Source organism: Diabrotica undecimpunctata, chromosome 3 (genome assembly GCF_040954645.1).
Source record: "Diabrotica undecimpunctata isolate CICGRU chromosome 3, icDiaUnde3, whole genome shotgun sequence".
Lineage (NCBI taxonomy): Eukaryota > Metazoa > Arthropoda > Insecta > Coleoptera > Chrysomelidae > Diabrotica > Diabrotica undecimpunctata.
In genome coordinates this window covers 160220491-160292579 of record NC_092805.1, presented here as the reverse complement: position 1 = coordinate 160292579, position 72089 = coordinate 160220491, and the positions used below count along the sequence as shown (strand labels likewise).

At 31.8% G+C, this 72089-nt stretch overlaps 8 protein-coding genes across 9 annotated transcripts in view; 5 read left to right on the top strand and 3 right to left on the bottom strand.

Annotated features, from left to right (window-relative positions):
* Positions 1 to 5971, top strand: part of Ac13E (Adenylyl cyclase 13E) — a 45620-nt gene extending 39649 nt beyond the window's left edge. The window contains exons 6-7 of one of the 2 annotated variants that reach the window (XM_072527353.1): positions 1167 to 1619; positions 2126 to 5971. In XM_072527353.1, the coding sequence (XP_072383454.1) occupies positions 1167 to 1619; positions 2126 to 3862 (2190 nt within the window). In that variant the 3' untranslated portion in view covers positions 3863 to 5971. The remainder of the gene's footprint in view (positions 1 to 1166; positions 1620 to 2125) is intronic. The other variant, XM_072527354.1, reaches the window with a different exon arrangement.
* A 29639-nt stretch (positions 5972 to 35610) lies between these two features.
* Tom70 (translocase of outer membrane 70) lies at positions 35611 to 47904 on the bottom strand. The gene is made up of 4 exons (XM_072527349.1): positions 47137 to 47904; positions 42475 to 42798; positions 38690 to 39158; positions 35611 to 35895 (listed from the first exon to the last, which is right to left on the bottom strand). Exons 1-4 carry the CDS (start codon positions 47807 to 47809, stop codon positions 35730 to 35732), a joined length of 1632 nt encoding a protein of 543 aa, XP_072383450.1. The 5' UTR covers positions 47810 to 47904; the 3' UTR covers positions 35611 to 35729.
* Positions 47905 to 48064: 160 nt separating this feature from the next.
* Positions 48065 to 50162, top strand: LOC140437690 (FERRY endosomal RAB5 effector complex subunit 3). Its single transcript, XM_072527350.1, has one exon. The coding sequence runs from the start codon at positions 48154 to 48156 to the stop codon at positions 49711 to 49713; it is 1560 nt and encodes a 519-aa protein (XP_072383451.1). The 5' UTR covers positions 48065 to 48153; the 3' UTR covers positions 49714 to 50162.
* A 2428-nt stretch (positions 50163 to 52590) lies between these two features.
* Positions 52591 to 55585, bottom strand: LOC140437691 (uncharacterized). Its single transcript, XM_072527351.1, has 2 exons — positions 55118 to 55585; positions 52591 to 53294 (listed from the first exon to the last, which is right to left on the bottom strand). Exons 1-2 carry the CDS (start codon positions 55383 to 55385, stop codon positions 52768 to 52770), a joined length of 795 nt encoding a protein of 264 aa, XP_072383452.1. The 5' UTR covers positions 55386 to 55585; the 3' UTR covers positions 52591 to 52767.
* A 180-nt stretch (positions 55586 to 55765) lies between these two features.
* Positions 55766 to 56334, top strand: ATPsynG (ATP synthase, subunit G). Its single transcript, XM_072527352.1, has 2 exons — positions 55766 to 55923; positions 56006 to 56334. The coding sequence occupies exons 1-2, from the start codon at positions 55884 to 55886 to the stop codon at positions 56263 to 56265; spliced, it is 300 nt and encodes a 99-aa protein (XP_072383453.1). The 5' UTR covers positions 55766 to 55883; the 3' UTR covers positions 56266 to 56334.
* Positions 56335 to 58666: 2332 nt separating this feature from the next.
* Positions 58667 to 61094, top strand: Mulk (acylglycerol kinase-like protein Mulk). Its single transcript, XM_072527348.1, has 5 exons — positions 58667 to 58873; positions 58931 to 59274; positions 59325 to 59622; positions 59719 to 59841; positions 60662 to 61094. The coding sequence occupies exons 1-5, from the start codon at positions 58764 to 58766 to the stop codon at positions 61071 to 61073; spliced, it is 1287 nt and encodes a 428-aa protein (XP_072383449.1). The 5' UTR covers positions 58667 to 58763; the 3' UTR covers positions 61074 to 61094.
* Positions 61095 to 62306: 1212 nt separating this feature from the next.
* On the bottom strand, positions 62307 to 63740 carry LOC140437687 (ribosome assembly protein METTL17, mitochondrial). The gene has a single exon (XM_072527347.1). It carries the CDS (start codon positions 63676 to 63678, stop codon positions 62332 to 62334), a length of 1347 nt encoding a protein of 448 aa, XP_072383448.1. The 5' UTR covers positions 63679 to 63740; the 3' UTR covers positions 62307 to 62331.
* Positions 63741 to 63993: 253 nt separating this feature from the next.
* Positions 63994 to 67493, top strand: l(2)dtl (WD40 domain-containing protein denticleless). The gene is made up of 3 exons (XM_072527346.1): positions 63994 to 64152; positions 64431 to 64647; positions 65458 to 67493. The coding sequence occupies exons 1-3, from the start codon at positions 64104 to 64106 to the stop codon at positions 67193 to 67195; spliced, it is 2004 nt and encodes a 667-aa protein (XP_072383447.1). The 5' UTR covers positions 63994 to 64103; the 3' UTR covers positions 67196 to 67493.
* The last annotated feature ends 4596 nt before the right edge of the window (positions 67494 to 72089 follow it).

Sequence of the window (72089 nt, the reverse complement as noted above, 5' to 3'; positions counted from 1 at the left end):
ACAAAGTGGCTGCTTTAAATATGTGTGCGACAAATTTCCTGCACTTTCTGAAGCTAAACTTAAAGAAGGAATTTTTGTAGGCCCTCAAATTCGAACCTTAAAATCGGACAGATTGTTCCAGAATACAATGACCCAGGATGAATTTGAAGCATGGAGTTCTTTCGTAGAAGTCATATACAGTTTTCTTGGAAACAACAAGTCTCCAAACTATAAAGAAATTGTAGCCAACATGGTCGAAAATTATAAAAAACTGGGATGCAATATGAGCGGCAAACTTCATTTTCTGGATTCCCACGTTGACTATTTTCCCGAAAATCTTGGAGCTGTCAGCGAGGAGCAAGGAGAGAGGTTTCATTAAGATATAAAGGAGATGGAAAGACTTTACCCAGAAAGATGCGATATAAAAATGATGGCTGATTACTGCTGAACCTTGAAGAGAGAGTCGATCACTAAAATCCATAAAAAGAAGACCACAAAACGCAGTTTTCTTAAAAAAGTTAAAAACGGTTTTATTAAAAAAAACAAATATTGTCTAGAATCCTTTTTTTAAGAATATTTTGCAGTGTAATTTTGTATTAACTAAAGTTTCAATAAAAAATTTCTCAGTATTTTTGTTAGCTTCTATGAAAAATTTCAAACACACCTTTCTTGAAAACCTGACGTGCTGGAAAAAAACTAAGTACATATTGGTGATCAGCACATCTCATTTACTATAAGACACCTATTAAACTTGAAATACTTTTTCATAAAAAAAAAGTAAGCCTGTGTAATCGATAACAAACTTATGCAGCTATCAAAGGTAGACTAGTATTGACATGTAAAAGAGATCACTTATAAGATACCTTTTTGTTGTTTTCTCGGTTGTTTTTTAAATAAACTAATTTTGGAGTCAAAAATAAGAAGTGCCATTATTACTAGAAAAATAAAAACGCTACATGGTGCTTGTTTTCTATGTAATTGTATAGAAGAAATAGGACTTTACAGTAGTTTTAATTCTCCAAAATTTATTTATTGAAAACTTGGGAGTTTTCTTATTCTTCAGTAAATGGTTTGGTTTTATGTTTTTTTTAATAATTAATTTCACCTCCGTGTTTCGTCTTTGGACTTGCTCTAGTGCTAATAATGTATAAATAATCAAATTATTAAAACGTTAAATCGTTTTATAGGTTCCTACGATCATCGAAGCAACCGTTAATGGCAATAAAGATTACATACCAAAGACAGACGTAGAAGATTCATTGAAAGACAATATCGATATAAAATCCTATATAAGCCAATCCCGAAGCGATATCGGTCAGTTTGATTATTCCACCAACTGTGAATTCATCAGGAGCGGAAGCTATAGATCACAATATGGTAGATCTCCGGTATCGGATCTCCAGTATTTACACCGAAGTGGAAGCAGTCGATCTAGACGAGGTAGGTCACCTATGTTTGACAGCTTGGAGCCCACGGAAAGAGCTAGAAGCGCTACAGTCTCCACCATCAATATCCAGAGACCAAAGAGGTCCTTTGAACTTCCCAGTAGATTATCCAGTGTTACTGGGTTAGAAGAAAATATCAATCAGAGCAGAAAAGATTCTGGAATTCGGAGTAATAGTAGGAAAAGTAGTATACAGGTAAGCAATTACTCTTCCACATCTGGACCAATTAAGTTAGTTTTTTACTCGACACAATTTTTTAGGGGGGTTTGACAGTTGAAATATATAGTATGAGATACCACAAAAAGACTTTCATTAGTAGAACTATTTTTAAAGTAATATAATATAGTTGAATGCTCGAATAAATGAACTTTAATCAAATAAAAAACAGATATCGAGCACAGTTTTTTATTAAATCTTGCCCAAGCACTTCTTGCATCTTCAGGGACATTTCGTCAAAATTATAGGCTATATAGCACTGTTATGAATGTCATAAATATTAAATAGTACATTTACACAACACTAGACAAAGGACAAACAGTTTAAAAAAAATTTAAATTTGAAGAAGCTGCGTAGTGGGTGAAAGCAGGAGAGGGAAAGCTGTCCTGCTCGCTAAAGATTAAGAATAGTTATTGTTGAATATAGTATTCATATTTTTCTTGTTATTGTTCAGAATACCACCCAAAATTGATTTTATTTTTTAGATCGATCCAACCCTTACGAATTCAGAAATGTTACATCGAGTCTCTGGATATTACACAGCTAGTCAATTTTCAATAAACCACACCCCTCAAGTGCCAAGGAAGTTCGGACCGCCATTTTTCGATAAATCCGGAGCATCTATACAAATTTTGCGAAAACAATCAGACCGACAGTTAATAAAATGTGTTCAAGATAACTCCAAATCAAAATCTTCATATTTCATAAAGCCACCTTTGTCTAGCATTTCGTTATTTTTCAAAGACAAAGAGATGGAGAAACAGTATCGCCAGAATGTGCACCGAATACCGAAAAGGGGAGATCAAGATATTATGACTTTGGCCAACTCCAAATTTAACACGTATTTAGATGTGTTGGTGTCGTTGTTGGTTTTTCTTTTAGTCTCTTTGGGATCGGCTCTTTTGTACAAAGTGACATCGGTGTGGTTAACAACATTTTTCGTACTACTGCTTTTTCAATCGTTGGGCATGGCTTTTTGTTTGAAAAACGTCGTGCGATGGTTCGACAGAGTGTTGTGGTGTTTCATCAGATTTTATCGATGGAACTTCTTCGGAGCTGTGCTGGTTAGTTTGCCTTTAGTTTCAGCAATAGCAAATTTCGCTAATAATCAAAACTTTTCACCAACTAGCCTTAATACCTTTAGTTATTTGGTATTTGTCGGTCTAGTACATTTCTGCAACTTCACCCAGTTGAATTGTTGGATGAAGAACATACTAGCTACTGTAAGTAGTTTTTCTTTAGCTTGCGTGTGTATTTTTTATGACGATAGTTCCTGTAGCTACGAAACGATGCAGTCTAATAGCACGAATACAAACGGCTCATTAGTATTAGATAGTTTTAATTATACAACTCCGACAGAGGACAGATCTTGTGTGTTTTATAAGGCTGAAATAGTTTTGAATTTGTTAATATTGGTTATACTGATCTGGATGTTAACAAGAGGGTTCGAGATCGGTTACAGATTGAGTTTCCACACAAATTACGTAGCTAACAGAGATAAAAACAAAGTGGAAACTTTAAAGAACCAAGCCGATTATCTTATATATAATATAGTTCCGGAACATGTAGCAGAACAGCTGAAAAAAGACGCCAAATACTCAGAGAATTTTAAAAACGTAGCTATCATTTTTGCCAGTATTGTAAACTTCAACGAAATGTACGATGAGAGTTTCGAAGGAGGTAAAGAGTACCTTAGGGTTCTTAACGAACTAATAGGAGATTTCGATGAACTGTTGGATCGGCCAGAATTTCACAGCGTAGAAAAAATAAAGACCATAGGATCGACGTTTATGGCCGCTAGTGGACTGAATTCGCGCAAACGCCTACTGCAGAAGGATCCCAACGAACATCTTTTCGCGTTGATGGATTTCGCTATAGAAATGCAGAAAGTGGTGAACGATTTTAACAGATACTTATTAGGTTTCGTTTTGGAGTTAAGAGTCGGTTATAACTTCGGAGATGTAACTGCCGCCGTTATAGGAAACACAAAACTTTATTATGACATTTGGGGAGACGCGGTCAACATCGCGTCCAGGATGGATAGTACAGGTACAAAAGGTAAATTGCAGGTAGGTGAACATTGTTTGCCGATTTTGCAAGAAAAGTACGAGTTTGAATTGAGGGGATCAGTTTATGTTAAAGGTAAAGATAATATGAATGTTTATTTTCTCAAGAAGAAGAAAACTTCGCCGTTCCTGTCGGTCCCCGACACTTCATTGTGATGCTTAGATTAGATAAAGAAACTTTAAATGAAATTTTAATACAGTAGGCTAGTATAGATTCACTCATTTTTTTTAAATTGACTTCTAATATTCGAGATGATATATTCGAATATACTTAGGTAAAATATTGTCAGGATTGTTATTTATTTATGCGCTAGTTAAACAAAGTTGACATTTTCTTACAATATCATAAGATTTATGAAAATATACAACCTAAAAATGGTTTTAAAATAGGCGAAACGAACGAATCACAGATGCTAATGATTAATCATGATATAGCGATAACAAAAAGTATAATTATTTCTTCTAAAAATAAAGATTATTAATATTTTGAGGAAATTAATTCAAACATACCAGGCACTAAGTCACATGATAGTACATACCAATCAGAAAATGTTACGTCACGACGTGGAAAAGTCATTGTTCTTGTTAAAATTTTCATAGAACACAACAGGTAACTTCTCGTTTTTTATCTTTCAAGACAATTATAGTTAATACACTATGGAATCAGGATTTTTAAAATTAATTTCAATTATAGTCGGTTCGCCAATGCCAGTCCCAAATGTCTAGTAAATTTATTAATTATTTTTTTGTGAAGTTAGTTACTTTTTGACAGACTAGAAGTGGCTGGAAATTACTATACAACCAAGCTCACGTGCTCATAGCCAATAACAAAATAGAACTGCGTAAATCAAAACAATAAATCAAAGGTTTAATCACAGAATAATAAACAATCAGAATACCCACTCTGCTTGTCAAAATAAGTACGCGCAGACGGAATCAGCCATGTTTTAAACGGAACCAGTGCTGTTCAGTAAAATTTTATCTGTTGTGCATAGAAAAATGAACCCGGTTTAATTTATTTACGGCAACCATAGACATAATATTCACTATTTTATTCGTACTTTTAGTTGAAGAATAGATTAAATTATTTCAAATTTACTAAATTAATAATCTCTAAAAATTTAAATTACAGTTCTGTCGTAGCTTGTCAAATTTCTCAATTCGAGTCTATGTTTCCGTTTAAAATATGGCGATCGCGTGCTGACATACTTCAAAGGCGGCATCTGAGAGTGGGCATTCTGATTGTTATTTGTTCTGTGGTTTAATTTTTATATTTTTGAAATTGTATAATCATTTATAGATTTGTATATACAAATAGAAAGATTACTATTTACAAAATAGTTTTTGTGCCATCACCATTTGTTTGGTGTAAAATTGTACAAAATAAAAATACTTTTAGAAAATAAATTCCATATAATTAGGCAGTCAATCAGAAAAGGTTTTCGTAGGATTAAACCAACATAAACTTTGGTTTTTTTTCTCTAACAATTGACGCCATTATGCTAGGCATTATAATTATAAATAAGTTTAAAGTTAATTTAAATTATTTATATTTTAATAGAACTATATTAAATGAAATAAAAGCGCGAATAATATAAATATTTACTACAATATTTTAAATTATAACAACTGAAATATTTTTTTATATACGAGGCGTGTTTTTTAAGTAAGTACCGTTTTGGAATTAAAAAAAGACGTGCAAAGATATGGCAATAATTTTATTTTTACATGAAAGCCTGTACCTTAATCTACTTTTCTACATAATTTCCGTGAATATTGAGGCACTTGTCATAACGTGGCACCAGTTTTTGAATACCCTCCTGATAAAATTCTGCCGCCTGACTTGTTAACCACTGCATCACAAATGTTTTGACTTCGTTATCGTCTTGAAGACGCTGACCGCCCAGGTGTTTCTTCAAGTGCTGGAACAAATGGTAGTCGCTGGGCGCCAGATCAGGGCTGTATGGAGGATGATCTAGAGTTTCCCATTTAAATGATTTGATGAGATCTTTGGTCTGATTAGCCACATGTGGACGGACATTGTCATACAGCAAAACGATACCCTTACTCAACTTGCCACGTCTTTTGTTCTGGATTGCTCGACGCAGATTTTTCAATGTCTCACAATAAGACGCTGCATTGATTGTCTCATTACGAGGCAGAAACTCCACTAGCAATACTCCTTTTCTGTCCCAAAAAACTGTGCACATGATTTTCCGGGTAGAAATTGTTTGCTTAAACTTCACTCTTTTGGGTGATGATGAATATCGCCATTCCATGAATTGTTGTTTCGATTCTGGTGTGACGTAGGCCACCCACGTTTCGTCACCAGTAACAATTTGATCTAAAAAATCTTCACCTTCACTGTGGTACCGCTCAAGGAAAGTCAATGCACTGCCTAAACGTTGGGTTTTGTGCAAATCCGTCAACGTTTTTGGAACCCAACGTGAACACAATTTCCGGTAATTCAAGTTCTCAGTAACAATGCGATACAAAACACTACGAGAATACTTAGGAAAGCAGTCGGACAATGATGAAATTGTAAATCGTCTGTTTTCTCTCACCTTTTCGTCCACTTTCTGCACCAAATTTTCATTAACGACCGAAGGACGCCCACTCCGTTCTTCATCGTGCACATTTGTGCGGCCATCTTTAAATGCTCTCACCCATTTCCTTACCATTCCAACACTCATAATGTTTTGTCCGTAAACTTCAACGATCTCACGATGAATATCGATCGGTTTTACGCCTTTAGCACTAAGGAATCGTATAACAGCCCGTACTTCACAATCAGCGTGACTCACGATTGTTGGAGGCATCTTAAACACTAGAGTAAACAATTATACAATGAAGAATCAGACTGTAATGGCGTCAGTGCGTAGACAAGAGATGTAGGTAACCAGCGCTCATGCGCGGAACGCCGACCGTAGCGCTGCGGCGGCGGAATCGCAAAACGGTACTTACTTAAAAAACATGCCTCGTATATACGGAAAATTTTATGGGTTTATTATACACTCCCAACATTTATAATAATTCTTCTTTTTTCGTTGAAAGAAATCTGCAATAGAAAGTTTATTTGAGCTTTTAATAGTGTGAGGTAGGAATTTTTGTGTTGTAGGTTTCATCATATTAATTTGGGTTAAAGTTCTATTTAATATAACCGAGCCGCAAAGTTTCTCGGAAAGAGGAAGTGTCACAAATAACAGTACAGTGTTGCATGATTTTCAGTAAATTATGAAATTCACTTTGAATTTGTACCTTTTTGCAATATACAATAGAACGTATAGGTAACATTTGTCAAAAGTCAGCTCTTTCAACAAACATCTGAGGTTAATTACATTAGCCCAATCCAAATAGCCTGGCTTCGAAATAAATATAAATTTTATCCAACTGATGACACACACATAATTCCTTGTACTGATATCCTTTAGTTTCTTGGATGCCTTATGATGCTGTATAACTTGCAAACAGTGAAACCGGTCGCCCAATCGTTCACAGATATAATACGACTATTATACCTGTTGTACCTGAAAAGAATTCAAAATGTCGTCCAAGAAAAAAAATCATAACCTCAAAACTGTGTTTTTTCTAGACGAGAAAATTTTAGTATTCATTATCGGTTTAAGAAATAACAATTTTTTTGTGTATTACTAAATAGAGGTCTTCACATTTCTAAATTCAGCCGAGTAAATGTTACCGTTTGTTGCAAAGAAATTGGTCACCGTAAAGCAATCAATTCTCGGCAAATTAAAGCTATTTTTCTTAATAAATCCCCTTTTATGATTATGATAAAAAAGTTTCAAAATCGTTTTCAAAGCAGATTGGCAGACAAATTTCACAGTAATTGCACATAAATCAATATGATGTTACCAAACAGCATACAAAATGCTTTTGAATGTGATACTGTTGGATATCAAGTGACGTCATGCAATTTGATTGGTGTTCGGTGTAATGTGACTTAAGAATGATTTAATTAAATTTTAATTAACAAATAAAAATTAAATTTCTTAAAAATAATGAAATTATTGTATTTTCGGGTTTTTATTATGTAAATTACCGTCTTGTGGGGTATTTTAAGGACCCTATTCTCTTCATATGCATAAATAGGTCAAATTCGGTGTACACTAGTCTAGATATATGTAAGAAGCGATTGTTGAATATATTGAAGGGAAATTTTGTTGTTTTTGGAAGAAAATGTCATACTTTTTCATTACCCTTAGCTAATGCAGCCCTTAAAAGAAGATCAATTTATGAAAAATGATATATATACAACTAGCTAAATTATTAATTACCAAAGAGTACTCTAATATAATACTGCTTGAAAATGTGTTTGTGTAACAAACTTATTGTCATGTTGCTTTACATAGAGTAATATAAAAAAGTTGACAATATAAAAATTGGAAGAAATAAAGAATCAAACAACACAAATGTTTGAAGACAAAAGCCCTAAAACTAATGTAGTATGAATAGCTAGATATTAAATAGAATCCTTGTAATTTAGTCATTTTGCCGAAATATTTGCAAGGTGCTGCCGTGATTGCCTCGGAATTTGAATTGTTGATGATGCATTTTTTGATTATTAATGTAAAATACGTACGGTACCAAACTTATACAAAACCACCGGTACCTGACAGATTTAAGTTCATTTTTTACTGATATTTAGGACATTAAACCGCTTTAGAGCCATTTTTTTTTGTAAAGCTATGTTTTTCATCAGTTCATTAATCAGTTTTATTGTTGTTTGTTTGGTTAATGCTGTATATGTTGATATAAATGTGTGTGTATACTCGGTCCGCTGCTTCTTTGCACACGTCGTCAGTAAATTCACGCGATTCCAATAAAAACTAAGTCATATTGTCGATATGTTAATAAATGTTAATATCCCGGTAAGCATTTAGAATTTTTTTTAATATCATTTCTTGGATTTTGAAAACTACGTACGGATTTACGAAGGATAGGAATACAGGTTGCCTAAAAACGAAGTAAATAGCGATGTTTAATTCAAACCATGTTAAACCATCTTTATTTACAGAAATTTACCAAGAAGCAGCAGACAGGGTATATTTGACATTTTTATAGCACTTATTACAGCTTGAACTTAGTAATGTTAATGTCTAGCACCTAAATTAAAACTAGAAGGAAATAGTTATTGACACTTGAAAAAGTTATTATTTTATTTTGAAGATTAGGCACATGCGCACATAACGACCAATAATAATGGATGTAAACATTAATATGTGAGTAAAATAGGCTGAGACAGATATTATTTTGATATTCAGTTCATGTGTAGTGATAGACAGGGAGTTTTGGAGTCTGTTTATCTGAGGGGTACAGCTTTAATCAAGGAAAAATGCATTATGAACGTTTTTATCTGACTAAAAAATATATATGTTAATAATTTTAGTTAAAACGGATTTTTTATGTTCATTCCTCCGCCTTAATAGATGCCTCAAATATGTGCCTTCGTTACTTCAGTTTAAAACTTAAAATTAAGTTTTTGTTACAAGGTTTCAATTTAATTTATATATATATATATATATATATATATATATATATATATATATATATATATATATATATATATATATAACTGTTTTGGATGGGTTGGAGTCAATATATATATATATATATATATATATATATATATATATATAAGTGCAGTACTTGAGGTCATGCAGGCCTATAGCACATCTAGAGATATTTTTTATAAATATATGAAAGAAATTTTGAAAAGATAGTTGCCGAATCTAATAGATACACAATGTGGGATGTTTTTATTTCTGAAATTTAAAGGATCTTTGAATACAACGAATGCTGAATAATTGGTTTAGTAATTAAAAATTGGTTTTCTTCTCGAGAATTATGAATTGTTCTACTAATTATTTGTTGCACCCTAATCCTTAAATTTTCTCTGCACTAGGATTGTTTATTTGACCTAAATATTTTTCCTAATATTTAATAATTTTTCCTAAATAAAGGGTACCTGTTTAAAAATTTTAAACGGCATCGTCCTCCAAACGATTTTCAAGTCGTTTACGAGTATAGTACATACTACAGCCGAATCCTGGATATTTGAGTGGCATATTAAAAAATGGAGAGGGTGCAAACCTTAAGCCACACTTAGCTATCGATCAGATAAGTGAATTACTATTGAAAGTAAAATAAAGCAACCAAATGGGTGAAATATACCGATTCTAGACATGGAAATACCTTCGTAGCCATTCGACAGAGATTTGACCTCTAAAAATCATACGAAAAAGCTGAATTTTGCTGAAAATGTCTATTTTGGGACCCCAAAAAGATGCAAAAAAAGTGCCGCTCCTACCCCCTAAAACCCACGTCAATTTACCAAGAATCTGTACGCCGTAGAATAAAATGTTTCAAACAAAAAATGTAGCGCGATAATTTTGAACAGATATGTTAATTAGCTCTTTTTCTGTAGAATGAACCGTTCTCTCAGAAACAACGCTTAAAGCAACCGGCAATTTTGAATGTCAGTTACGCGCGCGAAAACAATTTTATCATTTTGTATCAACTCAACGGTAAAAATTCGATATCTTTTGACCAGAGTGTCCTATCGACAAAAATCAAAATGCGTTTTAAAGGTAGAGTGCAGATTTCGTATGCAATTTTTGCATTTTGCCGCAAATGAAGTCAGTTTCCGTAAGTTATTAAATAAATATCAATGAGATCAATAAAATTTATCACTTCCATTGATCGGTCGCTTTGAAAGTTCTATTGTTTACCGGAATGTAGATAGATTACTACAATAAACATGCTAAAACATTCTTACAAACGATATAAAGATTTTCTCATACCGTAGGTTCATCAAAAATTCAACTTGCTAAAAGTGAAAACATCCCACTGGTATGATCTAAATATTAACGAATATATATATATATATATATATATATATATATATATATATATATATATATATATATATATACATCAAGAAGTCCTAATAAAAAAATTGCGATATATAAAATAGAAAGTTTAGGAGACTATTTAAAACAATGCACTCACCAATTAGAAAAATATATATAGTAGGGTTGCACCTAACAACATAATATTTTAGCCTTGTAAAGTGATAAATATTTATAATGCAATTTATATATAAAAAAAATAGTTCTATCAATATTTACAGCCGCTTTCGGTTTTGTGGTGCCAAAGAAATTTTGAAAAGCTCTGAAATTATACTCGGTGATACCATAAAACCTTTTCAACATTTAATAATGTTTATATATAATCATAAAAGTTCAATTTGTAACGGAAGCTTTGGTTTTAATAACTTAAAATATAATTTTACTTGAATAGACAAATCCATTGTCTTTTGTATACTGTAAATATCATATTTCCATGTAACATTTTATAATAGAATATATTAGAAGTTCAATATATCTTCTGAAAAAAATGTGTCAGCTGTCAGATAATGTATCAGAAATTTTAATAGAAGTAACAATTTTTTTTACATTTGGCACCTAATAGTTAAAGATTAATTTATATATAATAAATTAATTGGCCGTAGCGTATTGGACAGATAGGTAACATACCGAGTGAAGAATCGAATGTATCGCGGGTTCAAGTTTGACCGGACAACTGGGCAAGTTCGAAATTTCTCGTGTCCTCGGATCGGAATTCGCGATTGTTCGGATATAATAAGCGACTCTTTGTAAAAATAATGAAGTCGACTTTACTCAGTAACAAGGCATTTACTCAACACACTACACACAAAAATGATTATTCCGTTAATAACTTTGTTGTCGTTAATTGAAATAAGAACAAGGTAAGATAAAAACAATCGCATTATCGTCTGGTAGTTTTTTTGCTATAACGCCATCAAAACTCATACTATAACTATATTATATGCTTTGGTTAGTTTGTCCTATCTTATTGTCTTGTACTATTTTTAATCGAAGTCATGAAAATATTTTAGTCAAATCGATTCACTATCTACATTAACTTTATTGGAGTGCCTGGCATATTGCAGTTGCATCATTGAATTACCGTATCATCATCATCATCTATCTGGCTTTACAACCCTGCGTGGGCCTAGCCTCCTCAAGAATTTCTCTCCAGTTATCCATATCCAACGCCTTCCTCCGCCAAACACGTATTCCCATATTTCTCATGTCTTCATCGATGTTATCAAGGAACCTTGTTCTGGGTCTTTTATGGGATTTATTCTCATTTGTTTAACACTTATCAAATCGTTTCGAAGCCATTTTATCGTTGTTTCCCAAAGACAGAAAAGATTAATTTTCACGTTGAGAACGCCTATGAATAACTGTTCTGATGAGCTTTATTAAAGCGAAATACGTATCAACAGATACATAGACGATTTGTACGTGAAATGAAATCTTGACTGTCTTTTTAATTTTATACTTATCAAATCATATATATTTGATTGGACTTAAAGATTTTAAATATCCGAAATTTATATCTTGATTTATAATTGACTTTTTTTTTAAAGCACTACAGCCCTGGTTTCCGGGCTCTGGCTTGCTCAAGAACTTCCTTACATTCTTCTCTATTTAGAACACGTCTAAGTGGGAAGGCATATATTTTGCAAATATTCTTCGATGTCATATAGGTATCATTATGTTTTTTGCTTTTCTTTTCTCTACTTTCCATTGGCTGCTAAAACAGTAATTCTTGTTGGGTTGTTTATTCCATTGCGTCTTTGTGATTGTAGCAATGTTCATCAATCAATCAATATAAATGTCCAGACCTAGGTCGATAAATTGACATTAACATCATTTAATTTGGTTTGGGAAGCTTACCTATACGTAACAGGATGAAATGTCACGTATTTTCATGCCTCATATATCAACATGGATCATTAAAGTAAACTTTTATATGGAATTGATATTTTCTTTATTTAGAATTTTGTAAATTGTTTTCCGTAACAGATTGACTCTTATTTTTCTTCTTGTGCATTGTTTAATTGATGGTTTTAACAACACCCATTTCACAACACATACCGTCGCTTAATAAAATAGAAAAAAATGTATTTTTAAACATAGGAACTCTCCAAGAAGTTCGTAAGCCAGTAATTGCTTGAATAAAATGAAACTGATTATTATTCTAGGGACCACTATAAACAAAACTGTGCTCAACTCATTGAACTTTTAAATTTTACGATGACTCAATTTTAAATTAATAGCTATTCTTTATTTCTTCTCAAATTAACATTTTAACATAATATCGATTATCTCACTGTCCTTTATAAATTTTACTGTGTGTATTTTAGGAAAGAACAAACATTTTATATACTATACAGGAATATTATTGTTTTATACACAATTTTTATAAAGTAGCCTTTCGGTAATCCAAAGAATTTAAACTTATGGACTTAAATTATCTAGCGTGTAAAGTAAGACAGATCTTCAATCAAGACTTTTAATTTGTTGACCAAGAGGTTTTCTAAAACATTAGATTTTTCAACAAATCTTGTGTTAGACTAGAATGTTGGTAGATGGAATAAACATCGTTTTTGTGGAAGATATAAAATTATTAGTACGAATTAAACCATTTAGTAATTTCTGATTTACGTATTTAAAAAGTCGAACTGCATTATATTACCAAATTCGCATGTTCAATATTAGATAAAGCAATGTTTGTACGAGTATAGGTGTAGAGAAATCAATGTGTTAGAGAGAGAAGTACCTTTTAGGTTACGTCACATGTGTAAGAGTAAGAACGATGCATTTATATACACTGCATGGTCCAAAATCCGCCATTTTAAGTGTCAAAATGTCAAATCTTACATATGTCACGTTTTATTTGAAATGTATATTATTTTAAGTTTTATGTCAAATATCACGTTCTGTCAAATTGTAAATTAATTTTAAATTAAAATGGCTGCGGCCGACTAGCAGATAATAATTGAACTATGTCAATCAGTAATGTAGATTTCTTCTGCCAAGTTAAAAATGGCGGACAACCCCATCTCTGTCACACATATACTCCTCATAATTCTGTAATGAACGTTCGATAAAGTTCTGACTACCTGTATATAAATATATCGTCGTAACGTCTTCTCTAACACATTGATTTCTCTATACATATAGTCGTACAAACGTTGCTTATCTACTTCCAATTCATCAATATTTTAATGACATACTCCATCATTGAATGTTTAGCAGCTTAAAATGCTTTTTTTCAGTTCTTATCTATCTCTACTTCTCTGCTTACACACACATTTCACAGAAACATTGAAGGCTTTTGAAATATGACTGTATAGGATATTGAGGATTCCCTGGAAGGACCATATTTCCAATGAAAAAGTATTATGATGCTACATAAAGACATGAAAGTCTTTAAAATAGTTTAAAAAACGCAAGATCAAATATGTAGGCAACGTAGAGCGAAATTACAACAGATATAAAGAGTTAAAGCTAATAATCCAAAGAAAATTATTGCTAGATTCGGTTTGCTGTATATTTTTTATATCCTTAATAAATTTATATGGACCCAAAAACAGCAATGGTCCGCAGACAAAATGGACTAAAAGCATTGAAATAGCCCAAGGTCTAAAACAAGATGATGAGATGACTCCAACACTGTTGGATCCAACCAAGAAGAAGACACCTGTATGACATCTTTCAATTGTACATGATCAAATGCTTTTGGATCTCAAAATGAATTTTTATTTTTTAATTTTTATATTCGTTCTATGACTTTACAAAAATGTATGGTGTTGTGTAGATAAAGTAGAAATCAATAAGTTTTATGATCATATATTCCCGTAAATGACCAATAAACTACTGAATACGTTCATTCAATATTTTAAAGTTTTTAGAAAAAGTTTTGTTGTAAGATCTGTCTTAAACTAAATAGACTGAATCTGATCAGAATATTTATGTTACATTAATGAGATTGATTATTATATTTGAAATATATTGATACAGGCATTAACACCTATGTTCTCCAAGAACTTTTTTGTTTCAGTCCATTATTGGAACTGATTTATTACAGTTTTGATCCTATTTTTTTAAGTACATGATTATTCATACAGTACCTAATTTATTTAATACTAATCTTTCACTTTTTAAAACAATAATATCGATCTCATTATTTTCAGATTCTCTACAGAGGTATTTTTAAGTAATTCAAATAAACTGTGATATTCTTATTTATTATTCTTCTTAATTGCACTTTGACAAAAATCCCATATGACACTAGTAGAAGGTTACAGATTCGGGTAGAAATTAGAAAACAGAAATTTTAGAATCCCGGTCTCCACGGGATTCGAACTTAAGAGTTGTTCCTAATAACCAAATATCCTTTATATTCGGCTCTTAATGCCGAGAATTCTTTTAATATTACATGAATATCATATAAATTGTGGTCAACTTATATTGCGGATTTCAATATCGCCGTACCAGGAGAGGTAGAGAAAAAGTGCTATAAACCAATCATACGAGGCGTATTTGTTAAGTACCGCTTGAAAAACGCACGTGCATTATGTACCTACATCTGTTGCGAATCTCGAGACACCATTGCTGGAAGAATCGATTGTTTATACATTTTTTTCGCGTATTTTAGGTGTCTCCGTGGATTGATAATCCCGGCGACTGTGAAAGATGCAATGTTATTCTTTTTGTTAATGTTAACCACATGAAAGCAATTGGAATTTAGTGCATTGTAAGATTTGTATGCCAAGGGACAAATAATAGAACAGGTAACTTCCATAAAATATTTGGTAGCAAATATCAACAGCCAGTGTAACCCAAAAAAAGAAATCCTATCAAAAATCGAACAAGCGAGGAAAACACTCATGAACACGAAAACATTTTTTAGAAGATCAGGCCTTAGTCTAGAGCTCAGAATTCAAATGATCAGATGTTACGTTTTCTCTGTTTTGCTGTATGGCTGAGAAAGTTGGACAAGGGACTCTGAAACAGAAAAAAGAATAAATGCCTTTGTAATGTATATATACAGTGTATAATGGTGAGGTACTTCGGCGCATGAGTAGTAAACAAAAAGAATTGCTCAGCATAATCAAAAAGAGAAAAATACAATACTTGGGTCATGTGTTGAGACGTGAAAGGTATGAATTATTCTAAATCAATATTGGAAGGTAAAGTGCAGGGCAAAAGATCAGTCGGAAGACGCCAGAACTCGTGGCTGAAAGACCAGTTTCCAAAGCTACAATTGCCATTTGGATCGCCAACCTTCAAAATCAGACGCCGCAATAAGAAGAAAAATATTTTTTGTAAGTAAATGGATTAGAGCTTTCAAAGATGTCCAAAATAATGTTTATAACAAAGAACAGAGTGACAACATCATTTGACTGGGAACAATTAATTTGATTATTCCTCACACAGCGCCACAACGACCAAAACCTCAAGTCTACCATGTTGCAATAGCTATGAAATAACGTCGTAAACTTTTAGAACGACAGAATAAAAAAGCATATTGCCCTGTATGTTATTTAAAAAATGCGCCTCGTGGATATAATAAAGATTCACGTTTTAATGTTATTTTCAAATACACACAGTTCAAAATAATCTTATCACTCTTAAGATACGACGTTACTTGTTGAAGTCGCTACTAGAAATGTTTACCCTTGAACCTAACAATAAATTACATCGAATTCCACAAAATGTACTAAATAACAGAAAAACTGTTATTCATTAAGATTTTCACTTAAAAGTGAATACAACTTGAAAGTGTTATGCATTGAATAGAAAAACCTGATATTAAAGCGAAGGAGAATAAAAATTCAACATAATATACTGAGTAGTCCATTACAAAAACCACTTTAATTCCTTCTAGTGCTATGTGACACTCTGTATTTTTGAAAATAATTTTAAAACGTGAAACTATACTATGTCTATAATTTTGAACTGTGTCTATTCTGAAAAATGTGATCGATCCTCGCAGCATAACTTGATCAGTCTGTATAACAAATTTTTATAGATAGTAACCGTTATGTTTCTTATTATTTATGACCGCATCTGGATTTATATGCTGACAAACATGTTCTTTTATAATATCGATTTTTCACATCTTAACTTACGATTATTCGATATCGATCAAAATGTGAGTTAACTTGTATAAAACACGTTGAAAAGTTGTTTAAATTGTTCCAAACAACACATTATATACTCATATATATATATATATATATATATATATATATATATATATATATATATATATATATATATATATATATATACCCGGTATTTAGGCGTTCCACGCCCTTCCGGTAGGGATCTATGGAGGAGTATCACCTAGCCGCAAGCCCTTATCTCTTGCCGTACTGCTCCACCATAGTATTGCTCCGTACTGCTCCTCCATTATATACTCATACTAGACTAATTTGTTCTTTGTTATTTGAAGGTTATGTTTCGCTAAAATAGTGCCATATTTGTTTTTTGATAGTTTGTTATTATTAAAATATATATAAGTTTTGTCAAAGTGTAATCTGAATGAAATACATTTTATCTGTTGTTTTTAAATTATTTATTTATATTCACCATTCTTCCTTTTATTGTGACTAATCGTTAAGGTTATTTTCTTAAGAAAATTGAGTTGAAGTATTGGTTGTACTGTTGAAATTTTAGAAAAAATAGGTTCGTTTATTGCATTTATTTGAATACTATGTTTTTTTGGTTGTGCCGATTGTTGTTTTCCTTATTGTTATCATAGCGTTACATATTATTATAAAAATATGCTCTGTATGAAATATTTATAACGAAGTGTTGCACTAAATATATCTACAGTTGTAAAATATCAATATCTTTCTGAGGCTATTTTCTTGTAGCATTTTATATTTTAAATTAATTTATTATAGTATTTAAGCACTATAAACTTGGAACTGCTTTATTTGACGTTTCAGATTCCAGGTTTAAAGTGGAAACAGTTTAAATTTCATAGTTTTGGTCAATTTCCCTTATACAAAATATATTTAAAAAAATATATAATGAAAATTGTATATTTACAATGTATTGACAATATTAAATTATTTCATATTACAAATTAAAAGCAACATTTTCCAAATGCGGAATATATTTGTAAAGTTTCACATATTGAACGGAAGCTTCTCAAAGTGTATAAGGTCGCAAGCAATTAAAAACAAAGCTTTTATTAAAATAATTTTACGGTAAACAATTTTTGAAGCGAAGCTTAGTATATATTATAGTATATTTATATATAATTTCACTATAAGTGTAACCGTTCAAAAGATACGAGGGGGAAACGGACTTTTGACTAGCACTGTATATACACTCATGGACAAAATATCGAATATTTTGGAATTTTCTAATTTTTGTTTTTTCAAAATAAATTCTGGTCAATCAAGTCGTTTATTGTAAAATAGAGTTTATTTTAACAATGTTTAATGAACAATTTTAAGTTTTTATGCGAAGAAAATTGCGAAAAAAATAAATGTTTAATTTAGGTAAATAAGGTTATTTTACTCTAAACTTAAATGATAATTTAAATTCCTTAAACAAGTTGTTTTAACTGAAAGAAGTGCATGATCAGTAACAAGTATTTCCCCCTCTTATTACTGCTTGCATCTTTCTCAGCATGCTTGCAAATAAATTTTGGACATATCCTTGGGAAATTGCATTCCATTCATCCTGTGCAGCAAGCCAAAGCTGCTCTATCGTATTTGGAACGGAATTTGTTTGTCGTATGGTGCGTTTAAGGTGATCCCACATGTGCTCTATTGGATTTAAATCCGGGCTAAACGGTGGCCAATCGAATCTTCGAATTTGAAACTCATCAAGATAATTACTCACTATAGCAGCAGCATGTGGTCAAGCATTTTCGTACATTAACGTGAATCTTTCATATCCAATGTAACCAACATATGACAAAACATGATCTTGCAGGATGTTTTAAACGTAAGAATCACCAGTCATCCGTCCAATCACTTTCACAAGTGCGGTACCTACCTCCCAACTAATACCTTCCCAAAGAATTACGCCATCAACTCCAAAACTAACAGTTTGGGCGAGACTGCAGCTGGCGAATCGTTCTCCAACTCTTCTGTAGAAGTAGATTTGACCATCTGGCTTCCATAATAGGATTCTGGTCTCATCAGTGAAAAGAACGTTTTTCCAGTTGTTGATATTCCACTAAATATGTGTTCTTGCAAATTCCAAACGACGAGCTTTATGATTTTGGAGGAGACTTGGAACTTTGGCGGGGCGTCTGGGCTTTAAGTTTGCTTCTTTTGATCTTCGTCTAACTGTTTGTGAACTCACATTCCCTTGTCTAACATTTAATAGCTCATTTCTGAGGTGCATCGATGTCAATGAACGATTTCGTGTAGAATTAAGAACCAAAAAACGGTCATCAATTGCGTTTGTGCACCTTGGGCGTCCTTGACCAGGCCTTCGTACAAAATTTCCTGTTTCGCGGTACCTTTTTAGAGTATTCGGAACTATAGATACAGTTCTGCTGAGACATCGTGCGATACCTTTCTGTGCATATCCTTCCTCGTACAAAATTACAATATGTGCTACTTGGGCTTCATCGCAGTGTCGAATTGGTGGGATACTTGTTTTAAACTTAGTTAAATCAAGACAATATTTAATTAAATTTAATAAATTAAACTAAAAATAACCGAATTAGTATGATTTTTCCTTTACGTGAAGAAGGTTTTTTATGATGAAATGTACGAATGACACTAACCACTGAATAAACGTCAAAATAAACATCAAAATATCTCAAACCAGTTGAGTACATCAGCCTACTATATGAGTATTATCAGTAATCTAAAATTATCTTGAAATAATAGTGACTACAAAAAAAAATGGAAAATTTCAGAATATTCGATATTTTTGTCCATGAGTGTATATATATATACATATATATATATATATATATATATATATATATATATATATATATATATATATATATATATATATGCACCTGCACCTGATAAGTTTTGGGGTTAAAATCTTTGAAGCGTTGGAGCGAAGGTGCTAGCGAGGATACCAGATTAGTGAGATTCTACTGTAATTAGAAACAGGCAAACACACTTTCAATCTAGTTTGGAATAAATTAAAACTTTTTATACATTAAAATGTATACTTACAGAAGTTTCTTTTCAAGATATCTAAATTATACAAATAAACCACAATAATTTGTGGTTTTATAATAATAATTTATAAAAGTAACGATATTTTTTAAAGCACTGGGGATAAAGCGATAAAACCTCATATTAACAATATGGGAAGAATTCAAATTTAGAGTAATATACAGGGTGAAAAATAAAAATTGGTAATCGTCAAATTATTTTTCTTTTGATATACATTTAAAAGATACAAGTTTGGATGTATTTAGTGTGAGGCATTCTCCATAACAATTTTGTAATATACCGCACCGAAACTGATATTACACTGTAGCTTTAAAGTAACAATGTACCTTATAGCTAATTAACAGCTAAAATGTAGCTTTAACCAACCGATTTCTGTATCTTGGAACTGAGCTCTAATTTTCGGAATATATTGTATAAATTTTTATAAACCTTGCAGCTTTGTAATAAAGAAAGCAACTGAGTAACTTATTCAGCTCTGAGATAGGAGAAATGATCGCTTATTCCAAAATTTTATCAATATTTTTGTTAACTAGTGTCATGTAATAAGTCACAGAAGAAGTACTGCCAAATATGAGTGATCTTAGGTAATTTATATTTTAGTTTTAGTCATATCGAAATATGTTTTTCGGATTTTATTAACAAGTTTGTTTTTAAAACTGATAAGAATAGTACTAACAGGTTTTTCTAGTTGGTACTCGTATCTCGGTTTCATCTGTTGAATATTTTTAATGGTTTGATTGTTGCTCACAAGAGATTTAAATTTAATAACACCAGAGAGATATTTTTCTCTGTTCATGACGCTGAAGCCAATTATTTCTTCTTAGAATTCATTCGGCCACTTTATACATCTCGGGTGTGTGTTTATAGCAGCTTTGGTCAAGCTGTCATCCATTTTGTGCACGTGTTAGAACGATTTAAATCTTTTAACACACCGAATCTTTTGGTTTTCATACAATATTTTATGATCACGGTCCCCTTTCAAAAGACAAGTTTCTACACCACGTATTTTTCTTGTCATATTTGATTCTCAACTTCGGGATATGTATTTACACTTTTTCTCTTTTCTATTAATATGCATCCTTGTTTTGCTGGACGTTAACTACATTGCTTCTTAGAAGAATCTGCACGATTTCTAGTCCAATGAACACAGATACAGAATGAGACCGACCACAGGGTTTTGCAAATTATTTTGGTTAAAGCATTTGAAAGCCTCGTCCAAGATTTTTGGAATGTTATATCGATTATAGTTACTATGTGTTGTAGAAAATTTAAACCTTAAGGTACATTAAACATTAAAAAAATTGTGGAACAAATGCAATTTATCATGTAGTTATCAAAAGTGCTGAGTCTAAATATGGCATTTTCTTTCCTGTTATTTTCCTGAAATATCGATGAAAAGTAACCAACAATTTGATTTTCTTTTTCTTTCTTTTTGATTTTTCTTGACAATTTGATTCTAATTACGAATATGCAAGGATTTTGTGATGTGGCTTCTAGATACCAAGATATCGACAATAAAAAAACAGCTTTAAATCCGGCTCCACATGTCGGTATGTGGAAGAATATAACAATCTGGGTTAGGTTAGGTTAGTTTCGATATAAGTGGGCTCTTAACCACTCTTCCACTCGACCTAAGGAGTCTATTGTGGTTCCTCCCTAGGTTAAAGCTATCCTTGCAGCCCAGTCTTTTTGACAAAGGGTATTATGGCCTTTGGTGACACTCTACAAAGTTGTGGGACTTGAGTTTATAGTGCTTAAATGTATTCAGTCTTATCCTATTCAATCCTAGGCAGTTGCACAGAAAAAACAATCCACACTTTCTATCAGTCCAATTAAAAAATAAAAATTTAGTAAGCTGCGTTATACATGAACAGTGACCTAAATGACCAATGGGAAGGTCACGTGGTCAACAAACCCAGTCCATTAGAAAGAAATGAAGAGACTGCTTTCCGTCAGTTTTCTCTGTAGCACTGGGGAGCGGGCATATATTGCTTATCTCGGTTATCTCGCTTGCCCGCAGGTCTAACCTCATCCTTTTTGTCAGAAATCAACTTTGATTGTTAACTCAAAAGACGGAGATGAAGAGCTCTTACAAAATTGTAATCAACGTCATTAAATTGGCTAAATAATTGCACTTTTCAAAATCGTCGAGATCTCAGGAACTAAACATTTGCATCAAGAAAAAATGTATTCAGACTCATTCTCTTTGATTTGACTTAAGAAGGGGCGCATGTTGAAAAATAATTGACGAATAAGTACTAATAAGTATTTTCCATTTTGTTTTGGTTTTGTGCCATATAATTTATTAGTAAAATTGTTATTCGATCTTTTGAACAGACTAACTTGATTGCATAGTTAAGTTAATCAGTTAATCTGTCGTAAAATGTGGCCGAGGAAATCTTTTTTTTTCTAATGAAGTACTAATGCATTTGGGAGAAAACCGGTTGGTACTATTTTTATTTTACGTAAGAATCAATAAAATCATGTTTAAGCGTTTGATTGCGAAGTCATTTCAATATTTTCACGATTACCTCATCGGTTGATATTATTCCATTTTTTTTTTTGTGAGTAGCTGTTCTCATCTTAGTTCACTAATTCACCGTAAGTTAGGTTGTAAAAAGTTGCACATTTTAACATTTTATTTTTAGAAATGTTTAACGTAAACAGATGCATTTATCTATTTGTAAAGAAAGAGACATTTGACAGTTAACTGTAACTTATTGTTGACCCTAGCATTTTAAAATGTATAGAGCTTTTTGTAAATATATTTTATTTATATACACAGTTTATTCTCGTATTATTTTTACATAAAGGTTGGTCGTATGGAATTTTATAAAGAACTTTTTGTTCTTGTTGTAGTTAGTGTTAGGTGACAGGAACATTATCATTTTTCAATATTAGTAATTTTAATTTAAGTTATTTATGCTAAGAAATCAAAAATGACAGCAGGATCAAAAGACAAATCAAATATTAAAGGATTTTATGTGCATTATTGCATTAAATGTTACTCTTTTAAATTGGAGAGGGAGATAGAGAGAGAGTTTATTTTACATCGGTTACCGCGCCACGGCATATCATTTATGAAGGTGCCAATACAATAACAAAGTCTTGTCGACCAGGTTCCGCCAATAGACGGAGAGCTATTAGAAAAAATTTAATAATATTTTTGTAAATTAATATTAAATAAAGTAGATAATATGCCATAAGACCTGAAATTTGACCAGGCGGTTTCAAAAATTTCTAAGAAACAATATTTAATAACAAAGCACGTTTTTAAAAAGACAGATTTTAGTGCCACATTGTTCAAGCAAAGAAATATCACTATAGGTGGGAACGAGTGTAAGAGAGAGTGGTGGCAATGCCGACAACCAAGACTACGTGACATAAAGCAAGGTTGCAGAGATGGGAAATTATTGTACTATAAGCGTTATTACCTTTTTTTATTCACTTTTATGGCAACAACTTTTCATTATCTAGGGTTTAAGTTAAATTTTCATTAAATCATCAAGCATATTTTCGGTAATCAAGCACATTTTCATAATTTTATTAATTAATGGAATTTTATTAGTTTTAGACGGATAAAAGTCTAAATACGCATGATAGTTTGGTGCCTTTTATTATTGGTACTAATGAATATCTTTATACTTGTCTAATCTAATAACAAAAAACTTTTTGAGTTTGTCACAATTGCTTTCTAATGATATTTATCCACTTATTATCGTGCTTGCATTAAAAATTAGATGAAAATGGTTGTTTAACTGTATTTTCTCTATTCTCAAAGCTTATCTGATCAATGCTAGTCACTTGGCCCTCCTGGGAGATTAAGCCAACTCATCTTATTAAATTACTAACAGTGTAGTTGTTCCCTCTGTACTAGTACACATAATATGTTATTATCACTTTAACCATAACATATTATCATATCGTTAAATCTGATTAATTTTAGTTTGTTGCCTACATCATTTTCGATCTTCTCTCTCTGAATTACTTCAAAATATTTATTTGATTCCTTATTTGTACATTTAACCACAATCGCTGCATCCTGTACACTAACGATACCCACATACTATTAGTAGATAACATTTCTTTCCTGAATTTGTATTTTAGGTTTTGTATCATTACTCCATAGGCATACTCCAGATTTATCCATAATCGCGGTTTTTCATTTAGTGCTGTGTTGATTTAAGCGTTGGTAACCATTTGCCAATATTCTTCTCGATCTTGTCTGGGATGTAACAATTCATCTGTCAATGTTAGTCCATCACGAAGGAGCCACGATTATTTTTTTCTACCAATTTTTCCTTTTCGTCCAGCCTTTCGTTGAGTATCAACTGCAGCCTGGAGCCGAAAATTTTATAGTGAATGTATCAATCCCTGATAAGACCTATCCTGACGTATGCGGCCATTGTGAGGTGGTCCCAGGCTAGACTGGCTTCAGCTAAGGCCCAGCTGACTCACCTCCACCGGTTGACATGAGTTGCCATCTCAGGAGCTATGATGACCACACCCACAGCGACTCTTAGGTTTTGCTGGATTTACCTTCTCTACATCTTATTGTAGAGCACGAAGTCATGATGGCAGTCTATCGTCTTAACTGCTTTGGATACTGGTTGGAAATTAATGGTCGGATGGGCCATTGTGACATCTAGAGACAGGCCCTCGATTGTTGTCCTGTGCTCTCTATGGTACAGGACAGCTTGGCTTGAGTTCTCATCCTCCTTCTTGGTTTAATTTCCTGACCGGAATGAGTGGATGGAACGAGGGCCTGCATTGATCCGTTGAAGCGGGATCACCTGGTTCACGAAAGGGTCCAGAATAGACGAGTGGGCAGGTGCCAGAGTGAGTATATGGGAGCGGAATCGGATTTGAATCTGGCCGGGCTCTCGGCTCTCGTGCATCAGTCTTTCAAGCCCAGATATTTGCAATCCTGGTATGTGCTCAGGAGATAAAAGATAATGCTTGCTCAGACAAGACCAATTCTGTCTGCTCTGACAGTCAAGCAGCGTTAAGGGCTTTGGAAGTGCCCAAAATCAGCTCTAAGCTGGTTCTGAAGTGCAAGACAGCACTTGCTGAGGTTGCGCGGACTAATACCGTTAACTTGGTATGGGTTCCGGGACACACAGGCGTGGAAGCTCAGAGACCTTCTGCGGAGTTTCCAAGATTCCTGGGCCAGTTGTGGAGGTATGAGACAGGCTAGGCTCTACATAGTGGGGCCATCCAAAAGTCTTAGACGTTCAGAACGGCAGGAAGGACTCAGTCTTATAGCCCCTGCTGATTACTGCAGATATGCGAGCTCGGAACAGCCTGTTACACAGAAACGCCGAAGAATAGGTCCTTATGAATCTATTCCGTATGATAGGGGTGATACAATGGACCCGTCTTAGGAGGTCTAGGTGTCTGAATAGCTCATAAATGGATCCTGCTCGATCTACCATAACCATAAACTGCAGTATCGAATATCTCATTTTATCCATATCCATAAGGTTCAGTATTCATCTCGACCAACATCTAACAAATTAAATGATAATAGTAATAAAACCAATACATAAATTATGAATATTAAATTGATTATTAGCTTTAGCTTACATTTTTTGTAAGTAATTTATTAATTTTGACATTATTTAAAAGTTTATTCACTCACATTAAAGACACTTTAGATTACTTAGAAATAATCCATAACTGTATAAAAAAAACGCGATACACAAAATCTAACGCGAAATACACGACTGACCTATATGTAGATGGTTACGAATATAATGGAACATATTTTAACTTTGACTATTTATTTATTATGTTTATTTACAAAATGTGAATCACTCAGGGAAATTGTATCGAAATAATATATTGTTTTAAAGGTACTTAAAATTTTAGTCTAAGGGCACTCCAGACAATTTACTAAATATTATATCCATTACGCTTTGACAACAATCAAAATTAATTACGACTGTTCTGGACTTACAAAATGAGAGTTTGAAAAACTAATATTCTACAAGCAAAAAAATTTTAAACAGTAGTTAGAAATTTATGACCTTTTTGAAACCTAAATCCTTATTTTCCTCATAGTTTAAAATCTAGTTAGCTTACTTATACGAGCCCTTATATAATGAGTCAAACCTCAAACCAAATTGTCTTTTTTGTCTACTCTCCAAAATTAACGCACCAACTTAAATATACCATCAGTTTGAAGCTATTTTCCTTCCGAGCCGTTGATTGAATTTCGATGATTTTTATTTCACATTCTAGGTCTATTTCTATGGAATTACTGTGCCAATGTTTTCTGAGAAATAACGTTTTACCCATATACGGGAAAAATAAAATTGTGTTTTTCATCATATTTTGCAACATTCTGTGGAATTTATTAAAAGCAAACGCTACATTGGCTATATCTTATTAATATTGAAATAGAAATATACCTATAATGTGAAATCAAAATCATCGTAATCCTATCAACGGTTCAGAAGAAAAATAGCTTGAAACTTATGGTACATTTTAGGTGGTGCATTAATTTTGGAAAGTAGTGCATTTGCCACTTTTTTTAACGAAGAAACTAAATCAAAATCGATTTAAAAATATGTCATAACTAAATAATGAGTTAATATAAAATGACTAAAATTTATTTCTCTCTCATCTGCTTCATTTTATGCCAGAAATTCTCCGTAACGTTAAGGTCAGAGCTGTTTATAGGTCGCTATCATTTTTTTGCAGATCTGGCCGTGTGACAAGCCAAATTTATGTTAGAATAATTTCTAATAGATGATACCTTCAATAAATTCAAAGCATCCTAAAGATGTTGATACACACCTCCCAAATCATAACGCAAGAAAACATAACATAAAGAAATTTTACGGTGTGTCTTAGACCTTAGACCAGCGTTTCTTAACCTTTTTCAGTCCGCGGACCCCTAGAAAATCAAGCACAATTTTAAGGACTCCCTTTAAAGCACGGGAATAAATTTAGAATAATTTATGTAAGTACTGAAAAAAAAACATTTTTATGAAAATTAGAAATATTTTTTAATTTGTTATATTTGGGTTTATGTTTTTACTTAGTTGTAATCTCAAATCGGATTCCAATTGTAGTTTGTTTCTGTATTTGTTTTTGAGATATACAAGAGCAGAAAATCCCTTTTCGCAGAGGTATGTGGATGAGAAAAGCAGTAAATGTTTCAGTGCTTTTTCTGATATTTCTTTATAAACTGTTTTTATATTCACCCAAAATCTTGATAAGGAAGATTCTTTGAAATGACGTTTTAAAGCTGAATCACATGATATTTCTATTAATTTATTTTCCTGTATCGTTGTCCAGCCGATGATATCTGAAACATCTGCGTTGAAAGGGCCAGCTATCCAGTTTTTATTTTTGTCGGGTTCTCAAAAATAATCCCGAAAAGAAGACTGCAAACCTCGGAGGTTTACAGTCTTCTTTTCCATTGTAGGAAAATGATTTTAGTATTTTTTAATTGTCCAAAGGTCAAGTTTGACCACTTGATTAGTCCAAAGGTCAAGTTTTTTTATCATAGTTTCTATTGTATCTTCAACTTGGAAGATGTTGTCATCTCTTCCCTTGTAGACTTAAGTTCGTTAAAACCACTGAAGAAATCAGCCAAATATGCCAACTTTGTAAGCCATTAAAAGTTATTGAAATTATCAGCATGTTTATTTCCGCTGCCTGCTGAATTCTTAATATATATATATATATATATATATATATATATATATATATATATATATATATATATATATATATATATCTATATATATATATATATATATATATATATATATATATATATATATCTATATATATATATATATATATATATATATATATATATATATATATATATATATATATATATATATATATATATATATATATATTCTGATCTTATCTCTCAGCTCGAAAGTACGCGACACGACTTTGTACGAGACAACCAACGCACCTGAGCATGTGTTTGAAGTCGATGGTCTTTCATTTGCTTCGTCTAAAGTGGAATCATTTGGCTTTAACCAGCGTTTCATTGTAACAATCACATTAAAAACGTAATATAAATAAATTTGTATACACTGTAACAGAACAAAGAACAAAACTATGCGAATATGCGTAATTAAATCTTAACACATGAGTAATATATCAGCCAAAGTGTAAGTCGTGGGCAAGTGTGGCTTAGTGGCGCGGGAGTTGTGACAAGGGGGAAGATTCACCTCGTGCACTTGTTTTGCTTACTACACTCGGTCATCTCGCGTACACCCAGGATTCCGTGGACCACAGGTTAAGAAACACTGTCTTAGACAATTATTATGAAACACTTAATTTTTACTGCGAACTACTATTTTTAGATGATTGCCAAGACATACGTCAAATTTTGATTCATCACTAAAAATCACTCAGCACCAATCTTCTATTGATCAATAAAGTTTGAATTTTGACCAGCTCAAAGTTTTAAAAGCTGAACATCATTTTTAATCTGAAGTTTATGGGCAATTTCTGGTAAAGTTCCATTATTCATTTTGTTCTGCTTGTGTCAGACTTTGTTTCAACGCCATAATGAGGCATTTTGTTATCTGGTACGCATAAATGCGTTCTCATGGGTAAATAAATAACTTAACTAGAAAAAATTAGGCTGCTTTCTTTCTCCACTGCAATAGATACTAAAAATATTTCACATTCTTAAAAATAGTGAAGGAGATATTTTAGGGTAGAAAATAAACACAAACAAAATAAGAATAATGGCCGTCTCACACATACCAAATCCCTAAAATAATATTTTTATCTACAAAATGCAGATAATTTTCAACATCGTGGATGCTGTATAACAACGATTTTAACCACGAGGTTAAAATACGAGCTCATATAGAATATACCAAATCCACTTTTCAAAGAACGAAAAATTCCTTACAATTCCTTCTTTATCACTGGTTGTTCAGTATATTATGTGAAGTAGAATCTTGCAGTCTTGGAGTTAACAGTAAAAGCGAATGTAATCCTTGAAGTGTGGATTTTCCGAAGGGTGCTGAAGATATTTTGGACGAAGCAAGTCACCAATAATGAGGTGCTAAAACGATGGAACGATGGAAAGAAAACTCTATGAGTTTATAAATTTATAAAATATAGAAAAAATCCTTATGTTGCAAGGTTTCACAGTTACTAAAGAGTTGAGATACCGCTGATCCCTCACACTAAAGATATACCTAGACACCGTATTAAAAACAAACATGGAGGAGAACATGTCAAAGAATGTTAATCCTTCTGAATCACATCAAAATTTACACCTCACCTCATCGAATATAACTCGAAAACTTATTGAAGAATATAAAAAATGTATATCGGAAGAGAACAGCTAGAAATGGACAACAAATTAAACATTACAAAATAATACGATTACATTTCAGTAAAAATAACAAACAATATGAAGTTATAAAATACAGAAATACCTACGGTGTAATTGCTATACGAGGTTTGCCTTTTTAGTTTTGTATATAGCCGCTTAGAAGGCTTCTAATACAACAAGTCGTGTAGATACAGTAAATTTTTGAAATTAGCAGGTCGGTCTAAAAATGGATCTTAGCCGAGAACATTTTCGAGCAATAATTTTTTACAATCTTCGGAGAGGATTAACCCAACATCAATGTCTCGCTCAAATAGTTATTGTGTTTGAGAATAAAGCATCACACCAGTCAACTATTTCCTGCTGGTATTGCGAATTCCAACGTGGTCGCTCCAGTCTCAGCGACGAATCCAGACCAGGTTCACCCAAAACAACTGTCACACTGCAAAACATTGATACGGTTCGTCAGCTTATTAAGGATGACCGCCGTGTAACATACCGGAAGATAGACATCTTTAAGCATTCGGGCAAAGATCTTACATGAAGAACTGGGTGTTACGCAGTTGATTTCCCGTTGGATCCCTCATTTGCTCACAGAAGAGCAAAACCGGTTCGCGTCAATTGGCGTTGAAAAACATTGGAACGGTTCAACAAAGGAAGCTCCAAAAACTTTTATTGTATTGTTAGTGGCGATGAATCTTGGATTTACTCCTACGAACCGGAAAATAAACGCCAATCCGCTGTGTGGGTGTTTCACGATGAGGGAAGTCCAACATAAGTGCTCCGTTCTCGAAGTGTGCTAACGAAAATGGTCGCAACTTTTGTGTCAAAATCTGGTCATGTGGCAACGATTGCTTTAAAAGATCGAAGTGCGGTTACTTCTGATTGGTGTATAAACGTAAAATTTAATTAAAATATTAAACATCATATAATATTATTAACATCATGTAAAATCTTTGGTAACACATTACATTTTAAAGGGTTTTTACCCAAATATTTTGGTGGCTCAGGCATGGTAACCTGTATTTTAACCTGATGATGGAACAGTTGTTCCGAAAAAGTTCGTGCTTTTAATGTTGCCCTTTTAAGGGTTTTTATAAAATAAAATATAACCACATACAAAGACTAACCTCTTTTTGTTATACGTGGTATACAGCCAGCTGCAGGAATTATTTTCCTTGTGGATTTTATAAACGTTTGTTAACCAAAAGTTATCGCGAAACTCCGACAAAGCAACACACAACGGCGAATCATCCTACATCAGAACAATACAAGTGCTCACACTGACCAAAAGACAATAGAGTTTTGGAGCTTCAAAACATCGAATTGTTAAACCATCCACCGTATAGCCCCGACTTTAGTCCCAATGACTTCCTGTTCCTAAAGATTAAGAATTCAATGCTTGGGCGGCGGTTCCAGTCGCCAGAAGAAGTCATCGATGCCTTTAAAACAGCCATTTTGCAGGTGTCAACTGAAGACTGGAATAACTATTTTACCAATTGCTTTAAACGTGTGCCAAAGTATATCGATCTTTGTGGGACATATTTTAAAAAGCAGTAAAGTACTTTATGTATATATATTTTTTGTCTTTATAGCTATATGTAAAACTAAAAAGACAATCCTCGTATACAACTAATTAGAATTAAATGGGACCAAATTATATTAAAGTACAATAAAAGATGAATGCTTAATATAACCGAAATTAATGTTTAGCGATGATTAGCTGGGAATACGAGGAGATATAGGGAGTAACAAACAACAGCATAAGAGAGAAAATATACGCTAACAAAAGATATTAAAATAAAACAGTTAGCCTTTCCGAATCTCTCTTACCAATCACGTTCCCTTTTATAACCAAATGAAGTAAACTGTATCTCTTATTATTTCTCGTAGTATATCCAAAGTATTCTAATTTTCTCCTTCCAACATTTTGTTGTTAGTGGGAAGTCGTCTTTTAAATTGTATCTCTACAGAATGGACCCATCCGCCCTTTCCATTAGTAGTGAGACATGCACAGCTTTCGACATTTTAAATTTATTGATTCTATATCTGATATTGTTGAGTCTTAATTCCCTCGTCCATATCTACGACATATTTAAAAATTTGTTCGGAGTATACATTAAAGAGAAGAGGGGACAATATGCATCCCTGTTGTTTTCCGCGTTGTATTTGGTATAATAGTGGTATAGCTGTGGAGAATAGACATGTTTAAAATGGGCTAGACGAAAATGGTAGTATTCTGGAACATCTCTTCGCAATTTATGCTTACTTAGAACACAAACTCTCCTTTAACTAGAATAATAAACTAATTATATCAACATTATGTTTGTATTGGCTAGTATTTTTGTCAAGGCTATTTATTATAAATATATTGTTTCTATTATACAGTATACTCCCTCTATAATGAACACGGTTATTACGAGGTTTCGCTTATAACGAGATACATTAGATGTCCCGTGAAATTTCTATTGAATTATAACCGTCTATAGCGAGGCAAATTTGGTTATAACGAGAGAAAATAAGATCCAAAAACGTGTTTTTTACGTTTTTAGTCCGGTCGTGGCTATAAATAAATACCTTTTCAAACAGCCCCTCAATAAACTTAACTGCAGCCCGCAATAAACTTCTTTACAATGAATAAATACAACTGTTTCACATCTTTAGAAAATATATGATAGAATGATACTGGACCATTTAAAGCAGTTAAAAATAACAGAGTTCTTAAAATTGCAGAAGCAATAGTTTATGTTATCCTTGAAAATACGATTTATACATTATGTAGTTGGAAAAAAATACATATAAGTACAGCTTTTTTGTTTTAACGTATATCATTGATAATAAAAGTAAACAACTCTTTGATGTTTTAATATATTTCATTGACAATAAAAGTAAATAACTTTTTTTCAAAAACACCATTCAAACAATATTTATTAGCATCTTATATTGCTCCGAATGGCTTCACTATAGGAAGTTAATGGTTTAGAAAACTACAGATTCATATGTATGCACAGTATTATGATTGTCTGATATAACGAGATCGGCTTATAACGAGGTAATTAGTCTGTCATTTCAGTTCTCGTTATAGAGGGAGTCTACTGTACTTTTAAAATTAGTTATCAATAAATAACTGATTGCTATTAATGTTAACAACGTTTATGCCTGTAGGACAAAAATGTTTTTTGTATACATATTTCCAATAGCGATTCATTGTATAATTGGTTGTCGTTTTCAAAGTGCCTTCCAAATATGTAAATTTTTGTTATTTAGTTTATATATATCTGTGTTGTATAATTTTATTCTGCACCGTCCTTTCTAAAAAATAATTGTATATTAAAACAATAATGATATTAAACCCAAAATTGATTTTTATTTCCTTCTATAAGGCTGTAAATATCTTAAACTCTTTGCAAAAATATTATATCCAATATTGATTGTTTGGCCTGATCGCAAAAATATGGGACCTAGGTATGAGCAAATAAGAGAAATAGAAACTGCAGGATGGAAATCGTACAGAAAAATGTGCCACTGAGAGTGAAAATGAAGTAAAAGCTCCCAATTTTTTCGGATTGCATAAATTTTCTGAAACTTAGTATACCAGCTCAACTGACACTTCAAATTTTATTTTGTCTCGATTTGTGTTTTTTGCTATTTGGTAACAAGAACTACCCTTGTATGAAAAAAATTTGAAAAGTCCAAATTTGCGTTTTTTAAAGATTCATGTTCAAATATGTTGAATAAATTTCCCTTCAAGCTTTTAAATATAATTTATATTTATAGATTGCCAAAACATTGTACATAATAAACTGAAATATAATATACATAATTTTGTAGAAACAGTGAACTTTTGAAATCGGGCTAAAATATATTGTGCTGGATAAAATCACACATTGGTATAAAAACAACGAAATAGTAGATGATCCGGCTAAAAAGAAACAATGAAAGAATCCGCTCTGCAAACCTATCAACTTCCTATGGTAGATTTAATATCTGTAATCAGGTCTCTCAAACGGACGAAATGACAGGGACACTACAACAATTGAGACAAAGGCAAATATTATAAAAACATCCAACCTACACTTCCCGTCAAGACATGGTCTAAGCAACTTTTCAACAGAAGCTTCATCAAAACTATTTGTCGAATAAGAAGCAATCATTCTATGACTTCAGTCTACAAAAGAAAAATAGGACTCAAAGACTTAGATGTATATAAAATTTTAAACAGTTATATTAATTGTTTAAAATTAAAGTTCTGGTGAAAAATAAAATATAAAGAAATGGAGAATAAAATAAATAAAAAAAGAAAAAAAATTGAGTAAAAAAAGTTACTAAGAAGATCTAAACCTTCGAGGTCTCGAATCGGGTTTATGAGTAAAAAAACAGTAAGCAGTAAAAACAGAGTAAATAAATAGTAATAAAGAGAGAACTAAATTTTTCTAAATTTAGAAAAAGAACTATTGAGAACAGTCAAAAGAAGAAAAACCAGTTATTTAGGGCATTTGTTGCGCAACGAGAAATACTACATCCCTCAGTTGATAATAAAAGGCAAAATAGAAGGAAAGCGAGGAATTGGAAGAAAAAAATTGTCCTGGTTACGTAATATCAGAAACTGGACAGGACTTGGATTTGAGGAACTCTTAAGAACAGCTGAAGATAGACAAACGTTTGCCACCATAACCGCTAACCTCCATTGATGGAGACGGCACTTGAAGAAGAAGAAAGAGAGAACTCAAAACAAATTGACAAACTGGAGAGGTTGATTGTTCACATCAGTGCCAATAAAAAACACACAAATATAATTTATGAAATTAAATTCCTTTTCTACCCTTAAATGCTACCCCTTCGTGTCCGAAAAAATAGGGGAAAAGGGTAAATAGACTTAAGATCCATTCACAATTAATTACATCTCGTTTTATTATTTATTAGACAGCATATCCGGTCATTAAAAAGTTGTAACCCTTAAAAACCACCTTAGAATAAAGAAAAAAAAACTATTATTGGAACCTTAAGATATTTTATTGTTATACATATGATATTAATTGTATTCTTAATAACTACTAGCGTTTTACGTTTGAAGACTCTTAAAGAAACATTTTTAGAGACTCTAATTGTTTAGTAGCAATACTTGTTTAAAAAGGTTCTGAAACTGTTTTCTTGTGGCATGTCTAAATTAGATGTGTTTATTTGACGTTTCGTTTTCCCCTCCGGAAATCGTTTTCAAAAAAGATTATTTTAAGAGTTCAAGCATTCACAAGGTATTTTATAGATGTAGTTTTTATCTCTCTTGTGTGATGTTAGGTTTGGTTTTTGACAATAGATTTCAGAGTATTGATTGTTTTGAATGTTATAATATAGTACTTATTTGCTATTCTTTTTAATGTTTCTGATAAGCCCTTTACATATGGTATTGTTGTCATCTTTAAATACCTTTGGTTGGCATTTCTGGATTGCTTATGGTGCTTTGTTGTTTCCTTTCTTCAATCTTGTGAAATTCCTTGTATATAAATTTACATTTTAAAACATTTGTTTTTGTTAAAACTTTATTTTTTTTTGATTTTTTTCTTCCTGAAATGCATTTTCATTAAAATCCAATACATCTGCTCTAATGAAAATTTATTTCAGGCAGAATACCCTGTGAATGCAATAATTTTTACGTGGAAGAAACAGCAAGACTCCTAAGTGTCAGGATAAACGAGCATGAAACATACACCAAAAATAGAGACTTCGATAAATCACAGATATGCAAATATGCCTGGGACAATGAACACAGAGTACAATGAAAATGTGAATCAATAGTCATGAAAAACAGAAAAATCGAAGAAGTAGCTTTCATCTTACTTAATGAAGAAAAATGTGTAGCTAACCCATCGGCAGAATGTAGCAAGCTCTGGTTGTCATTCATAGCAACAACCGATAATTTGGAAAACAATAACCGCCAAACAACTTAGTTATAATAACAGCTCACTATTTTAAAATAATCTTTTTTGAAAACGATTTCCGTAGTAGAAGTCGAAACGTCAAATAAAAATTGAGGCGTTATCATTGAAAAGGGGGTAAGTACCGAAATTTTCAAAACATCGTTTTTGCATTGGAAGTATAGTTTAAACTAAGGCCAATGTCATTAGTAAGGTAGCAAGTGCCTTTCTGCTTCATTACAAGATATTTTTATACATCATTTTCTCACATGCCCTCGACGATTCGGCCATTTTGCATATCGAATTCTCCCAGCTGAGTCTTGCCTCGGACTATGTTAAGAATGCGCCACTTGTGTAGTTTTAAGTGCCACTAATATTACTCGAGAAAGTTTTTAGCATCTGATCTAGGCGATTTCAAGTGGAAGGTATTAATTTCAAATCATCCATATACAATAGATGGTTAAACGATAATAGAGCCCCAATCTGTTGCCGTAAAAGTAAAAGTATTTCAGTTTCTTAGATCATAAACTTCCGATCATTATCTTTGTGTGTATCGTAATAATAAGATATTTAGAGCTGAAAGAAAGACTTGTACGACTATCACAAACGTTTAATTTAGGAATGATCTGTATATACATTTAACAACAATATTTTTAACAATCTACTGCATCAACCACTACAAATGAAATTTGAACACGAAATTAATTCGAAACATTATGACACTCCTTTCAAAATATCTGGTCCCAAGCCCATCTTCGAGGCTATTTTGAGTTGTGAAGACGCCGCATCTCTAAGTGAGAATAAATGCACCATTTCCATCTCCGACCTTGCAAGGGCGATGGCTTTGTTAAATAATTCTATTGCGAGTACCAAATTACCTCTGAAAATAAAAAATCAATTTATTTAGAAATGAAATGAAAATGAAAAAAAAAAGAAATGAAAATAAATTTATTTAAGACACAAACACTAAATCTATAGTGTATTTATAAATTAAAGTTTTTATATTAAAGGTAAATTGAAGAAAAACAATGAAAAAACTGTTCAATATACATCAGCTTACTTTGAATGCAACCTGACTGGTTTGTTATAGAAGTAGAAAATAAGGTAAATATACAAAGAAAATCTTGAGTATCCTATATGAGGACCCTAGAAGTAAGGGGGTATAAGTGACATTTTTGTAAATATTGAGAAAACTGCATCGCTAAACTGGAAATCTTTCGTTCTATTTGGAGTTAAAGAGATCTAAGCGATAAGACTAACAGGTGCTGCTTTCTAGCGGTAAGTAACTTGGCCTCCAAGTCAACTACAAGTGCACTTGTACCCCTTTTCCACTGTGTCAGACTGTTAGTTGAGTTTGTTATCATTTTGGATGGGTAGTGGTATAGCTCCTCTAAAGCAATATTATTTTATTGTTAAAGTAATACTTTAATGTAAACTGCAGTGTTTTACGTTATTATAAACTACAGTGTTTTTAAGCCAAAATAGCAAGAAATTCAGGTAAGCTTACACGGACAAAAAACAAAATAATCATGAAGCAAAAAAGTTACGAAAATCATCATTGGAGGAACAAATATAACAATAATATTTCACAAGAACAAAGACTTTTAATTTTTAAAGAGTATTGAGTATTGGAATCTCCAAAGAGCTTTTCTGAATTGATCCATACAGACTGAGCCTATAAAAATAAAAAAAAAAAACTAAATGCAGTTAGCAACAAAGAAGTTTCTATAATTTGGATGGTTTTTGGAGTATGTAAATAGTTTATAATGAAAACTCTTGATGTCTCCAACAAACTTTTACAAAATGTAGTTGAAAGCAAAAAAAGTCTCCTCGGGCGTGTCATGCATAGACAAAAGGGGAAAGAAACCACCCCCGTACAAAATTTGTGAAAGGGCAATTGAAATCATGAAAGAGCATATTAAGTTTCCTAGGTACACAAGCCACTACACTAGAAATAAGACTCCGAATAGGAGGTATCTTCCTCAGGAGTGTAATTTGAAAATAATGTACAAACTTTATTGTGATTTCTGTAAGGCGGAAAAACAGGAAGAACTTGTAAAGAAAAGTTTTTATAGGAATATTTTTAATACTCATTTTAACTTTAGTTTCAGAAGGGCAAGTACATACGCTTGTGTTAAATGTGACAAATTTCAGATAAAAATAAATCATGGTTCGGCAGCAGAAAACGCTTTAGATCAGACAGAAAAAGACTTTTACTTGCGTAAGACGGAAGCCGTATGAACACCAAGAGATGAGTGTCATGACCTAAAAGATGCTAGCAAAGTTGCGATCATCTTCAACTTGCCAAAAACTATGCCAAGTCCTGATATATCAACTTCTAAAGCATATTATTCAAGGCAACTATGGACGTATAACTTGGGGATCCATAACCTACAGACTGGAATGACCCATTTCTTTATGTGGCGCGAAAGTTAGGCGTCACGTGGATGTCAGAAAATATCATCCTATCTCCTAAAATATATCGTGCGATAATGGCCGAGAGCGAAAGACTTGAGTGTGAACTGTTTGCCACGAGGGTCGAGCAAGAAGTCTCTGAATGCCGCTTGAAGCTTTGCATCAAGCTTTTATAGGGAAAAACAACCGCCAATCTTTCAACCGTCGTAACGAATTTTAACGAACTTTTCATGTCCCAAACAGTGGGTTCTAAAAATCCACTTTTTTATACATTATGAAGAAACTGCAGAAAAACAATAAAACTAAAAGATTTATGGCCCTTTTACGAGTTCCGATATTGTTGACCCAGTTCTAGGTAGTTAAAAAACTTATTTTTTGTAACGAATTAGCGAGGCGGTTGGCAGTCGTGGTCGTAAAAAATGATAGTTTTTTATATTATATACAAAAGAATTGGCGGTAAATTTATTTCGAAATTATGTTGAATATTAATATAATCAACCTGTTTTAGCAACAAAAACTCGTTTTATTTGAGTTGAAATATATCGACAATAAGAGAATACATTTTCGTGCTTTCTTAATAATTATTGTAACAGAATAATGAGGAATTATTAGGTATGTTAAGACTTTAACACTGATGATGTAGTGTTAGTAAGAAATACTGAAATGGGTTTAGAACAAAAACTGGAACAATGAAGACAAGATATTTAAGAAAAAAGTTTAAAGCGTAGTAGTACAAAAATAATAGTCATGTTCTTGACCTTAAGAAGAAATGCAAAAGGCATAAAAATGTAAAATTATAAAATTGTAGATTTACAAAAAACGCATAGTAGTATTCGACAAATAAGTAAAGAATAAAAAAAAGTTAAAATATTTACAAAAAAGAACAAGTGAATTTTTGTAGGACAATATTTACGACTTATCCTAAGTGTGAAGGTTTTCTGTTATATTCGGTTGAGTTCTGTTTGCTAGAAAAGTGGAAGAAATACTCGCTGACAAGATAGCAAGTATTAACAATTCTACCAACGTTATAATGACACTCCATATACAAGAGTTATACGGAAAGTACAGAGGAAATTGAATTGGTAGAAAATCGAAATAGAAAAATAATAAATAAACAGGACATTTAGTTGAAGAGAAAGTTGAGCGCCAACTATTTTTGGAAGAAAAATAATAAAATAAAACAAAAAATTAACAAATAAAAGAAAACCTAAGAATATTATAAATAAAATAATTATTTGAAGATAATAAATATAACTTACCTTTGTACTTCTACAGTTCCAAGCGTTTCATAAGCAAACTCAGACTTATCATCAACTTTTATAGCCTCCTTCATAAGGTCAACGGCATTTTCAATTTCACCCTTCCACTGTAACAACAAAAGCCCCCTATGGACGTAAATAGAAGCATTATGCGGATCGATTTCCATGGCAGTTTGATACAGTTTCTCGGCTTCGTGGAACTCTTGTTTTTCGGTTTTCACTTGTGCGAATAAAACGTAGGTTTCCGCACAATTCGGGAAACGCTCAATAGCCATACGGAAATCGTGCATTGTTTGCATGAGAAGAGTTACGTCTTTAACTTGCATGGCATAACGATAATCTGCATAACATTTTTGTACGACAGCGACTGCAAAATCTGAATTTAAAGATACCGCCTTTTCAAAGTCTTTTCTGGCATCTTCTATTTGCTCCATTAACAGTTTTACTTGACCCCTGTGATGGAATACATCTACAAATAATATAAAATGATATATTGTGAAATTGATCAAAATAATATGGTAAATATAGAGTTAAAATTAGCCAAACACTTATTTGCAAATGTATCTTCGTATGAGTGTAGTTACACATAGTATCGAAATATGTGGGAGATACGTTTGTTCCCGCAAGTGCTAAACACAAGCTAACTAAACAAAAGTCACTCGAAGTGCAATATATCAATTGTAAAAATATATAACTAGATCCAATAGTAATAACAATACTAGTGATTGTATTTAATGTTTCATGGAAAGTTGTCTTGTTCTAATATTAAAAAAACCTTATGACAGATCTGGGTCAGAAATTAAAATTCATCTATTGGTTAATCCAAACCATTTTTAGGTATTTAATCAGCAGTAGGTATAATAGGCTAGTAAAGGAAAAAACTCATTTTTCTATAGATTGTGTTTTTTTGTCATATTTACAAGCGCGACATTAAAAATATCAAAGCACAAATATTTATAAGCTAAAAAGCCAGCACTTTTTCAAACGGTTTTTTAATAACAATTTATATAAAATGTTGAAATTTTCTAAATATATCTTAAAATTGAAGCCTCAAACAATTGATTGCGATCTACTAACTACATCTAGATCACTGTTTGGACAAGGACAATTGTTTAAATAATTGTTCTCCAGAATAAACAAATTGAATAACTTACAAATTATTTGGTCAATCTAGCTAAGATTTAGCACACTTCAGTAACTCATTAATTGCCATAATTTCAACTAGTTATATTACATGTCATTGTTCAGACAACAAAGTTATTAACATTTATAAATTAATGCAAAAATAACGGTTTTTTTGCAATTATCTCGGTCAATTGTTTATGCATTTTAATTTTGAAATTCGCAAATTAAAAAACTTTATAATATCTACAACTTTTATTCGAACCATTTTTCGCTAAAATGTATAAGAAACGTTGTATAGGCAAAATACGGTATTTTCACTTTTTATGACTGTTTAAAACACAAAGCAAAATCAGCTATATGTCTTCAAGGATTTGTCATCAGCTATCAAGACCTGTTACAAGATTTCTAACGAGAAACCGATGACTTTTTCAGATTGAGTTAGGTATAAAGTAATACAAAATTATTAAACTAGATTGATAACGAAAGTTACTTTGAGATTTTAGAGGCAAACATAACCACATTTGCAGTCAAGCACATGGCACAATGTATATTGGACGAACATTCTTATTTCAATGGAAGATCCAAAAGGGAAGCTGAACGGAGAGTGGAAGATATATTTTCTTACCCTCAGGCACATTTGGGTCCTCATCCTCACCCGATGATGGCACCTGTGACTTAGGACACCGTCAGGCAGATGTGTAACATTGGTAAAAAACACATCTCATGGCCCAGATGGCAGCCATAGAAGAAGCCTTAAAAATCTTCCAAAGAATATAATCCCATTGCTCACCAATATAATCAATGCATGTCTTACGCTGAGCTATTTTCCAATTCCATGGAAAGTGGCCACCACAGTTATGATTCCCAAACAAGGGAAACCCCTAACCAACCCTGAATCGTATAGACCCATTTCTCTACTGAGTACCCTACGTAAAGTCTACGAGAGGATCCTTAAGTAAAGACTCGTACAATTCCTAGACGCTCACCTCGCCATTCCAGATTACCAATTCGGATTCAGGGCTGGACATTCCACGCAAAATGCATTGGTTGAAACAACAACTTTCATTTCACAATCAATTAACGAATGGAAACACGTCATAGTCATATTCCTAGACATCCAGAAGGCATTTGATCAGGTCTGGCACACAGGCCTGATCGAAAAACTCCACCTTGCTGGACTGCCCACACCTTTCGTTAAGCTAATAAATTCCTATCTCTCCAATCGGACGATCAGGATCAAAGTTAACGACATTTTATCCACCCCTTTTACCCCACAAGCTGGAGTATCCCAGGGCTCAATTCTTGCTCCAATATTATACACAGTCTACAATAGTGACATCCCCCGTCCGCAGTATAGATCGGAAATCCTTCTTCTGTATGCGGATGACACTGCACTCCTCACGTCAGGGCCACACAGGGAGCGTGGACAATTGTCTGTATTCAAAAGAACAAAAAACTATTTAGATCGAGTTATCTCATTCAACTTATCTTATTCAAACCCTCCAATTGTCGCGATGTTCATGGCCGGATAATCTTGTTAGGAGAGGACCTTATTCTCAGAAACTCGGTTTCCTATTTAGGGGTTCATTTTAGCAGGACCTCAACTGGAAAACTGACATTCAAGATACCCTAGACAGAGTGAGAAAGAGGTTTAAACTCCTGGCAGCGCTGTCCGGTAAAATGGACAGGGCGCCATCTAAAACATTATTGCACACCTACAAAACCTTTATAAGACCGCTAATCGAATACAAGGCATGCTTCTACGCATCACTTAACAGCCGCCAAATTAACACCATCATGGAAACCGAAACGAAAACCCTTAGATTCTGCATGAGGAATTGCAGTTACTATCCATCAGCACACATACATCAGGTAGCCAATCTAACACTGATAAAAGACAGAATCCTATCGACTTGTTTGGCCTTCTTCACCAACAATTCTTCTTGCATGCTTCATCATATCATATCATATTGTCCATATCACACACGCCATCTTCTGAACCCCAGCTTTTTAGCAATCCACCTACATCTCCACAACCATTCGTCATCACATTTACCACACCCCCCTTACTCCGAAAAAAAAAAAGGAGTACTCCTTCCTTGAAGAGGCGACAGCCTAAACAAGGTAAAAACGTTGGATCAAGCATTCTATCGTAGGCGGCTAACACTTTTTTGAGACATCAGTTCAGCATCGCCTTTGATAATTGCTGCCGGCAGGTTATAAAAAATAATTCCGGGCCCGTTTACGCCTATATACCACGAATGCAATATACCGTTAACTGTTACAATTAGATAATTTTTATTACAATTGGTTTGAACAAATGACTATTACTTTATTTAATTTTTTTTATATAGTGTAGAGTTGAGCATTTTAAAATAAACAATAATACAAATTCCCCTTTAAAGAACTTGTTTAGCATTAATACACGATATAAACATATTAAAAATGATCAGAAATTGATTTTAACAATACTGTAATTAATTTTCTTGGAATGATTAAAATAAAAATAGAATGTTGTCATAAACACGACAATAATATATTGTTTTTTAGATATAAATAATATTATGGCATGATTCAGATATACATTTATATTTATATATTTTTACTTTTTATATTATGATACGTTTTTATATCCCCCGATATATCTACTTTTTAATTACCTGATACTTCTGGACCTAATTCAGCAGCTTTTTCAAAGTCAGCAAGACAATCCTGGATTTTTTCTGTCTGCATGTAAATTGAAGACCTCTTTATTAGAGAATTTATCTTGATGAGAAGATCTGCTTCTTTAGAGTCTATTATAAATGTAAGGTCTTCTAAAGCCTCCTTGAACTGACCAGTGAGGAAATAAAATGATGCTCTAAGGGATAAGGCTTCAAATTTGTACTGTGATTCAGACTCACTAAGATTCAGTTCTTCTGTGCATGCCGATATAACTTCATCATACCTTTCAGTAGCAAACGCTAATTTTGCCTTTAGAAAACCTGAAATACAATAATTAAAACCTGTAGAAGATAAATTTTAATATATATATTAGTAAATTAAAATTTTTTTTTTTTTTTTTTTATATAAGTTCTGTCATAAATGTATCTGACATGTCTGCAAAGTTAGTATATCCATTTTATAATGCTGAATTCACACCAACACTATAATTTATTGCTAATTTTTTATGGAAAGAAAAAATGTATTGATGTAACTGTTTCCGAGAAACAGTGGGTATGCTAACTTTACAGTAAAGCTAGCATAGCCATATCTCGGCAAGGAAAAGGGGTATAGGGCCAACCTTGGCGACATATTTTATTACTAATTAATTGTTATTGATTGGTATATTAACCAATCGCAACCGTTTCCGAGAAACAATTATTATGCTATTAGGTATAAAGCTAACGGCCTTATAAAATAGATATGCTAACTTTACAGACATGTATCTGACTTTCGTTCATAATTTAACAATAGTTTATCCTTCCTACATTGTAGCAGAAATTTGATTTGCCACACATTTGTTATTTTCTGGTGTTGTTGTGCTCGAAGTTTGATCCGAATGATAGTTACTATCAAGTTACTATCAACATTTTTAAGCATTTATTAATCTCTAAAGAACTTTTGCATAATTATATTAGTTTTCAGGCAACTGAGCAAAACTCATCAAAGCAATTCGATGTTTGCATTTCTGTCTCTTTTCAATCATAGAAGATATTAGAATAGCTGTATAAACTATTAATACAAGAGAAATGGAAATATTATCCTATTTTATAATTGCAGCAATCATATAAGATGTTAAAAAATTGCTGTATAAACTATTAAGTTTACAGGTGTATTGGAAATATCTAATATAATTAACAAGTTTTGTCCTTACATCTTCAGTCTATATCTGTGGAAAACTTAGGTTTTTACAGATCTGTCAACAGATGATACCAGTGGGAAATGTAGGTAATAATTAATTGAAATGTTTTACTATAATATAAATGAAATAATATAAAAAAAAATATTAATAAACCACTGCCTTTTTCTTCTAATATAGGTATCATTTTTCTTTTTTTACAAGGAAAAGTCCTAGAGACTTAAAACTTAGAACATAGGTTCGTGCATGTATAAGGAGAACCCTATTAGATTTAAGGACAACAGGTTTTCTTCTTCTTATATTTTTATTTTCTTTTGTCTTTTCTTTTTTTTATAGAAAACTTCTAGAGCCTTTAAACATGGTACAGCTACAGTCAATGAATAGTTTACACCTTAATTTTTATATAGTAATACTGTAAAATCTGGTTTAATTTATTAATTAACAATGAATCAAACTATCTTAAAAATCTCTATTGGTGGTTTTTCCTTAAAAAAAAACTATAAACTAAAGAACTAGGTCAGCCTATACCCGATTTAAAAATTGAAAAACAAAGTGGAAATAGACAAAAACTTCGTTGTTGTAAAATTAATAAAACTATTATATAAAAATAGCTGGTTGTGTGGTTGCGAACAAGCTACTAAACTGTTTTGTTTTTTAAGAGTTTTGTTTGGTGGAGAGACTTGGTCAAACAAAAGCATTGACAATCTTATTCATATATGGGATAAAATGAAATCCTATGAAAAATGTAAAGTCCAAATAATGTTTTTAGCTTTTCAATACTTGATAAGTTAAATATAAAAACCAAGTTAAATTCAGCTTATCGGAATACTCGGGATAACTTTTAACACAATGAAAAAGTGGATAAGAATTGAATTATAAATTGTACAAGGTTTTATGGAGCTTTCAAGATAGCTTTGAGAGGTCACCTCAAAGAGGCAAATTTAGAAAACAGAAGCATATTTTAAGAGCTGGTCAATTTTAGAGCTGAATTAGATAACAACTTTAAGGCTCATATTCAAAGTTCCAAATCTTTTAAAGGTACTTCAAACACAACCCAAAATGACCTCCTTGAGTGCATGTTAGATGTTTATCACAAGGAAATTAGGAAAGAAATTGAAAATTCTCCATGTTGCAGTGATTGCCAATGAAACAATAGACATTGCTGGTGAATTTCAATTAGTTATAGTTAGTTATAAATATTTGTGTAAAGGATTACCAGTTGAGAGATTTTGGAGATTTTACATGCTGGATGAACATAATGTCAAATCAATCGCTAAATACATTTTAAATGTTTTAAATCCCTTATTAAAACATACTCTGAACAAATTAACTGATCAAAGTTATTATGATGATGATAAACACATTCTCTTGCAAATTACATTCATTGCTATGAATTTAATTATGACATTATGTAATTATAATGAATTTAATTATGGCAAATGCATGTTCTATCAATAAGCAGGCTAGGATACTTTTTTCTAATATATCTGGTTTGTGTGCATTCTTTTCTATATCTCTTCAAAAATTTTTGATCAGGTGGTTAATCGCAGGTGGCCAAAATCTTCCCAGACACATTGGAATTTTCAATCAAGGGAGTTCATACTGTTTATGACAATTGAAAAAAACATCATTACAGTTATGGACATTATAGAAAGTATTCCACTTGATTTGTCGTCTATTAATCAAGCAAATGGTTAGAAATTAAAGCTTTAGGATAAACATTTTGTATTTTGGTTATTTATTTTTTATAAAACAATGCTTCATGTAGAAATGATTTTTCATCAATTGCAAAAAGTATGCACTGATTCTGATACAGAAGATAAGATATTATGGTTATGAAATTATTTTCTTGTGGCATTTGTATATTAACACATAGACTGTCACAGTACATTCAACAAGGCAGGTGCATGATTCAGAAGCCAATTTAATTTAATCATATTATTAAAAATGTTAATTATTGGACATAATCATCAAAGCACTTATACAATGTTTAAGAAAATAATGTAATCTTATTAGTTAATAATATGTGTCAACTCATAACAAAATTTTCAAAACTGGAGTTTGAATGAACATGAAAAATTTTGAAGAATGATGGCAAATCCTTGAAATTTTTCTCTTTTGAGAAAATTCTTGCGAGTTTATTACAAAAATTGCATTAGAGCATTAGATTAGAATAAAAATACATACATTTTATTCTTATAAAGTAATGCTGATAAAAAATAATTATCTGATAATTGATTTTATGAAACCATAATGCAACAGGTAGATAAGAACCTCCAATTTATAAATAAGATTCTTGTCTAAGGTTTTTTTTCAATGAAAATACACTCTTCTACATGATAATGTTAATCTCCACAGTTGTAGATATTGGAGTAAAACCAAATCTAGATGGTTGTGAAAAAAGAGATTGAAAAAGGCAGGTATTCTACATACCACTGTTATGTTCATTTGAATAATAAGCAATTAGAATAAGCAAAATAATTTAGATCTACTGTAGAATCGAGGGCAGAAATAAAAAATGCTTGGATATTAATTTTGACACCATTTGGCCCCAACAGGATGGTGTATTACTGCTCTTAACTCTGTAGTGTTTGATGTCATCAAAACACAAGATGTTTTCACTGTGACATGAGTCCAAGCTTTTTTAAAATGTTTAATAGGATGTTCAAACCATTTCTTCCAGATTAATTGGTTGAAAAAAAAAGTATCTAGCACAAAGGCCTTTAGAAATTACGATACTGTAGAATAAACAAATAAGCAAAATAAATTCTTAGAAATTATAGTAAATATCTGAAATTGCAGTCTATATGACTCTTATATATCTTTCAAATATATTCAGACAAAGACTCAACAATATTAAACATTTATATGATCAGAAAATAATAATGTAGGCATAAAAATTAACCAATCCAAGTATATTTATGATTGCCTTGGTTGTGATAGAAAAAGGCAGGGCATAGAATATATGATGTAAACATCCATAATAAACTACATTCGTTTTACAAATTCCCATCTGTCAACAAATGCATGTGAAAGCCAAACAAAATATATACTTTTGAAAATATTAGTGTAAGACTTTCTTGAAATTTAATCACTGTGAGCAAAATTTAATGTTTCATTGAAGGAAAATGTGCTAAAATAAAATATTCATTAACTAAGAGATACATAACAAAGTAAACATTTTGAATAAAAAAGCAACACGCTACAAATTGAATTTAAACTGACTGGCAAGTTTGGATCTGTAACATGAGAATCCATCTGGCTTAAGGCAATAAATTATATTTAAAAGCCTCTTGACGAATGAGAGGGTGAATATCAACACATGCTCATGATGGGAATTTGCTAAATGAATATACTTTAGATTTATTCTGATAGCAGGTAACAGACTGGAAATATGTAAGTAATATTATCATAGATCCACAACCCATTGGTTCATTAAATAGTACATACTTATTAAGTATACAATTTAGCATTAACTTACCTTTCAAATCACCTAGTCCTAGTGGTTCAGTTGTTTCTTGTAACTTTTTGAATACAGGATCCTCAGAGAATGAAGAAAAATATGTCTTAATAAAACTACGTGAAGGTACTACAGGTATTCTATTTTTGATAGCTTCTGCTGCATTCTGTTTACCCAATTCCTTTAATACTCTATCAGCCATAAGCATAGTAACTTGATTTTGAAAATTTTGTAATAAGCACACTGTTGTAATGTCATCTAATGCATTGACCCAGTCTTTAAGCATTTCCTCAGCTTTGGCCCTTCTGAAAAGTGCTTTTTCATATCGATTATTAAGTTCAATCGCTTTTGTACAATCTGATATTACTGAACTCCATTTTTTTAGCTGTTCGTATGCAGCAGCTCGGTTTTGATAGTAGGTAGCAAGATCTAATTTGTGTTCTTCCGGTATTGTTTCTATTGCGTTATTATAACAGGCAATGGCCTCATCATATTTGCCTCTTTTAAAAAATTCGTTACCTTGTGTCTTAAACTTTTGTGCTTCTTGAAACGGACTATTTTCCTTATCATTTTCGATTGCAGCATTAAGTGTCTGCAACGTTTCTTTCTTGTTGGCTCTTAAATACCAGTAAGCTAAACCCAAAGCACCGGCTGCTCCGAGACCAAAAGCAATTTGCCATTTTAATGATGGCATTATTCTTGATTTTATAAGTTAATCATATAAATATATGATCATAACTAAATGTGTGACAGACTTTTCAGGGGTTCAAAAACTACAAAGTGAGGTTAAGATAAATAAGCCAATTTTTGTGACAATTCGAATATTGATGATATCACAAGGTCACAAGTTTGTTTTGTTGAAATACCTTATTTTTTCAAGACTTTAAAATATGCCTAATAAGGTTTCTTGCTTGTTCTGTGCTACCATTTGTTTTGACACAAACCATATGATCATAGTGTCAAGTTTTGAAAAGGTAATTGGATGTCTCCCATCCCATACATATCATTTATTTAAACAACTCTTGTAGATAAATTAGAATGGAAAAATTGCATCCAAAAAAGTCGTATATTTATATTAATACAAATTACGGAATTGAACAGAATGTGTTAATTCCTTGCGACGATCCTGTAAGTGAATTAGTGTACATTTTGATGATCAAACATAATCTTCCTGTTTATGTTGTAAACGAATTAACTGAAGATCTTGAACATTTCATTAAAGAAAGAAGTACAGAATATTTTAATGATGAAACCACAAACTTAATTAACGACACAAGAGAAAAAAAAATAAATCTGGAAGAAATTACTAAAGAATGGGAGAAAGTTTTAAAAGAAGAAATGGCTGAATATGGTGAACGGCGGTGCGCTTCAGATGATGAGCTATTCGCAACAGCTTATCACAAAATGGTTCATTCTCCAGCGTTAGAAACTATGCTTCAACTAGAACATATGTATTCAAAAACTGTTAGACAAAAGACAGAAGAAAAAAAGAGATCAGTTCAGAAATTATCTGAACAGCAGAGTCAAGAAATGAATAATGCTGTTGATAGGTTAGAAAAAGATATGACAGAAACAAAAATCAATGAATTAGTAGCAAGACATTATGAAAAACATGCTTTACTTCAGGCAAAGTTAAGTAGTGAACTAGATACCTTAAAGGAAGCCCAGAGGAGGGAATATAGAGAGTGGTTGATGCAAATGCTTGAACAAAACCAAACAAATAATTCCTTACCAACACCCAACTCTCCTCTAACACCTACTGAAATGCCAATTTTGTCTAATAATGTAGAAAGAGAACAAGATGTGCCCATTTTAGAAGAAAGTTTTACTATTCATTTAGGTTCCCAATTAAAACAGATGCATAATATTAGAATTTTATCAGCAAATGTAATGGATCTGTGTGCAGTTGAAGATAGTAAACAGTCTTCTGAGCCCAAACCACAATTACTACAGACAGCACTAGCACTTTATTCTAATGATCTATCAGGACTTGTTTTATTAGCTGATAATAAAATTGGTTCAAGATGGACACAAGAGTTTCAAGAAATCTGTCAAAAGTCCACAGAATTTCATTTTCCCCATATAGAAGACCAGCTAGATAAGATATCAAATATAGCTCAGAAATATTTAAAAAGTGACCATAAGAGCGAAAGTCGAAATTCTAATAGTGAATTGCTTCAGCCTGGTGATTTTTACATTACAAGACACTCTAATTTGGCTCAAGTTCATGTTATTTTTCACATGGTGTCAGATGATAGTCTAAGAGGTAATGATATAAATAGTAGACACCCAGTGGTACTTGGTTTAAGAAATATTCTAAAAACTGCATGTTCTAATGACATCACTTCTCTTACAATTCCTTTATTATTACAATATGAGATGACTGAAGACATGACAATTTCATGGTGTGAAAAACGTGCAGAACTGGTTTTTAAATGTGTGAAAGGGTTTATGATAGAAATGGCCTCCTGGGGTGGGTCAGATCTAAAAAATTTACAGTTTATGGTACCCCAAGGCATATCCAGTCAAGTTTTTCAGTCACTTACAGAGATGCTTCCTAGAATTTTTAAAGTTTCCAATCCCAAAGTTCTACAATAGGTAACATGTTTGTGAATATCACTTGATACAGGACTTTAGTCCTTTTCTTTAAGTTAGTTAGTTTATTAAGAAGCAATGCCAACTATTTGTATTAGCTCATCATCATATTAATATAGTGATAGTATTTACAATAAAGACCAAAGGGCACCTATACAGGCTTTTAAAACCTTATTATATAGGCAGTGTGAGTGAATCTCAGATAGAATGTTTTAAATGTATTTTTTACCAGAGTTTTCCACTTGGGTAAATATATTTGCAGTCCTTTCTTTAAAAACAAAAAGACAAATCTTTCATTCACTGAAATGGCTCTGGTTTATGACTTATATATTATTTACCTAATTTCATTGATGTATTATTCCATATGTTTGTATTTATATAATATATTCCCTATATTTATTTTACATCATATGTTAAGCAATTGTTGTACATATAAAAACATTTTAGATCAACAGTCTTTTATTCAGTTCTAAATTTCAGGTTGTACAACTAAATCAAAAGTTTTAATAAAAGTTATTCACCACTTATTGTCAAAACATTACACTACTGAAAACAATTTTAAAAATTGTTCATTCCAAACCTAATAATAATCCAGGTGGGATCTGTCGAAATGCAGACCATAATGGACATTTTCCATAGAAGTCTTATTTTTTTTTGCTGGAATCCCATCAAGATGGACCTTGTGTCAATAATCACGATAAGCGCCAGTCACAAACCTTGTGCTTAATTTTTTATTTAACAAAATCTGAAAAAATTTAAAATTTTTGCTTTTTCATCCATATTTTCTCATATAACAAGATATTTCTAATACAAAAAAAAATTATAAAAGGCAAAAGTTTCGTTTTTCAATTTGACTAGCTATAAATTGAAAAGTTAATGTTTATTGTTTAACACATAACTAAAACTATTAGCCGTTTTGTTTTCCTTTTTTTTTTTAACTAATGTATGGATATATGTGACAGGTCCATCAAAACCAAAAAAACTTAAAATACCTTTAACAGAAGAACTTTTAAACATATTGCAGAATTCCAATGACAATGATGATTATTAAGATTTTTGATATAAGTGGTCAGGACTGCGGTTGGGGTGAATCGAATTCTGAAGAGTATACAGATGATGAGGAAGGTAATTGATTTTAATGGTACTTTGTTACAAAAAACAAATGTTATAGGTGCAATTGATGATATATCCATTCAAGAGTCGGAGGTTACAAATGATGCTATTGATGGTATTTTGCAATGGTCCAATATACCGGGGGAAATGAAAAAGTTCTAGTTGACTAAAAAAAAGCAAATACGGAATAAAGTTATACATTTTAACTGAACCAAACAGTTTAATTTTAAAAACTTTGGTGTATACTGTATAACCAACAATATGGGAAAGAAAGGTCATACAAGTAAAGTGGTTCAGTATCTATTGGAGGACTATCATATGAGTTAGTTCACTATTTAACTGCACGAAGTACACATTGCACTGGCACCATCAATGTCAAAGGAAAAGAAAATCCTAGAGGAGTAATACCAAAAAAATTAAGAAAGGAAAGACAAAAGGGACGTTTTGTATATATCAAACGAATTTGGAAACGACATGATTGAATATATAGACAAAAGACAACAAACGAAGAGCAAACCTGCTCCCATATTTCATTACAATAAGCATATGGGAGGGGTTGACCGACAGGATCAACTGAGTTTCTACTACCCCTGTGACAGAAAGAGGTTGAGGTGGTATAAAAAATTAGGAATACATTTCCTTCAACTAATGCTATTAAATACTCGCGCAATTCTTCAGTTCTTTAATGTCCAATATCGTCCGTTGATGTCTGTCTCTCCAAGGATGGTAAAGCTGTTTTTCTGTAGGTATTCAACCGTTATTTGTATTACTTTTTTTATGAAAGTTTAACTGAATCGTGCAGTTGGTGAAGTCTTTCTTCACCATCCATTTCTCTTTAACTTTGCTTATTAATAATAAAAACACATAAAGTCAGTGTTTTATATTCATTCTGTTGAGTTTTAACAAGTCCAGAATCTCATCAGTCATACATGGTTTTATCCTTTGCCGCTTTTGTTGCCAGAGGACATTTTTAGTGGATGTTTGTATATTTCCTCTGAGCGTATTCCAATCATTGAATGTATTTTGTTGGCTGGGATTGTCCTGGCAAAGATTCTCTATTTCTGCCTTCATTTTTTCTTGTATAAATGTGCATCTCATATTAAGAATATTGTATTTCTGACTTGTACTTCATCTGTCAATAATTTGCAACGAAAATTAAAGTTATAGTCTAAGATCCCACTGCAGGATCACTAAGTTCTAACGTAGTTAATCGTTTTATGATACATTTATTTATTTAACAGCTTTATAGAAACTGACTTCATTTGCGCCAAAATACAAAAATTGCATATGTAAGCTACACTCTACCTTTAAAATGCATTTTGATTTTTATCGATAGGACACTCTGATCATAAGATATCCAATTTTACCGTCAAGTTGATACAAATTTTATTGAAACTTGATTTCCTGTGCGTAACTGTCATTAAAAATTACCGGTCGCTTCAAGCGTTGTTTCTGACAGAACGGTTCATTCTACACAAAAAGTGCTAATAAACATTTTTGTTCAAAATATCTTAGCTAGGTACATGTTTTATTTAAAACATTTTTTCTGCAGCGTGCAGTTTCTTGGTAAATCGATTTTTTCTGATATTCCACCGAATTTTAGGGGGAAGCCGGGGGGAAGGAGTGGTAAACTTTTTTGCATCTTTTTGGAGTCCCAAAATTGACATTCTCAGCAAAATTCAGCTTGTTCGTATGATTTTTAGAGGTCAAATCTCTGACTATAAATAAATATATAAATAATTTAGAAATATAATTAAAACTATAATACAACAATTTACTATATAATTGACTATAAACTATGACTATATTACTATAAACGAAACATATGCATATTTTTCTTGTAATATTTAATTATTTCGTACATAGGTATTATATTTTATAATTAGGTATACAATATATTAAATATACACATTGTTGTAATTAGATATATATTAATGAAATATATTATTTCTTAAAATGTTTTTGAACTATTTTCAATACTTTTAATGTATCTTCAGTAGACGAAATAATTTTATCGGCATAAGTTTCAGCAGTACAGTTAGCAATTCTAAATAAAGCCGCATTCCCTTTCAACGCTCTCATAGCATCTTCATCGGTCGTATCATCACCGACAAATATCACTTTGGTCTCTTTGTTCCAGTCCTTTCCGTATTTCTTTTCTAACAGCAAGAGCGCCACGCTTCCTTTATTCCAATCAACTTTCGGTCTTGCTTCTACAGCCATATGCGCTTTTGATGATTTAAAATTTGCTGCCTCTATAATTTTCGTGGCTTCCTTTTCCATTTCTTCTCTTAAGTGTGCTGGCGCCTCTCTAAAATGAAAAGTTAAACTGGCACCTTTATTTTCTATCCAAGCACCTTCTCTTACCAGTTTTTCTTGTAACTTGGCTATTAATTCTTTAACTTGGTCCTCAAAATTAGATGGAAGTTGGTGGTCATATTTAGAGCCATCTGGATAAATGACTTCTAGTCCTATAACAATTAAATATAATAATATTGGAACACCTGTTGTATTTGTATTATATTTCTATGGATATATTATACTAAAGATGAAACCTATGAATAAACATAACGGTGCAATAATGTATTGCAGCAATCAGTCTATTTGTATTATATTTGTATGGATATATTATACTAAAGATGGAACCTATGACGGAACGATGAACCATAGATACATCTATGCATAAACCCTTGCATCCAAAGTCTCAACTTGATTTAAATTTGACCTCAAATGATCTCAAAATCAGCATTAAATAACAAAAAAGCTAATTTTGTAATTTTTAATAATATTAAATTAACAATTCCATAAAATTTAAAAAATATAAAACTTTTTCCACTTTTCACTATTGAAATAAGAAAATTATTTTAACTTTGGATCAGCAATACATTCAGTCTAAACCAACATCAAAATCATTCCCCCAAACTTCCATGTCTTCTAAAAGGGATGTACTAATCTGGTCCGTGTGAACTATTGGATTACCTAAAGTTTCTTCCTCATTTAATTTATCAAACTCCTCATCATTTGCTTGACATAGAAGATTCACACGGTAAAAATAATTTCTCCAAAAATTTTCTTCTGATATCACTTTAGGTACAAGTTTATAACGTATTTTTTCAAGATTGGGATCTTGGTTCATAACTGCCAATGCTATAGGATAACAAGCTTTGTAATTAAATTGAAAATTAACACCGGGTGGAGGGTTACTTAGAAAATGTCTGAGATCAGAAGATAAACTAAGGCAATTTTCTTTTAAAATGTGTTCATTAGGACAGCCCACCCAAGGAGGCAAAGATAAAGCTAAGTCATCTTGTTGATTTTGAATAAATTGGACCTGTTCCTTATTAAACTCAGTTAGTATGTTTTTATATTCAATGGATTCTTTTAATTTTGACACTGTATCTTTTACTATTGCCACTGCAGAGGAAATGGCATTACTAAACACTTCAGGACTAACTAAGGTGTCCACAGAATAATGTTCATTTTGCTTAATACAAGAATCAGATTCTGATTGACTGTTTTGTACATATGTGGATGACTCTTTGGAAGCGGAAGATGTGCTTTCAGTTTGTTCCAAATTTGACACTCCAGTACATTCATTATTTTCTAAAAGATGTGAGTCTACACTTGTATCTTCTGCTGGGATTGTAGAAGTATCTTCTTCATTTTTAAAACTTACAACCCAAGATGAGACTTTATTTATTATCTCCCCAAACATTATATTGAAGTAAATGTTAAATGATGTCATACAACTGACAGTAAATATAAAAAACTTTGTTATGAGATAAATATTTTCATCAAACACTAGATAAATTGGTTTTCATTTTTAATAAAATTTATTTAAGTATTACTTAATCAATTTTTAAAAAATGTAAAACCGCTGCAGTGGTACTGATCACTTAAATCGCTAAAAAAATGACAACATCAATATACAATAAATAATAAAATTCAAATTTAGGGATTCCATGATTTCAGTGATCTTATGTTTTTTTTTAGAATAGGTTAAAATAATAAATCTATAGAAGATATGCGGTATAAATAAATAGCAAACTAGGGAATACTTTAGTGTATTAATTAAATTTGTTAAATAGATATCTTATTCAAAAAAATTCCTGCATCAATATGTGATGAAACCAGGGGCATATTGCAGTTTAAATATGTAGTGAAAATAGACTTTCATTTTAACTGCAACCAAACAAAAAATATATACAAACAGCATAAATTTACAGGACAGAAAACCATTATTGGAAGAATATTTACAAAAATGCACTATTTACTAGATGATATACTTACTAACCATGATTTCCAGCATAAGTAATAGAGTCAATCCCAACCATTTTTTTAACATTAGTTACACCCCTACCCGATATAATAGCTACAAATATTTCTGGAATTTGCGACAATATTTGAAGAACATTTTTCGCTTCGGGAGGAATTATTGCTAGATCTGGATGAGCCACTATAGGTGTTAATGTACCATCATAGTCTAGCAAAATTGCCAGTTTAGAACAGCCCTTTAAATATTGCTCCAAATATTGTTCAAAATCTGCAGTAACCTGAGTCATTGTGAAGCGCCAAATACTACAGACGTTCAGATTAAATATTTTACACAGAGAACATAATATAAAGGCACGATAATAACACTAAAGTCTTAAATACAGATAAGCTGATGTCAACAAGGTTATCTAATCATATGCAATAATTATTTTTGTTATTAATTAATGAAATACAAACAAGGTAGAAACTTTATTTAACTTTTGATATTTTGCACTTTTTAAAATAGTTGAAAATAGTACAAGAATTTAGTATTTAGTCAATTTTTGAAAGTTCAACTTGAAAATATTTTAATGCTATTTACATATTGGATTTCTTGTTTCTCGATTATGACAATGACATTATAGTTCCTGTTCTGTGATCATGACTATAAGACTGTAATGTCAAAAAACTTCCTTAAGTTTGACATTAGACAAAATCTGACGTGAGGTGAAGGTGCAAGTTAAGGGAAGTCTTTTTTCATTGAATTAAATAATTAGTGGAAAAAGATTTGATAACAACCGGTCAAAATGTCCAAATTAGTAGCCCAAATTCCAGTATTGGCCGGAAGTAAGTAGTCTTTAAGATAATACTATTATGTAACTAACCTCTAACCCTACTTCATTATCCTTACTAATAAATTTTATTATAGGACTTATACAAGAAGGACGACCAAAGTTTAATACCTTCATGAAATATGCACGAGTAGAATTATCACCTCCGACACCAGCAGACATTCCGCAAATCAGAGCTGGTATTGGCAGACTTGTCACAGCAGCAAGAACTGGTTCTTGGAAAAATCAATCTGTAAGAGAGGCTTGGTTGAACACCCTTGTCGGTATTGAAGTTTTATGTTGGTTCTACGTTGGAGAATGCATTGGAAAACGTCACATTGTTGGATATGATGTTTAAATCATATTTAGGTTTATTTAACTTTTGTAGAATACTTTGTTCAATAGATAACTAATTATTGTCTCTGTATTTAGTAATTTTATTTTCTTTCCTTAAAATTAACATGGATTGTTCTGTTTATAAATATATAATTCTTATTTTTTAATATATGCCTGTGTAATAATTCATGACTGTATCTGATGACTTCAACAACTAGAGCAAATTATATAATTATTATTTAATTATAGTTATTTATTACAGCATATAGCCTAATTTATGTATGGATAAATTTATATTTATTCTACATATCAAAATAATCTGTTAGGTATTATTCAATTTTCCACATTCACTATCAAAGAAATTTAAATAAGATGAAAAGCCATTAAATTTTAATTAAAAAGGTGCTATAATGAATTAGTGATGTTTTATGTACATCTATACAAAAGCCAAATTTCTCAGACCTCTCTAGCCTAATTAATGACCACTAGACCTGGTATGAGGCTCTAGAATAGGTAACATAAATATATTCACTATGAACCATAATCCTACTGGCTGCAATAAAAATGGATGGCTTCCAGAAAAATGCTTCAATACATTTTGTCTATGATCAAACCTAAATATTTTAATACAAAAATACATTCAACATACTTTATTTATTCTAAAGGAAATGTCTTTTTTTAGCACAAAGTAGAATTCTCATCATAGAACTTTTTTACCTCAGATGGTTATTATTTTGTGTTCTTATTCTACCGAGATCATATTTCAACTTAGTTATTGGAACTGTGTACATGTATCTAGGCTGTAAAGTCAGAATAACGTTTTAGTTTGTAAAATGCTGTGGTAAATTGAAACCTAAGAGAGTGGTATAGTTGCAGCTCAGTAGATCTTTTTAGAGCAGTCGCCAATAAGGTACGGATAGCTGTGATGATAGCCAACCTCCGATAAGAGAAGGAACTACAAGAAGAAGAAGTGGTAAATTGATTTGTGTCTTCTAAATGATCTTAGTTAAGTTAAGTCCATAATAATAATCATATTAAAGAATAATTTTTTTTAAATAAGTTATATTTTCAAAACAAATTATCCAATAAAAGAATATACTTTTAGGAATCTTTTAAAAATATTGGGAGGAAAAACAAAGCTTTTATATTTCCATTTTTATGTTTAGTAAAACATTAACTGAACTGAGTATTTAACTCATTAGCTGCCACTATATAAAAAAAAGATGTTAGCTTGAGTCAACAAGATGTTTTGTTGCGAGTTGCCAGCTACATAGTCACTGTCATTGGCAATTTTACACAAATATTAACAACTTTAAACCAGAAACCATGTGCACATAACCCAATACTGTAATTTACTCTACCGGCCACTGCTTTGAAATGACCATTAATTGTAAAGCCAACTGAAACACTAGCATGCACTGGTGTGTGGTTGGCCTGTTGCTGAAAACATCACATTCAGGTTCATGATTTAGTAGCCAACAAGTGAAAAGCTTATAAGCTATAGAATAAGATAAAAACACTCATGGATCAACTGAGAAAATAGCATAGAACATGCCATTACTGTAGATTCATTGATTGAACAGACCCACATACACATATATATGAATAGTTATTTACACCATGCTCATTGGGCATATGACAATATTGACTAATTATATGGTGAGATTTGTTCTACAACTACTGCGCTATCAAATCCTGAGGTGTAGCATCATTGTGCCAAGGATATGCATGATAAAGCGGAATAGTACCTTAAGTAATGACCTAGAGGACTGGCGAACTCTGGGTGATTATGGCCTTATCATATTAAGGGCGTACTGCTGTGTCTGATGCTATTTCCCACAACAAAATGGGCAAGAACAAAAAGAAATGAATGACTCTTTTAGCTTATAAATAAAAAATCACGTGAATGATCAAAGAGGGACTCCAGTCACGGCCTGTGCCTTCGCTTCAAATATTGAGCCAGAAGGTCTTCTGGGAGGAACAGATTTTTTAGTCATTTACTAAAAAATTTCTATCTGGAGCTCAGAAGAGAAAGATCAAGAAAGGGGGTACTGGGACATGGGCCAAAGAAAAACCACAAAACAAGAGCGTCGGAACTGGTAAAACTTAGAGACAAAAAAGACCTCAAGAGAATATCATAACTAGACTAGGCAAATATGCCAAAAAAGTGAAAAATATGCGCATAAATAAGCACTAATTTACCCAAAAATAAGGATTGAACACATGTCGCATAAAAGACCTGCTTAGATACTACTCTTCCAACCCAACTCATAAAACCTTTAATTAATTATTAATTAATATGTAGTCCTAAGTATGGGATTGAAATAAGAGGTAGAGGACTCATCACTCATCTATTCTGTAAACATATATCCTTATCCTTATATATTTAATTTTTTTGGGCAATCGTGAAAGAAGAAGTTTCTAACCTATCTTAAAACACAAAACATGTCAGAAAAAAAGTTTTAAAATTTAACATAATATCAAATATTTAAATTTTTATATTGTCTGTTAAAATTAAAAATGATATTTATAGTTAAAGTGGCAAAAACTGTTAGAAATCATTGGAAAAAATCAATATTTTTCACAGGAGTACTCACTTATGGAGTAATATACACCAAAAATTATCTACAGTAAGTTTAATTTTTGTATAATATATAACAATTATATATATCGTTTATATTTTTTAGGACACAAGATTTAATGAGAAGTTATTGTCAAAGAGCGGCTAAATACGGCAAAGAACCAATATCTATAAACGATAAACCTAGACACATAACTGTAATTCTTAACCCCAATGCAAATAAACGTAAATCAGTCGATGAATTTGAAAAATACTGTGCCCCTCTATTGCATTTAGCTGGTATATCTATTGAAGTGAAAAAGACTGAATCGGAAGGGCATGCTAAAACATTAATAGAAGAAATTGGAGGTACAGATGCCATTGTCATTGCTGGAGGAGATGGTACCTTATCAGAAGTAGTAACAGGATTATTGAGAAAAACAAATGACAATGCTAGTAACATTCCATTGGGTAAACATTTAGTGAAAGACTATATTTGTGGTACTAAATTATACTTTTAGGTGTATTACCACTTGGCAAAACAAATACGGTAGCTACAGTTAAGTTTCCTGGTAAAACAAAAGTGGAAAGGGTTCAAGCATTAGCTGAAGCTGCAATGGCTGTAATAGAGGATACTTTCAAACCTATAGATGTTATGAAAATTGAAGTTCTCTCTAGTGAAATACCAGAGCAGTCAAATAAACCCATTTATGCAGTAGGTTCCTTGAAATGGGGAGCATATAGAGATGCTAAAGCAAATAAAGACAGTTACTGGTACTTTGGACCATTCAGGAATTATGCTACCTATATTTTTAATGGGTATGGTTATATAGCAAATATAAGTATAACAATCTTCTCTGCATTAGATTCCCTACCCTATATTTTTTAATTCCTAATTTGCTGTTTATATTTTAGGTTTAAAAATAAACTCTCATGGAACTGTGAGGCTCTAATTAGTTACAGTGCTCCTTGTGAAGGTTGTTCTAATTGCTACAGAAGATCTGAAAATGTATCAAAAAATGGAGGATTTTTCTCTAGGTGAGCATAACTATTATCATAATAATGCCACAATTGGCATGACTATGATTGCACCCACAGTTTGTATTTAATTAAACTCTTCTGTTTTTTTGGTAATATTTTCACAAATGCATCATCCCTTGAGGAGTAATTGTTTCACTCAAATATATTTGACTCAAAACAGGTAAATGAGAACTCAAAACAGAGGGGGCATGTTGCAAGTGGGTGAAAAAGATGGTTCCATGCTAAGATTGGATAACAATCAATGCATCTTCATTGACTACAGGTGGTGAAGCATTAGTCAACACTTCCCAGATCACAAATATCTGCAATGAGACAATATCACATATCTGCAATGAGACAGCAGGTTTTATTAACAAACTAAAATAGTAATTGGAAGTTTGTTGGAATACTACAGATTAAATTGGCAAATTAATAGCAAAACATGCTAAGTCGATTTTCAAACCAATGAAGCTGATTCAAGAAGGTCTAATATTGTCCAAACATCCAAGGGAACTGTTTAGTTCAGGAATTTACTTGAAGGGACCATCAGTGAATTAGCAACATTCATCAATTATTTTTTGCAGGAAAAATAATTGCACACCATATCCCACTAATTATAAACACAATATACCATTACAAAACACAGACTGTAAAAGTTTATGATTTATCCTGTGAGCTAGTAAAACTCACTTTTGAAATATTTTATATAAATATTAATATTAGATGAATCTGCAGCAAAGGTAAAGAAAAGTTTACTGATTTTAAAAAATCTCTTTAATGACTATTGTTTAAATATGTTCCTTGTTATTTATAGAAATATATTTAATATTTATTTCAGGTTTGTAAAATCAGAAAATCCTTATGCAAAGTATTTATCAATCTATAATCCTGAATGTTCGATAACCCATGAGAAAAAAATTTACACCTCTGATCTTGAACTTTCAACTCTAAATGTGATACAAGGATCATCTTCAGAAACACCATCCAAATTGGTAGTTGAAATTGGACCAGATAACGTAGAATACCTTGATTTTGTAAAAAATGGATTTAAATTAGAAAAAGGTGAGAAAAAAGATGTTAGAGAATTTATAGAAGCAAGAACAGTTAATATAAATCCAGAAATAAAGGCACAGGAGGCTTGGTTTTCAATTGATAATGAAAACTATGAAGTTAAACCTATTAAAGTAACATTGTTACCAAAAATTGTTAATATGTTCTATAAAAAGGAAAATGTAAATGTTTATAATTAAAATTATATCTTGTTACAATTTTCTGATTGTATTTTTGCATCTATAAGTGAAGGATTTAGTGATCTTTGACAAAAGTTTATGATTAAGTGCATAGTTTAAGAAAATTTCAGATTTGACTACTAATCTATGGAACTATAAAAAAATTGAGCAAAGTCTGGGATCTACCCTTGGATAAATATATGACAAACTTTTTCGCTCAGTAAAATCTAATGTTTCCATTTGCCTTATGTTATAAAACATATCATCATCATCACTGGCTCGACAACCCTTTTTGGGTCTTGGCCTGTTCCAGGATTCTTCTGCATTCTGATCTGTTTTGTGCTTTTTTTCTCCAGTTTTTTATTTTTAAGGTTGTTATATCATTTTCTATTTGTTCTAAGTATCTCAGCTTCGGTCTTCCTCTTGTTCTTTTTCCTACTGGCATCTGTTTGAGTATTTTGTTTGGTATTTCGCCTTCTTCCATTCTTTCTACATGTCCTATCCAACGCAGCCGTCCTATTTTAATGAATGTTATAATATCCGGATCCTGGTAGTTATAAAACACAACAGAATGATAAACAATGTAAATTTACTAATTATTTACTATTGGGAGATCGTAACACATCATTGGGAAATTCGAATAAACATTGTATATTATTGGGCTACCTTTGATCAGGTCTCATTTGTAGTCAGCCATATTTAGAAGTGAATTAATGATTTAAGGTTATCGAAAATCAACTTTCTTAGTTCTTGGCTTAACACTTTCACTGCACATAACATGGTTATGCATTTAACTGGTTTTAAGTTATAATAATTTAACACTTCAGTGTAAGATGGTCACTCAAGTGGTGTGTTTCTAATTTGGAGGGCACATAGCTAAATCATAATGTTTGGGATAGTGTCTTGTTGAGTTTGAGGTTAATTAAGGCCAATGATAATCAGTCAGATGTTCACATACTAAACAAAATTTGATTATTAATTTTAATCAATTGTTTTATAGATAACTTACAACTAATGCTAAATTATTACATATATATGTAAATAATATTGCTTGCAGCTAGCTTCCACACCATGTAAAATTTTTGAGCCTAGAAACCCCAAGAGGTGACCATGGCCCGTCAGTGGTCACAGATGATATTACACTACTGTGTAATATATAAGATTAAGCTGATGATAAATACACCAGTAAGATAGGCAATAAGTTTTCTAATGGATATCACACTTGTTGATCCTAATTAAATAATAACACAAACATAAAATAAAACTCTTTATTCTTAACCTACTGATTTGTATCACATTTTTCTCTATCTTGAATGGTGATAGGAAGGCGGTCTCCCCATTTACATGCTCTAGAACACTGATACATTGTCTTACCATGCTTAGCAGCTGTAAAAATAATTTCTTGAAGTTGTCCATTACTTGTACATATCCTACAAATTGTGTGTTTTGATCTTTTTAAAGTTGGTCTTATTATTCTAGGCCACCTTTCTTCAGCATGGTATTCAACTTTACCTTTTTGTAATACTACATATGAATAAAGATCTGATTTTACTTCTGAATGGCCAGCCAAAGGAAGTGAATGATAAGACACCTCAAAGTTACATGGGGTTCCATCATCTAATAAAAATCTAGGGCACATCATGTCATGTGAACAAGGACTGAAAACTGTACACTTATGACCTTCTTTATCAATTTGAAGTAAAAAGTCCCTTAGCTCATTTACTATCTTAAAGCCTGCATTACTGCCTTGCTCAACTATAACTAAATATTTTGCAGTCTTATTCCATAAATTTAATATTGTCTCTAACCTACTTTCTGAAGATGGAAGTTCAAACATTGAAAATGATGATACTACTAAATCATAATTTAATGGAGTAGCAGGTAAAAACTGTCTATAAAATACTCCTTTTAATGGCATGGCTGGAGTGCCATGTCCACCTTGCAATAATATTTGAGCTAAATCATTCATATCCCTAGAAGTATCTACATTAAAATATTCAAGAATATATTTTTTCCAAAATAAATTAGCAGCCCAGGTAGCAGTTCCTACACCAGATCCATAGTCAAAAATACTTTTTGGCCTGAAACTTGGATCACGAGCTTCTATTTCACCAAATATTTTCACTAACACTGCATATTCAGCAGCTGATCTTCCTATTAAATATAACAATGAGTTGTGGATATCATATTTTATTGGCTTCCAATTATACAACTGTTTATTTATTCTTCTTTGAATTTGATTTTGAATCATATGTTTAAAATTCATTTCCTCTTCTACTGTTGTAAATTCAGCTTTTTTGTGTTTTGATAAAACTTTTTCTTGGATTTGGGATACCTTTTCTCTCAGATCTACTTTTTCTATGGGAGCTACTCGGCCTTTTAGATGTCTTTTTAATTTCTCACTAGGTTCAATTAAACCTTTTACTGGATAATCTGCCAATACATTAATAACCGCTTTTATAAAAGTTTCTGGTAATAATACAGTTCTTGGAAGATTGACACCTGGATGTTTCTTATATTTATAAAGATTGTTATCAATATCGCTTATAACATTACTATTTGGTATTACTAATGGCTTTGCACTAGTAGAATATCTTTTTAAAAGATGACGAATAGAGTAATTCATTTTTAATTTTAATTTATATCCATTACACAGTATTCAAAAATTATTTCTTGGTTATATTGTTCTTCGTTCTTCTTTTTAAAAGAAAAATACTTTTTCACGTGCAATAATGCGAAGCCACGAATATTGCACTATTGTTCTTTAAATACACCGTAAAAAAGGTTTGGACGGAATAAAGTTAATTACATAAAAGTTAAATACAAAATACACAGCCTCCATAACCGGTTAAAATAAAGACATGATTAAAGTGAATTTAAAATAAACTTTAAGCAACACTTGCTAATATATGCCTAAACATTAGACTAACTCTGACTTCTGACTTTTACGTTCAAGGTTAAGATAAACCGTCATTTATAAACATTGTAAATATTTTCCCGCTAAGAATACATTATATTATTAAAAAAGTGTAATTTTTGTTAAGTATAAATATGCCAATAAACAACGTACAAGCTCTTATAAATCAGCAAACTGGATTTTGTAAGTATTTCTCCACGTAATTAAAGTTTATGACTATGAAATATTTTGAATATCAATTTATTAGAACACCTGCATTATATATGCTTATTTTTTAAGTTACTATTGTGTCATAATGTGTTAGTTAACTTAATATATAAATTGTAGTAGTAGTTGTATACACAAAGCTACAATATATGTTTCCATTGAATCTCTATGATATTAACTTTTCCAATCCTTCATCCTTTAGTTATTTACTTTAGATCTGTTTCTTGTTTTACTGACCCTTAGCACATTTTTAGTATCCTGGAGACAATGTGATGCACCCATAAAGAGATTGAGATGTACAAAAGAAAACTCATATTCTCAATTACTTCCCTCAAGAGGCCAGGATGATTTGTTTAAAGACACACCAATATTTACTTGCAAATTTTCTCCTAATGCAAATAATGAACATATACTAGCTTTAGCCAACGAAGATGGAAAATTAGTGATCCATGACAGTTCAAATGATTCAAGGTAAGTTAGTGTTTAACAGAAATTGTTTAATTTTTGTTTGTGACTATGTTACTACTGATTCACAAAATAAACAATGCTATGGTCTCCTTAAATTATGTTTTTTATAGGCATATAATACCAGATAGACTGATCATTACAATACCAGCCTGTTTCCCCAGTTTGACATAGAAAACTGATGCAAAGCAGTCCCTGCATCTCTTCTAATCTGCTAGGTTTATCAACCACGTGACTTAAATGACCAATGAGAAGGTCACATGTTCGATAAATCTGACCCATTAGATATAGATGTGTCAGTTTTCTGTCACACTGGGGGCATGTGACTATATTACATGTCTATGGTTTTTTTTAATACAAAACTAACCTTTAAAGTTTTGTACTGAACAATGTTTGGATTGTGATTTTTTTCACACTAATTGTATTTTCTACCAGATAAATATACCTAGCTTAATATTTATGTATAATTTATTGCTAATTATTTAATACTGTTTAGTGTTTGGCATAATAGTTCATCATAAAGAACACTGTTTAGTTTAAATGTGAGAAGTGAACTAGGGTGCTCTTTTAGTTTACTAGTTCATTAACACAGTTACAGGAGAGATTAATTTACATATGAGCATAACGTAATATTTTTTTATCGTTTGTGCATAAGGTTTATTTTTGATTATGCTGATTTTAATTTAAATTAACTTTAGTCAGCTCTGGCGAATTAGTTCATTTAAGTATCGGAGCCGGTTCTTAGAACTAGTCCTCATATAAACTACACAAATGAATACTGTTACTTTGTTTTTAATATATTAATTTTAATTTTAGGTATGGAGCTTATGCCCACAACAATGCAATTTTCGATTTAGCCTGGATGTTTGATAAAATGAAACTAGTCACAGCCTCAGGAGACCACACCTCAAAAATGTATGACATAGGTGAAGGCGAAATAAGACAAGAAAGGGTCTTCTGTGGACATTCAAGATCTGTAAAAACCATAGCATTTAGAAAAGATGACTCCAGTGTGTTTGCAACTGGTGGAAGAGATGGAAATATTATTTTGTGGGATACTAGAACAAGCACTAATAGTTTTGTGGGTAAAGCAGATGGGATAATTAATAATTCTCATGTTGCTAAAATTTTTACTCCTAGCAAATCTAGAAAAAAGTTTAATACACCTACTAAATCAGGCATAAAATCGGTAACTGGTCTAGTCTTTCAAGAAAATAATACATTGATTTCATGTGGAGCTGGGGATGGTGTAATAAAAATTTGGGATTTAAGAAAACATTATAGCAATCACAAAAAAGAAGCCCTTCCTAAAGTTCTTATACCATATCCCGGCAGTACCACAAAGAATGGATACAGTAGTCTTATTATAGATAATGATGGAGTTAAATTATACGCAAACTGCTTAGATAATACCATATATTGTTATAATGTAGGAACATATAGTAATAAACCTATAATAGAATATACAGGACATCAAAATAGTACTTTCTATGTAAAATCATGTCTATCAAAGAATGGAGAATATCTTATAAGTGGCAGTAGTGACGAAAATGCATATATATGGAACACAAAAATTTCAGAACCCATAGTCAAACTTACTGGACACACAGCTGAAGTCACATGTGTGGCTTGGTGCACTCAAAATATGGTTGTTGTAACTTGTTCTGATGACATGACACATAAAATATGGACAGTAGGATTATCAGAACCCCCTGATGACTGGAATATAAATGGTAGAGGAAGTGCCGAAGTTTTACCAATATCTAATAACACATACAAGTTAAAAAGAAGTTTAAATTTGAATATAGATTTCACCCCAAAAAAAGTGTTTACTGAATGTCAAAAATGTAATAATGCTACCTCAGCAAAGTTCTGTGAAAACTGCAGTTATAATTTGTCAAAAAGGAAAAATTCGTGTGAATTGGAAAGTGCAAATAAAATATTTCAAACTGAATTTGGACCTAGAAGACTATTTGGTAATATTAACAACCCATTACTAGGTGAAAAAAATGACTGTTTAGCAACTATCTTAGATACTGAAGCAATATCAATGCCTTTAGATGATTATGAACCTCCCAGGAAGATACCTAAATACATAGATACTAAAGAAGAAAATGAACCTACTACTACAACTATGGATGAATGCACATCTGAATATGATGATGAACCTCCTATAAAACTATCAAAATTAGAAATAACTCCTTCAAGAGGAAAGAAACCTGACATTTCCTCACCTACAATAAATTTGCCGAATTATGTAGTTGATGGCATTGCTCCACATTTAACATATTCACCTCCAAAGAAGAAATGCCAGGATTGGTTAACTAGGATTAGAATTGAAAAAATGTTAAGAAAAGAATATGAAAAGACTGAAGGTGCTACCACACCTAAACAAACAAAGCCAGAGATATTGCTTAAAAGGAAATATGTTGCACCTAGAAGCCCGATATTAAAGTATTTTAAGGTAACTAACAGCCCACATAAATGTGATGGAAGCTGTACAAAACATCAGAACAATATGTCAAGTTTTAACACTGAATTAGAAACTAAATGAACATTGGTTTCAGTTCTTAAGGTTGATAATGTGCATTCCTATTGGCAAAATATGATGAATCTACTTGAACTTGACTTTAAATATCCATTTAAAACTTTTAAATGATCAATTCGTTGTTGTTCAGTTTGATTTATAGAAAATATTTTATTATATTTCAGTTTGTAAAAATTTATTTGTGTAAAATGCTGTTTTATATAAATACACATACTGTATACATGCCTTGTGTTTGTACTTGATTCACAAATTTATTTTTTGCCATTTCAGGTTATATTGGCTTGTTCAGCCTTATTTCCCAACATAGTGATATTTTAAAGTGTATTCATTTAGCAAATTCCCATCTGTAAACATGAGCATGTGTTGATATGACAAACTTGTCAGTCTGTTTAAATTCAAATTGTAGCGTGTTGCTTTTTTATTCAAAATGTTTACTTTGTTATATATCTCTCAGTTAATGAATATTTTATTTTAGCACATTTTCCTTCAATGGAACATTAAATTTTGCTCACAGTGATTAAATTTCAAGAAATTCTTACACTAATAGTTTCAAAAGTAAATATTTTTAAAAATCATATAATATAATTCAGTACGACCGTGTTTAGCTTTCACGTGTGTTTGTTGACGGATGGGAATATGTAAAACGAATGTAGTTTAATATGCTCCTTTATTCCATCAAGACCTTAGGAGACCAGTACTTTATCTGGATTTGGAATTTTTCTAGACACCATATTACTTGAGTCAGGCAATAGTTTTAAGTAACTTTTTCTATAGATTTAAATCATTTACTTAATATATATTGTATATGATAAGACAAACAACGAATTCAGCATGTGGTAGATTGCATTGAACATGTCGCCATATATCCTTACTATAAATGGCAGGTGCTGAAAAGTGACTCAATTTGGCATCTGACTAACATTGTTTAAACACATCCCAAGGTGCATGCATACTTGAGAGTCCAATAACAATAATGGATTATACATAAACACAAGTGAACCAGAAAAGCGGCAACAAATAGTATGCAAATACAGAATAACAGAAAATAGGTCCAAGATCTATTCGTAAATCGTAATAATTCCATCGTAAAAATAGATCGTAAACTAATAATTCACAGACGTATGGGAATAAGCAAAGCAAATGAATAATTAGTAAAACAAAAACTAGTAACAAAGCGTTCAATAGAAGAATCTGAAGACGAGGCAAAAAATGAGACAAAGGAAGAAAACCATGGTAATCAGGCTATAAAAAAGTAAACTAGAAGAGGTAAATTCAATAAGCGTGTGAAAGAGAGGAGCGAAAATATTGGAAAAGTGAATTTTATGAAAAGATTTTATAAAAAAAAATATACCAAAAAAGCATAAAAATAAGTATATACATTCTGAAAAACCATTTTTTTTAAAAGGCATATAAATTAAAAAAAAAAAGTGGTGTCATAAACATTTTTGCATATTTCGTTCATATTTAAATACAAAATATTCCTACTTTTATTATTTACACTCATCAAAATCGTGTAGGTGACAAAGTATCAAAGAAGAATTAAATGGTAATTTGGAAAATATCGAAATTCAACAAATCTGGTCGCTGCTTAACGATAAATTGTGAACACAACAACCGGTCGTTGTATACAGAGGGTTTAAAACATTGAAAAGAATAGTTAAACAAAAATTCTCAACCAAAATTAAAGTCTTAGGCTCTTGTTAGTAGAGTGTATGACCACCTCTGTTATTAATGACAGCTCGACATCGATCTAGCATATTTCTTGTCAAATTGCCAATATCGTCTTTCTCGATTTGTTGCCATTGCTGTTGCATACAGTTTAGCAGCTCTTCCTTTGTCTGGAACACTAATCCTTGCTGTTGTACACGTCTTTTTAACTTATCCCAAACGTGCTCGATGGGATTCACGTCAGGGGATTGAGCAGTCCAGGGCAATACCTGAATATTGTTATGATCTAAAAAATTTCTCACGATTCTTGCAACATGCGGAGGTTCATTATCGTGCAACAGTACAAAATTTTCTCCAAATTGTGCAAAGCATGCGGAATAGTAGAAGAATATGATCTCGATATTCATTTGCTGTTGAAAAACGTTTAATATGAACGAGTCAGTTCAAAAACCTATTGAAACTCCAGCCAAACCATCAAAGTTCCTCCTTGACATCTGTCAACTTCTTGAACGGTCTGCAAGCGAGATCCGTTGCCAGGTGTTCGCTACACCCTCGATTTTCGTGAATCGGGTCGTAAACCAAACCTGGATTAATTGGTGAAAATAATGTTTGCCCATTCTCGTTCTTGCCAAATTTGACGTTCTTCGGTCCAATCTAATCTGTTTTGTGATTCCCTTGGAATAATACTGCAATTCTAATGGGACGTCTAGCGTGAAGATTACTCTCATGCAACCTATTGCTGACAGTTTGAACAGAGACATTAATGCCAATAATGTTTTGAAGCTCACTTCTTAGCTGGTTAGCAGTAACATACCCCAAACAAACCTGTCATGTACCGGTTGTGTTGCTCTTGTTGGACCAGTGTGTCTTTCTCTTACATCACCAGTTTCTTAAAAGCGCTGCCATTATCGTCCTACAGTACTTTTGGTAGAATGCACAGCTTCTGCCACGTCGCGGATATATGCAAAATTAAATAACACCACTCAAATTGCAGTTTTTAAAATATAAAAGTCCGGTTCTGAAGTACAGCTCCGAACAATTCCTCTCGATACAAATATGGCTACCAATGATAAATAGAATATTTTAAACTTACCTAAATAGGTTAACCGACTTTGTCTTTCACACAATTTGAAGTTGAATGATAAATACAGTTCTTAATTATACACCGTGGCATTTTATAAAATAAAATCCCTAAGACAATCGAAATTTAATCCAGAAAATGACAAAATTTAACATACAACAATTAAAATCAGAGAACAACTTATGGCCGGCGGACACTGCTGGAGGGGTACATCCTATCTGTTTATTTTGATTGGCAGGACAAAGGAGTGGGAATGGGTTAAACCACAATAACAAATTATATCTACACTTGCAGCAAAAATTGTACTGACTATACTTTAATAAGTTGAATAGATACACTTAAAAAAAAAATTACCTTTTTTTAATATCAACAAAAACAAAAACCGATATAGTACATTGTGATATGTTATAATAATGAACAAATTTTATTTTAAGGGAAAAATATTGCTTCTTGACAGTAAACGACTTTCATTTCTTGTCCCCTAGACCATTTTGATGTGTATATAATACAAATTGCAGCATAAACGGAACGCCAGGCAGTTTTCAAACGCATATCAATATATACATGTAAGTTAGTTTGAAAAATGACAAAACCATTTATTCTAAACATATTGACAATGGGGATTTAACTAGCCAAAAGTGAACACCGCCTACAAGACGATTATACAGGGTTAAGTAAAAGACACAGACTTTTTGAAATATATACAATTTATTTTCAACCCTTAAGTATTCAAACAGACAAAATTCATGAATACATGATTGAAATTAGGACAAGATATATTATTACTTAATTTACAATAAAATAAAATATAGTCTACATTGTAATAAAGGGGAAAAATTATGAAATGATTTTAATGGCAAATTAAAAGCAATAAACAATGTGGGATGCAAAAGTATTGCAGATTTTTTATCACAATATTTCAATATCAGAAATGCCATTTAATATTTTTGCGTAATAAAATAATATGTCAATATTTTAATATAAATGTCGGATAGTTACTTTATTTCAAAATTTTCGAATGAGAAATCAAGCACATACCATATTATTATTCAGGCTTCTGGTATTCAGAACAACGCAAACAACAAAAACTCAATTTTAGATTACTGGTTGATATTTTTTCCTGATAAAAGATCTAATTTTGATGAATACGAATGACAAAATAGAAATAAATAAATAAATTTGTACCAAAATTATTGTTCAAAACAGTGATATGGATGAAATGAAGACAATTTTAGGACTTTTATATTTTGCTCGATTTCAGAACTATAATCACGCTAGTCTTAATTATCTGTGGGATTTCTACGTCTATCTTCAATTTGACGATCGCTCTACTAGAACTGAATAAAGATTTGGTGTGTGTGAAAAACCGGAAAATGCTTTGCGAGAAAGTCCAAATATAAAAACAGATGAAAGAACAGTTATGACAGAATACAACGTTAAAGAATCGTCGGGGAGACAAAGTGAATATCAAATTGTCAATAAACTGCTGAAATATATTAAACAACTTCAAATGTTTCCTGACGAATGGAGAATAGCAATCATGTGAATGCTTTTTTTAAGAAACGAGGAGAATTACTAAGTTGGAGCTATCAATGCTTATTATATATATATATATATATATATATATATATATATATATATATATATATATATATATATATATATATATATATATATATATATATATATGAAAATTTGCCTACTCCTCAGTGTCGAGTGACTGAGGAGTAGGCAGCTTGAGACCTGTGCCGTTTGACGGTTTCCGTATTTCTGGAGAACAAGATACTGGTTCGTTACGAGGGGAGTAGGCAGATTGAGACCCCGAACTCGAACGGAACCATATTCATCTTGATAATGACTCCAAAATGGGTGCCGAAACGTAGAGTTTTGAATTGAACTGGCCACTGTCATTTGTGGCCAGTGACCAGTGGCACATCAAGGCCACTGTCTTTTCACGTTGTTGGCGTGGGTGTTATACTTGTTGCTTTCATTTACCAGCGGCACCTAGTAAGCTAAAGACTGGTAACTTCATTTTACTTTTAAATATTATATTTCAATCTTAATCTATTCAATAATGTTACCTAAAGTCAAAATTAAATTTAACTAATAATATACTGTTGGAAGTGTATCTTATGATCTTTCTAGTTCTCT

Bases quoted from the DNA above. Each gene is read 5' to 3' on its own strand.
- ATPsynG (XM_072527352.1), top strand. From the start codon at position 55,884: ATGTCCAAATTAGTAGCCCAAATTCCAGTATTGGCCGGAA. The intron at 55,924-56,005 runs GTAAGTAGTCTT...ATTTTATTATAG, and splicing joins AATTCCAGTATTGGCCGGAA to GACTTATACAAGAAGGACGA.
- LOC140437687 (XM_072527347.1), bottom strand. From the start codon at position 63,678: ATGAATTACTCTATTCGTCATCTTTTAAAAAGATATTCTACTAGTGCA.
- Tom70 (XM_072527349.1), bottom strand. From the start codon at position 47,809: ATGCCATCATTAAAATGGCAAATTGCTTTTGGTCTCGGAGCAGCCGGT. The intron at 39,159-42,474 runs GTAATTAAAAAG...TATTATTTGTAG, and splicing joins ATTAGGTCCAGAAGTATCAG to ATGTATTCCATCACAGGGGT. The intron at 35,896-38,689 runs GTAAGTTATATT...TTTTATTTTCAG, and splicing joins GGAACTGTAGAAGTACAAAG to AGGTAATTTGGTACTCGCAA.
- Mulk (XM_072527348.1), top strand. From the start codon at position 58,764: ATGATATTTATAGTTAAAGTGGCAAAAACTGTTAGAAATCATTGGAAA. The intron at 59,275-59,324 runs GTAAACATTTAG...TTATACTTTTAG, and splicing joins TGCTAGTAACATTCCATTGG to GTGTATTACCACTTGGCAAA. The intron at 59,842-60,661 runs GTGAGCATAACT...TATTTATTTCAG, and splicing joins AATGGAGGATTTTTCTCTAG to GTTTGTAAAATCAGAAAATC.
- LOC140437691 (XM_072527351.1), bottom strand. From the start codon at position 55,385: ATGACTCAGGTTACTGCAGATTTTGAACAATATTTGGAGCAATATTTA. The intron at 53,295-55,117 runs GTTAGTAAGTAT...TAATTGTTATAG, and splicing joins TACTTATGCTGGAAATCATG to GACTAGAAGTCATTTATCCA.
- LOC140437690 (XM_072527350.1), top strand. From the start codon at position 48,154: ATGGAAAAATTGCATCCAAAAAAGTCGTATATTTATATTAATACAAAT.